We start from the raw sequence: 72,089 nt of genomic DNA, 5'->3' as shown, positions 1-72,089 counted from the left end.
TGGTATAGGATTAAGAGACTTAAATATCACTGGGTCCCAGGAGTTCAGTTAGATAGCTATCAAACCATTCTGAACACCTACAAATTCAACAGGAGATCAAAGAAAAGAAGAGCAGCAATTCTAGGAACAGAAAAACAACCATTTTCTGGAAGGTAGGACATGTGGAGTAGTGAATCTGAGGGGACATACAGGAAGACAGACTGCAGGGGGAGGGGCTGGCTCCCAACAAGCACTGGAGTAGTGAGCACAAAATCAGAACTTTTAGAAGTCTGCTCCACTGAAGGACATCGCTTCAGAGGCTAAGCAGGGGGCAGAGCCCTCTCGGGGACAGGATGGTCTCAGGACCCATGGGGTCACAGAAAGACTGGGGTGTCTGAGTGCAGTAGAGCTCCCCAGGGATTGGAGCGGGGAAGCCGGCTGCAAAGACGAAGCTGAGCAGTGGGCTCTCAGCTTGGGGCTACCTTAAACCATCATCTGGGACACAGTCGGGCCACTGTGAGCAAAAGACCTTTGAGCAAAGACCCCATAAGTGGCAGATCCAGGGAGAATTACCTTCTTCCTCTGGGAGGAGTGGTGTGGGAGCTTGTGGCAGGAATCTGCTGGGTTTGGAGACTCCAAATGGAGCCGAGCACCAGAGATAAAAACACTCAGTCACAGGCTAGATGAGCTCAGAGTGTGGCTGGAGACAAGGGAGATGGGAAGGATTGACTGCTTTTCTCTGAAGGTGCACTGACAAGTGGGGCCCTAGCTGTCAGCCCCTCTGGGCTGGAGATTGGGAGGGCGCCATCTTCATTCCTGTCCTCCAAAGCTCTATGGAAAGCGCTTAGGGAACAAAAGCTATCCAGAGCGAACCCAAGCAGATTGGCTCTCCGAACCAGGCCACTTAGCCTGGCCCCTGGCAAGGGTGGTGCAATTCCACCTTGGAAAAAGACAATTGAGAATCAGTACAATAGGTCACACCCCAAAAAGATCAAAAAGAATATCCAGCCAAGACCAGGTTTGCTGATCAATGAGAACTGCAAAGCTTCAGAGCTACAGAATTACAGCACATAGAATTCACAGTTTTTCCCCCATGATTCTTTAGTCTTTCAAAGTTAAATTTTTTTATATTTTGTTTTTTTCTTATTCTATTTTTAAAATTATCCCTCTTTACTATTTTGACATTTTAAACTATTTTATCTTATCAATACAATTTAAAAAAATCTTTTTGAATTTTCTTTGTTATAGTCATACTCTACCCCTTCATTCTATTTAACTCTTTTTTTTTTGTATACAAAAAAATTTTGTTTTCTTTAAAAAGCTTTTTTTTTCTTTAAAATTTCCTGATAGATTTCGGGACAGTTTCTTCTAAAAGATCAAAATATACCATATAACCTAAATCTAGCACATGGCTTTGTTCTAGTCTCCAGCCTAATCACATTCTTTTCTTTTTTTCTTTTTTCAACCAACTTCTTATATTATCAATTTCTTTTTTAGAATATTTTAAAATTTTCATCTTTACAGTCATATTCCACCCCTTCATTGTGTTTACCCTTATTTTTGTATATAAGTTTTGCTTTCTTTAAAATTTTGGGAGGCAGTTTCTTCTAACAGACCAAAATAACCCAAAATCAAGTGTGTGGCTCTGTTATATTCACCAGTCACACACACATATATATATGTACATATATATGTATATACATACATACACATATATACATACATATACATATATATGTATGCATATACATATGTGTATGTATATGCATGCATATACGTGTGTGTATGTGTATACATATGTGTGTATATGTGTATATGTACATATATACATATACATGTATATGTATACATGTATAGATATACGTATATGTATACATGTACACACATATATGTATTTTGGGGGGTGTTTTTTTTGCTTTTAAACAGAGACTACAGAGAGGCAGACAAGGGAGAGAGGAGGAAGTAGGCTCACCGCTGAGCAGAGAGTCCTATGCGGGGCTCAATCCCAGGACCCTGAGATCATGACCCGCGCTGAAGGCAGAAGCTTTAAACCACTGAACCACCCAAGTGGCCCTATTTTTTTTTTTCTCCTTTCTTCTCCCCCCAGTTTCAGGTCTCTTTGGATTTTGTTAGTGTATATTTTTCTGGGGTCATTGCTACCCTTTTAGTATATAGTATTTTGTTCTCTCATTCATCTATTCTTATCTGGATGAAACGACAAGGCAGGAAAACTCACCTCAAAAAAAAAAAATAAGAACAAGAGGCAGTAATGATGGCTAGGCACCTAATCAGTATGGACATTAGTTCTATGTCAAAACTAGAGTTCAGAGTGATGATTATCAAGGCACTAGCTTGGCTTGAAAAAAGTATAGATGATACTAGAGAATCCCTTTCTGGAGAAATAAAAAAACTAAAATCTAACCAAGTTGAAATAAAAAAAGCTATTAATGAGGTGCAATAAAAAATGGAGTGCTAGGACAAATGAGACAGAAGAGAGAATTAGTGATATAGAAGACCAAAAGATGGAGAATAAAGAAGCTGAAGAAAAGAGAGACAAAGAACTACTGGACCATGAGGGGAGAATTTGAGAGATAAGTAATACCGTAAGACAAGACAATATTGGAATAATTGAGATCCCAGAAAAAGAAGGAAGAAAGAAATGGGGAGAAGGTATATTGGAGCAAATTATAGCAGAGAATTTCCCTTATTCGGCAAAGGGAACAAGTATCAACATCCAGGAGGCACTGAGAGGCTCCCTCAAAATCAATAAAAATAGGTCCACACTCCATCATCTAATAGTAAAATTTACAAGTCTCAGTGACAAAAAGAACATCCTAAAAGCAGCTTGGGACAAGAGGTCTAACATGAAGCATTAGATATATTAGATTGACAGCAGACCTATTCACAGAGACCTGGCAGGCCAGAAAGAACTGGCATGATATATTCAGAGCACTAAACTAGAAAAATATGCAGTCAAGAATACTATATCCATCCAATCTGTCATTGAAAATAGGAGAGATTAAAAGTTTCCAGGACAAACAAAAACTAAAAGAATTTGCAAACACCAAACCAGCCCTATAGGAAATATTGAAAGGGGTCCTCTAAGCAAAGAGAGTGCCTAAAAGTAACAGACCAGAAAGGAACAGAGACAATATATTGTAACAGTCACCTTATAGGCAATACAATGACACTAAATTCATATCTTTCAATAGTTATCCTAAATGTACATGGGCTAAATGCCCCAGTCAAAAGACATAGGGTATCAGAATGGAAAATACAACAAAACCCATCAATATGCTGTCTGCAAGAAACTCATTTTAGATGCAAAGACACCTCCAGATTTCAAGTGAGGGGTTGGAAAAAAATTTACCATGCTAATGGACATTAAAAGAAAACTGGGGTGTCAACACTTATGTTGGAAAAATTAGATTTTAAGCCAAATACTATAATAAGACATGAGGTAGGACACTATATCATACCTGAAGTGTCTGTCCAACAAGAAGATCTAACAATTTTAAGTATCTATGCCCCTAATATAGGAGCAGCCCATTACATAAACCAATTAATAACAAAATCAAAGAAACACATGGACAATGATACAATAATAGTAGGGGACTTTGATACCCCCCCCTCACTGAAATGGACAGGTCATCTGAGCAAAAGATCAACAAGGGAATTATTATTAAATTAAACACTGAGCCAAATGGACATCACAGATATATTTAGAACATTCCATCCCAAAGCAACAGAATACACATTCTTTAGTGCACATAGAATATTATCCAGAATAGATCATATCCTGGGTCACAAATCAGTTCTCAACTGGTACCAAAAGATTGGGATCATTCCCTGCATATTTTCAGACCACAATGCTTTGAAACTAAAACTCAACCACAAGAGGAAAGTTGGAAAGAACTCGAATACAGGAGGCTAAAGAGCATCCTACTAAAGAATTAATCAGTCACCTAGGAAATTAAAGAATTTTTAAAAATCATGGAAACAAATGAAAATGAAATCACAACTGTTCAAAATCTTTGGGACACAGGAAAGGTGGTTCTAGGAGGAAAGCATATAGCAATACAAGACTTTCTCAAGAAACAAGAAAGGTCTCAAGTACACAACCTAACACTACACCTAAAGGAAATGGAGAAAGAACAGCAAAGAAAGTCTAAACCCAACAGGAGAAGAGAAATAAGATCAGAGCAGAAATCAATGATATAGAAACCAAAAGAACAGTAGCACAAATCAATGAAACTAGGAGCTGGTTCTTTGAAAGAATTAATAAGATTGATACAAGCCTGGCCAGACATATCAAAAAAAAAAAAAAAGAAAGAAAGAAAGAAAGAAAGAAAGAAAGAAAGAAAGAAAGAGAAAGGATCCAAGTTAATAAAATCATGAATGAAAGAGGAGAGATCACAATCAACACCAAAGAAGTACAAACAATTATAAGAACATATTATGAGCAAGTATACACAGGCCAATTTGACAATTTGGAAGAATGAATGCATTCCTAAAGACATACAAACTATCAAAACTGAACCAGGAAGAAATAGAACACATGAACAGACCCATAACCAGTAAGAAGATTGAAGCAGTCATCAAAAATCTCCCAACAAACAAGAGCCCAGAGCCAGATGGCTTCCCAGGGGAATTGTACCAAACATTTAAAGAAGAATTAATACCTATTGTCCTGAAACTGTTCCAAAAAATAGAAATGGAAGGAAAACTTCCAAACTCTTTATGAGGCCAGCATTAACATGATCCCAAAAGTAGACATAGATCCCATCAAAAAGGAGAATTGCAGACTAATATCCTTGATGAACACAGATGCAAAAATTCTCACCAAAATACTAGCCAATAGGATCCAACAGTACCTTAAAAGGATTATTCAACATGACCAAGTAGGATTTATTCCTGGGCTGCAAGGTTTGTTCAACATCCAAAAATCAATCAATGTGATGCAATACATTAATAAAGAATAAGAACCTTATGATACTCTCAATAGATGTTGAAAAAGCATTTGATAAAGTACAGCATCTTTTCTTGATCCAAACTCTTCACAGTTTAGGAATAGAGTACGTACCTCAATAACATTAACGCCATCTCTGAAAAACCAATGGCGAATATCATTCTCAATGGGGAAAAACTGAAAGCTTTCCTTCTAAGGTCAAGAAAAAACAGCAGGGCTGTTCCTTATCACCACTGCTATTCAACATAGTACTAGAAGTCCTAGCCTCAGCAATCAGACAACAAAACGAAATAAAAGGCATCTGAATCAGCAAAGAAGAAGTCCAATTCTCATTCTTTGCAGATGATATGATACTTTATGTTGAAAATCCAAAGACTCCACTCCAAAACTGCTAGAACTCATACAGGAATTTGGTGAAGTGTGAGGATATAAAATCAATGCACAGAAATCAGTTGCATATCTATGCATAAACAGCAATACAGAAGAAAGAGAAATTAAGGAGTCAATCCCATTGACAAGTACACCCCAAACCATGAGATACTTAGGAATAAACCTAACCAAAGTGACAAAGAATCTGTACTCAGAAAACTATAAAGTACTCATGAAAGAAATTGAGGAAGACACAAAGAAATGGAAAAATGTTCCATGCTCATGGATTGGAAAAACAAATATTGTGAAAATGTCTATGCTACCTAAAGCAGTCTAAACATTTAATGCAATCCCTATCAAAATACTAATAATTTTTTTCAAATAAATGGAACAAATGATCCTAATTTATATGGAGCCGCAAAAGATCCCAAAGAGCCAGAGGAATGTTGAAAAAGAAACCGAAGTAGGTGGCCTCACAATTCCATACTTCAAGCTCCATCACAAAGCTGTAATCATCAATACGGTATGGAACTGGAACAAAAACGGACACATAGATCAATGGAACAGAATAGTCCAGAAATGGACCCTCAACTCCATGGTCAACTAGTCTTTGACAAAGCAGGAACAAATGTCCAATGGAAAAAAGACAGTCTCTTCAACAAATGGTGTTGGGAAAATTGGACAACCACATCCAGAAGAATGAAACTGGATCATTTCCTTACACCACACATAATAATAGACTTTAAAATGGATGAACGACCTCAATGTGAGAAAGGAATCCATCAAAATCCTTGAGTAGAACACAGGCAGCAACCTCTTTGACCTTAGCTGCAGCAACTCTTCCTAGAAACATCACCAAGGGCAAGGGAAGCAAGGGCAATGATCAAAAGCTTTTGCACAGCAAAGGAAACAGTCAACAAAATCTAAAGACAGCTGACAGAATGGGAGAAGGTATTTGCAAATGACACATCAGATAGGGCCAGTATCCAAAATCTATAAAGAACTTCTCAAACTCAACACCCAAAGAACAAATACTCCAATTAAGAAATGGGCAGAAGACATGAACAGACATATCTGGAAAGAAGATATCCAAATGGCCAAGGGACACATGAAAAAGTGCTCAATATCACTCACCATCAGGGAAATACAAATCAAAACCACAGTGAGATAACACCTCACACCAATCAGAATGGCTAAAATTAGCAAGTCAGGAAACGACAGATGCTGGCGAGGATGCAGAGAAAGGAGAACCCTCCTATACTGTTGGTGGGAATGCAAGCTGGTGCAGCCACTCTGGAAAACAGCATGGAGGGTCCTCAAAAAGTTGAAAATAGAGCTACCCTATAATCCAGCAATTGCACTACTGGGTATTTGCCCTAAAGATACAAATGTAGTAATCCAAAGGAGCACGTGTACCCGAATATTTATAGCAGCAATGTCCACAATAGTCAAACTATGGAAAGAACCTAGATGTCCATCAACAGATGAATGGATAAAGAAGATGTGGTATATATATTTAGACAACAGAATATTCTGCAGCCATCAAAACCCCCAAAATCCTGCATTTGCAATGACGTGGATGGAACTAGAAGGTATTATGCTGAGTTAAATAAGTCAATCAGAGAAAGACAATTAACATATGATATCTTTGATATGAGGAATTTGAGGGCAGGGCCTCAACCTGAGGTTGTGGGGAGAAGGGAGGGAAAAAATGAAACAAGATGGGACTCTGGAGGGAGAAAAACCATAAGAGACTCTTAATCTCAGGAAACAATCTGAGGTTTGCTGGGTGGTGAAGCGGTAGGGATAGGGTGGCTGGGCCATGGACATGAGGGAGGATAGGTACTATGGTGAGTGCTGTGAATTGTGTAAGGATGGTGATTCACAGACCTGTACCCCTGAAGCAAATAATACATTATGTGTTAAAAAAAACAACTGGAAGGTTATATGCCAAGATGTTACCAGTTATTGATTGTAGGAAATGACTTTTTTCCCTTCTATTTCTCTATATTCTGTAACATTTTTTCAATGGACTTTTATTTTAAAAAGTAAAGAAAGATTATTTAACAAGGTTTATTTATAGAAATGACTATTAAAAGTTTAGTTTATTAGAAAACCAGCAGAGATTACTCATAAAAGCAAATAATTTGTCCCATTGATAAACCTACAAAAAACCAGAATATTTTACACTGCTACTGGAGCAAGGGAGGAGGATGTTAATTAGCACAATTTTTGTGGAAACAAATGTAAAAATGTGTAAAAAGTAGCTTCTGCAGAATTTAGTTTGACTCAGCAATTTAATTTATTGGACTGTATCTTAAAGGCATAAAAATACACTGGAAGATGTATAAATATGGATGGCAATTGCCAAGCATTTAGAATAACCCAACCATTAACAGTAAATGAATGGCTGAATGAAAAAAAAATGAGTGGGTTCATTTGATGTAATATTGGTCACTTATTAGAGATCATATTGTCAAAAACTAGTCAATGAGAGGCACCTGGGTGGCTCAGTCAGTTAATCATCTAGCATTTGGCTCCAGTCATGATCTCAGGGTCCTGGGATAGAGTCTTGCCTTGGGCGCTCTGCTCAGTGGGGCCTCTGCTTCTCCCTCTCTCTCTCTGCCCCTCCCCCCACTCCTCATATTCTCTCTCTCTCTCTCTCTATCAAATAAACAAATAAAATCCTTAAAAAATTGTTCAGTGACACTAGAAAATAATCACAGAATAATATTAAGTTAAAACGACTGGCTACAAAATTGAAATACAATAAAAACTTTAAAAATGTGTAAATAATGAAAGAAAACACTCCAGAATATATTCAGTGGTTTTTCTGGATAATGAAATTATAGATAATTTTTTAAAAAAACTCATACTGTTTATTGTTTAAAGCACATATATAAACATAAGAGCAAAACCAAAATATTTTAACCATTTTCAATGGCTTGAAAGTTATCTCTAAATTCCATACCAGGTTGCATTGCTCTGTTGCCACATCTAGGCTCCAAATAATCTCTAGACCCATTCACAACCATTGTCCAATGGTACTTGGTCCCATGATTATATGGGCAAATTTGCCTCTGAAAAAGTTGGTTTTTCCTATTGCATGCTTTTGTGCTGAGCTGCTTTGCTACCAAGAATAATCTCACTCTTTTTCAACCCATTCTGGTTCATGTTTAAATAAACATGTCAAACATCAGATTAGGTGTATTACCTTCTCTGGAAGCTTTCTAGATCCTTTCTTAGAGGTAAAATGTCCTACTCTCTGTTCTAATACTTCACTACAAAGTCTCCTTTTAAAACTTTTATCACATTGTGTTAAGATTATTTTTGTCTACTTTTGTTATATGTAAAAGTTTTGAAAAAGTAGGTGGATGACCTTCCATGTATTTTATAGGAGTTTATGGGTATTGTAGGTACCCAGTTATAGGACCTCTATGAAATAGTTTTGAATTAATGGATTACCGATTGCACACACTTTAAATTCTCCAAAATATAACCATACCTCAAGACAGTCACCAACAAAAGCAATGTACAATTATTCCTTATTGTATTAGAATTTTTATACTATGAACTACAGGTGACCCTTGAACAACACAAGGGTTGGGGTGTCAAACCCGCACAAAGTTAAATATCTGTGCATGACTTTTGACATCCCCAAAACTTAATTGCTAGTAGCTTACTGTTGACCAGAAGCTTTACTGATAACATGGCCAATTAACACACATTTTGTATATGTAATATATACTATATCTTAACAATAAAGCAGTTCAGTGAAAAGAAGGTTATTAAGAAAATTAAAAGGAAGAGAAAATACATTCACAGAGTCATAGTATACTTCTCAAAAAAAGTCTGCATGTAAGTGGACCTGCAAAATTCAAATCTGTGAGATTCAAGGACCAAGTATATATTGATCAGCCTCTGCCATATTCATTAGTGTTCACTGAGTGATTAATGGGAACAGGCCTTTTGAGTCAGAAGGACTAAAGAGGATCTAAGAAATAAGAAACTTTGCTTTTCCTCACTGCTTCTGCAAACTTTGCTCTTTGGATCTGTCTTCTTGGTCCTTGGTGAAATACCGCCATGGCCCAGAACTTTCACCTTCTCTCAGACAGTGATAAATTCTCTTTCAGATGGTAGGAAATGCAGCCAGTGTGAAGTCCAAATGCCAACTTTTCAACCCATTTCAAACTTTTCCTTCTTCCCTAGTTCAGATCTGATTACTCAACCAGTTCGAAGCCTCTCTTCCTCTCCCAGTGGAGGTCTAATTTAGAGCAGTACAGTGTGGATGAAAGTTTATTCTCTGTCTTCTTTTTTCCTCTCTCTCCTTGCTGCTTTTTGAGCCCTATCATCTGTTAGGGACTGCTGGGTCTAAGAGTTCCAAAGCTGATTCTTCCAATGAGGGGCTATTCTTGGAGATATATTAGAACCTCCTTCTCTCCCACTCCTATCTATTTCTGAGGATCACTCACCAGTCCCTAGCCTGGATGGTGGCTTTTCCACCTGGCTTCCTGCATCCTGTTCCTTCCCTCCCTTCTGCATTGATGATTAGCTTCTAGCCTCTTCTTCACTAATATTATCTTGTCCCTGGAAAAAACATGTTCTTAGGCAGAGTCCTTTCAAAGATAATCCATGGCTTGGACTTCTGCAGTTCCACATGTGCCTATGGGACACACACACACATAAACACACACACACATAACACACACACCCTTTGCTCTCTATGCAAACCTGCTGATGGCAGTCTTCTCCTCTGACAGCCCAGGGTTTCCCTCTTTAGCCAAAGACTCTTTCCTTTAGATGTCTCAGGGCATGAGATGTTAGTTTGTGACTTTACCAAACTCCAGGAGAACAGTGGTCTTTGTGCACGTCTTTTTAAGACCCCTTTACTTGGCTTGCAGTAAAGGCAAGCATCCTCCTCTCCTTCCCCATTTTGAAGAGGGAAACACATGACACATCAAAAGCTCTGTCCAGAGAAAACCTCACTATTGGCCTCTTCAACTGGGGAATAAATTCTTGGTCTCTTTGTAGAGCCTGAAGTTGTTTGTGGGGCTAATGCTGAGGAGCCAGCTTCATAGTCTCTTAATATACCTGCATATGTCTAGCACCTAGTTCTAGTATGTGGATGTCTGGCAACGAGTGCATTTTGCAGTCTTTGGCGTCTTTGTCTAAACCCGAGATAGAAAAAGTTACATTTAATATCCTGCTACCTATACATATTCTTCTAGTTACTTGTGGTATTTTTAGTGACAGCCATCCTTAGGGATGATGACACAATCAGGAGTCACAGTGGTAGCTGGTGTGACAAGTACACGTTACAGCCCTAACCCATATAACCAATATAGATATGGAAGAGAAACAATTAGCAGATTTTAACATTCTGTTTTTGTTTCTATCTCCACTGTTCAGGATGCTCGTGAAAGCCCTTTGCAATGGTTATGGTTGAGAATATACGAGCATCTCCTGGTTGTTAGCGAAAACACGTGGAAATAAATAGATTCCCTTTATTAAGGGCAATGTTAGGACAGAAATTCATAGATAACTGTTTTTGAAGTAGAAGAGAAAACGAGACAGTAGGGATAGTAATGTTTAGTAGATATTGATTGGTTTCTCAACATTTTCCAACCTAACTTGGATTTTGGCTATGTGACAAGTTCTGGCAAATAGACTGAAGACAGTTAAGAGTGGGGGGAGCTGTCCTTGTTCTTTCTTCCCCTTGTGCGGTTCCATGTTGAAATGGCAGCCTCCCAAGATGGTGGAATGCCCTTTTGCCTGGATACCTGAATAAATCTGTGGAACAGAGCTCCCTTCCAATAAGCCCTGGATACGTAGCATGAACAAGAAATAAATCTTTGTTGAGCTACTGGAATGTCGGGGATTACATGTAACCATGGCTACCTCATCTTATCTTGACTAATCAACTAGAACTAATGAATTAATCTTTACTCTAATAGCAATTAGCTAGAATTTGTCTTGCCTGCCTTCCTTGTGTTTATATCTGTCTCTTCCCTCTTTTCCTCGCTATTGAGATCATGTTGGCTCATCCTTTTCTCCTTCATGGTTTTCTCAGTCTCAGAACTTCAATCATCAAAATGTAAGAAAATTCCTATAAACCATTCTAACTCTACCTCACTACCCAGCCATGGTCTATCACCTTTTTTTCATAATCCCTAGACATTCCTAGGTAATGCCTAGACAACTCCTCACTGATCCATTGCCTTATTTACCTTGTGTAATATACCATACGGATTTGATTATTTTCTTAGAAACCTATTCTCATGAATGCAACATGAACCCTTCTTAGGGTGACATTCCAGGTCCTTTGTATCAGTTTCAACTGCACTTTGCAGTTATAATTATTGGTATTTCCCACCATGCCCCTGTGACCTCAAATGCGGCTGATCTTCCTCCCCACGCTAAATCGTGTTATGCATTTGCCCCAATTAGATGCTCTCTGGCAACTATCCAAATCCTAGCCACCTTTCCAGCCCAGCTTGGAGGCTGCTTCCTCTGGAAGGTGGCAGTTAGAGGGTCTCTCCTTCTGAACTTCTCTCCTGCACCATCTAAAGCACTTATTTGATTGCTCACCTGTGTGCTCTTTTTACAAAATCTGCCAAGGAAATTGTAGTTTTGTCTTCAATAAATTCTTATAGATGTCTCCATTCAGACTCTAAGGAATAATCATTTCATCAATCCTCTGCTTTAATAACAGTCTCAAGAAATAGAGTATGTAAATCAAATCTAATTTTCTCATCTTAAACATCAATCAATGACTTGGAAATGGTAGGAGCCTGAACAATACTATTGAATTGTAAATGTTCATTACAAAATTCTATTTATTATTTTAATTATGAGCATAGTTCTTCTTTTAATGGCTCTATATTATATCTAAAATTTCAGTCTTGTCAAAAGAATTCATGAATTGATTTCTGATTGTGAGCTTCTCTTAAATTCACGTACCATCGACAGTTTTCTAAGCGAAATGTGTTCCTTAAGTAACCAAGTGTTACGGGTTGAATTATGTACCCCAAGAAGATTTGTTGAAGCTCTAACCTCCAATACCTCAGAATGTGACCTTATTTGTAAATAGAGTCATTGCAAATGTAATTAGTTAAGATGAGGTCATACCAGAAAGGAGTAAGAAATGTGGGCCCTTAATCCAATATGACCAGTCTTCTTATAAGAAAGTCACATCCAGAGAAAAGATGTCAGTGTGAAGATAGAGGTAGAGATTGTCTGGGAATTCCAAGTGTCATCAGCAACAAATCAGAATCTGAGAGAAAGGCAGCAAGCAGATTGTCCCTCAGAACCTACATGAGGAACCAACCCTGTCAACACCTTGATTCGGGCTACTAGCTTCCTCATACCTATTGTTTTAAGTCACATCATTTGTGGTACTTTGTTCAGATAGCCCTAAGAGGGACACCTGGGTGGCTTAGTAGGTTAAGCCTCTGCCTTCAGCTCAGGTCAACATCTCAGGGTCCTGGGATCAAGACCTGCATCGGGTTTTCTGCTCAGCGGGGACACTGCTTCCCCTTCTCTCTGCCTGCCTCTCTGCCTACTTGTGATCTCTTTCTTTGTGAAATAAGTAAATAAAATCTTTAAAAGAGAGAGAGAGAGAGAAAAGAAAAAGAAAAAAAAAGATAGTCCTAAGAAACTCATATACCAAGTTTTCAACATAACTACATTAAACAGGAGGTCCCATATCACAAAGCCCAGCAAACTATAACCAATGTACTAAATCCTGTCCATTACCCATTTTTTATAAATAAAGTATTATTGGAACACAACCATACTCCTTAGGTATCATCATGGCTGCCTTTATACTCCTGTGGCAGAAGGATTACTGGTGAAGAGACTATCTGGCCTAAAATATTTACTGTGTGGTCCATTTCAGAAAAAGTTGCTCAATTCTTCCACTACCCTGCTAAGCCTTTCATGAAAAGATGGAAAATGTGTAACATTCTAACTGCAGATTTCCTTTTAGCTCCCAAGACAAAAACTTACTATTATCCACATTAATCAGGATGAGCTATGCTGCAGTAACACACATTTCCCAAATCTCAGCATTTTAACATGGTGAACATTTATTTTTCACTCATCTAATGTCCACTGTGGGTCTGGAGACTGCTCTGCCATGATTCACAGGATAAGCTACTTCTATCTCTACTGCTGCATACTTTTCTCTAAACCCTGTAGATTTGCAAAGAGTGGAGAGTTGCTCAAGGTCTTTTCAGGCTCTGGTTAGTAGTGACATACTTAATTTCCTCTTATATCCATTGTGTAGCCCTAATTGGAAAAAGTAGGAGAACAGATAGGATATTTATGAGTAGAAGCTGTACCATCATGACCATGATAGCAATACTAGATAGTGTTAGTCTCACAAGATTAGCATTTCAGTGACTTCTAGAACCAAAACTATATACTCTCCTCATCAGTATTGTTGAAAATTTACAGATGAGTTCAACTTATAATAAGGAAATTCCTTAGGAATCTCTAGTATCCACTCATGAACTTGTGATCTTTCTAAATGGTAGGATTAAGATTTTGTGCAACACTGTAAATAATGTTTTTTTTTTCTTTTACTATTGCCAAAGAAACACCCCATGTGATTTTGTGCACACTATAATTAATAACGCCAATCAAAAAACGGGCACGCCTGGGTAGCTCAGTCATTTGGATATCTGACTCTTGATTTCCACTCAGGTCATGATCTCAAGGTCATAAGATTGAGTCCCGCAGCAGGCTCCATGATGAACATGGAGCCTGCTTAGGATTCTCTCTCTCCCTCTCCCTTCCCCACCCCTACCCACTTGCACTCTCTTTCTCAAAAAAATAAAATAAAAATCTCAGTCAGCTCACTCTGGAACCAGGCTGCATGCCTATGTCAGCATTATTATTAATCTCTGCCTTCTTCATAAATTTAAAAAGAACTGGCTCCAGAAATCACACATTTTATTTGCTGTTTGCCCTGTAGAAAGCTTTAATAAGAAAGGAGGTCAGCAGGTGCTTGGGAAGGGAGGAGCCTTGGACAGGTTTATGGCCCATGGTGTCCGGATACCTTGACTGCAGTGTTCCTTCCTCTGTGGCAGCAGCACCTGGTCAGATGCTCTGAGGCTGAGGCAATTCTCCATTCTCCTGCCTTCCTGCCATTGGGCTCTCACCAGTCCTTTATTCCAAGTCCCAGTTTCTACCTCATAACCAACAGATTCCTTGTTCTTCCGCCATTATGGTGACCGGCAAAGGACATATGTATCCTCCCGTCATGGAGACCAGCAGTCTTTTGCTTAGGACCTCCCTGGCAATGGATGGGCCTCTCAGGGATCTTTGCCTTTACTTAAAAGGCTTATTTTTGTATGTCCACTCAGGCTGATTATTTCTTCCCAATCTCCTTGGTGACATCTCAGCCTTGGGGTTTATCTGAAATGTGGTCATTGCTGACTGATTGCTTCTAGAGAAGCTGAGGCAGCCCTTGGAAAAGTTAGCGAGACTCAGGTGGTTTTGTTTTTGCTTTGGATCCAGGATGGCTAATCAGTTAAATTACAAATATAATTGTATACTCCATTTTTCCTCATAAAAACCTCAAAATCATGGTGTAATCACTTGAATTATCAAGCTGTATAAATATGCTTATCCAGGCTAAATGTAAATAAAGTCAAGAAAATAATAATCTGGGAAAAGAAGTAGAACTTCACCACACATAGAACTACACTGTATGATGATAAATATGTATTAAATCTATAAAGCTTTTTTTTTTTAAAGATTTTATTTATTTGACAGAGAGACAGTGAGAGAAGGAACACAAACAGGGGAAGTGGGTGAAGGAGAATCATTCTCCCTGCAGAGCAGGGAGCTCGACGTGGAGCTCAATCCCAGGACCCTGGGATCATGACCTGAGTGGAAGGCAGACCCTTAATGACTGAGCCACCCAGGTGTCCCAGAAAGAGAGCTTTTAAAATAAAAAATCAAGTTCTGTAAGAACGTTGAGCCATGGAACTCAATAAATTATTATAAATTGTACACATTAATGAAGTAAAAAAAAAATAAGTGGGTTTCAGCAGTAGGTAAAGTTAGTTTTACAAGAAAGTGACCAATCATACATACAATGTTATGAAAAATTAACCATCTCCCGACTGACAAATTAACTGATGCTGGAATCCATAGGACCCAAATTATATCTTCATATAAATTTTGTGAAGTTTGTCTACATACATAATCTCATCTATTTGCACTGGTTCATAAAATAATCCCATGAGGTAGGTATTAAGGATTTTGAGGATTGGGAAACTGACACTTTGAGGATTGGGTTTTGAGGATTGGGAAACTGAGGCATCCCTGAGTGAATGGCCCCTTACCTGTCAGGTGATCATTACCAAACGCGAAGCCCAGGTCTCTGACTTCCCAGACACCTTCAAGAGGCTCAGAGGAACAGGAAAACAATGTGACCATCAGTTCTTGATTAGCAACCAGAGTTCTTAGTTCAACAAAATACTTAAATATTTTCCTCATTGGAATCTCCATAAATGGCTCTATTGACTGCTTGCTGAAAATTCCTCATACATAATGTCTGTGTTTACTCTTGATACCCGTCCGCCTGACTACCCCAGGTGTTTTCATCTTGTTCTTAAGTAAGTTTCTTTGCTAGAGGGTTGGGGAAGGCTATAATCCCAAACACAGTGAAATAAGTAATCTGATTATTTCTAAACGAGAAAGGCTAGGGAAGTTTCATTTTGGAAAAACCTAGCTTTTATTTTTATCATAAGATTATTTGATGTTTCCTATTTTTCTACAAGCACCCAGTGTATGCAAAAATTTTTAAAAAAAAGTAATTTTTCTATGGGATCAGTATTAATTATCTCAAGAAAAATGTGTAAATATAATTGGAAAATCCCTGAAATGTAATAAAATAATAATAAAATATTTATTAGTAGATGAAATGTATTAAAATCCAGGAATCCAAACTTCTGAATCCACAACCCCTATTTCTGATATACATTGGCAAATTTTTCTTTTACTTTGACTACCAGGAAGCTCAGAGTCTAATTTACGGTCTAATTTGCCTGAAGTATATTTTAGTGCCATTCTCCATTTCTCCCACAAGATTTTTGCTGATACTTGAAGTTTTATGTTGATGAGATGTATATTTTAATTCTAATTTGTTTCAATACCATTCTGGAAGTTGATGTGATTTACTGAACATTTTTTCAGTGTTTATTGAGTTCTATCTATTCGATTTATAGATACAAAGATTGGTAAACCACAGCCTCTTCCCTCCAGCAAATCATGAATTCATAATACACAACTAACCAAATAGGTGAACAAATAAATAGCCCAGGTATAGAGATAAGCATGAGGTCCAGAACCCTCCATGAGTCAGATGTATCCTTTAGTTGTTAAGAAATTAACGATTCCCCAACCCATAACAGGGGAGATACTCAACAGGTTTTTGTTGGATGAATAAATAAATTAATGCCTGGGTAGGAAAATAATAAAGTATATGATATAAGTACATTTTTTTAAAAATAAAATTTTAGAGAAAACCATGTTAGATGTTAAAAATTGGGGGCAAGATGCAACCAATTCTAGAGTGATTTCAAGAGAAACAGAACCTATGGTCCTTATGTCCTCACCATTCCCCAGTGTCTGTGGGGTTCAACAGTTATGGTGCACAGATCACTTCCTGGTCCTCTGGGGTCCCACTCTGTATCTCCACATTAGACAGAGGTTGGGGCCCCTGTTATACTGTTGACATCACCTGCTTTGATCATGTGATGTGAAATCTGGAGAGAACTCTCTGAAGACCCCGAAAGACTTTATCCTCAAGTCATGTTCAACTGGATTACTATATAAGCCATTGGCAGACGTTCCTTCATTTCCTATTTCACAACGACCCACCATTGCGGGAAAGGTCTCTTGAGATGGGGGAAGTAAGAAAGGATAAAAGGGGATAAGAAAAATCCAGCCTGAAGTCAGGTCTTGGTGGTTCGGAGCAACAGATAACTATTGTTCCCTACTTTCACAAAACTAGTGATGTTCTACAAATATGTGAAGCATGCAAACAATTGGTTTGGAAAGAAAAAAATATGGTTTTATGGAGATGTCTCAGAACACTTTCAGAGTATCTACTGCTGAAAGCACAGGAAAGGTTATTTATTAAGGATATCTGATGAAAAGAAGAAATAGATCTGATGTAGTCGAAAGCATCTTATATCTTTCAAAAATGAACGACAGAGTTCCTCTTTTTTTTTTTTTTTTATAGATTTTATTTATTTATTTGACAGACAGAGAGATCACAAGTACGCAGAGAGGCAGGCAGAGAGAGAGAAAGAAGCAGGCTCCCTGCTGAGCAGAGAGCCTGATGCGGGACTCGATCCCAGGACCCCAAGATCATGACCTGAGCCAAAGTCAGAGGCTTTAACCCACTGAGCCACCCAGGCGCCCCAACAGAGTTCCTCTTGAGCAGCAAGCCAGTGCAAAAGGAATTGCACAACTCATAATCCCGCCGTCCATCTTCTGAAAGACCTGTAGGGGGTGAAGAGTTTTTTCTTTCCTTTCTTTTCCCATCTTATCCTGAGAATGAGGAAGATTAAGGCAAAGAAGGCTGAAGAGCTTCGCCAAGGCACTGTGCAGGCTTGGATAAAGGGAATTCCTCCTACCTCTGCTCATTATCAAAGCCACCTGGGGTACAAAAAGTGCTCTGGGCCACACACATTGCAACTTGTAAATGTGTTGCAAGACATGAGTAAGACTTGCTAGTGAGGTCTCATCTTGTGCAATAAAAATAGGTGAAGGTTGAAGTATTCAGGCCACCAAAAGTTGTCCCCATAGATCAGATTTTACCCTGTTCCTCATTTCTCCCGAATTCATCAGTCCTTCACTGAAATGCAATAATTTATGCTCAAAACGGTCAATAGGGGAGTGGCCTAAATGTTTGCAGGGCATTTAGATAGAGAATTATCCAAGGAAAGAGACACAAGTCAAACCCTTCTTTGAAAGAAACTTACAAAAAAGGACAAAGTGAAGCACGAGGAGATGCCCCTTGGGTGTACAATAAACTATTTCGCATCAAAGCCTCACTGACTTTAATCTGAGGCACTAACAGTCAAGAAAAGATTCATAAAGTCTATACACACTTGACTTGTTTCTGGGTGGGTTTCTTTCATAATGTGCCCCCAATGGGTAATATTAAACAACTAGGACTGGAGCACTGGTCCTCTGCCTTCTGTTTCCTGCGTCCCTGCCCCACTGAACAAACATGCAGACACAGGGTTTCCTTCTCCAAACACACGGTATAGCTGAAAATTATTTATAATATTTATTTATAATTATTAATTATAATTAATAATTATAATTGTTTGTTTTATAAGAATTATTTATTTATTTATTTAAAATTTTTTATTACTATTTTTTTTTATTAGAGCGAGAGAGAGCACAAGCAGAGGGAAGAGGCAGAGGGAGAGGGAGAAGCAGACTGTCCAGCAAGCAGGGAGCCTGGTGCAGGGCGTGATCCCAGGACTCTGAGATCATGAGTTGAGCCCAAGGCAGACACTTAACAGATGGAGCCACCCAGGTGCCCTTGAAAAAGCCTTTAAATCTGATTTTTCCTTTGTCCACTTTAGTACTTATTTACATGATCTTTCTAGGTCTCATTTATGTAATCCCTCTTTCTGGGATTTTTAACACTCTTTCTATTTCTGTTTTCTAAGCATCTTCATCAGAGCTGACTGCTGGGTACCTGCCAAGCCTGCTTTGACTCTTGACTCCAGCAAGGTTTAGGTCTGGCTCTAAGCAAAATCATGGTGGGGAAATGATAGTTCAGCACTAGGGCCCTCACTTCTGGAACTTTCCTTTTCTTTCCCTGATACTTCATCCCCCTGTCTCTCCTTCTCCATCAGTCACTGTCCCAAACCCAAGTCCTCCCCCACAGGGCTCTACGGCAGCTGGGTCACTTCTTGCCTGGGTCCCCGTGTGCTTGGGTGGCCCAGGCAAGTCCGACTTCACTGGTCAGTGTTGGGTGCTGCCCCAGCCAGGGTCTTCCCTCTGTCTCAAGGCACATACTGACTGCTTGGGGCTCCTGGGCAGAGATGAGACACTCCAGGACTTCCTCTTGTGGGACGCTTGTACCATGACAGTGGCCTCCTGGAAACTATAGTAAAGGTTACGGGGAGAGCTTGTCAAGGAGAGCAAACATGCTCCTCTCCGTCCTGTGCTATTGATTCCTTCGATCCCGACTGGGGCCTAGAAGCTTTGTATTAAAAACATGTTCTGGATGATTCTTATGCCATCATAGCAGATAATGTGTTTTGGATGGCTGCTTTTACTCCCAGGAGAGTCCAAAAAAGGATGCATTTTAGAATGACAGGAGAGAAGGCAGAAACCTGTTAGAGGAGTTTGCCTAAACTGCTTAAATTTAAAGAAAGCTCAGGACCCATTGCAAGCCTTTTCCAAGAATAGTATGTTGGGGGGCCTGGGGGCCCCTCACCCCATTACTATGTTTGCCTAAAGGGAACTACAGAAGAGGTTAAAGATAAGGTGGGGTGGAACCCCATCCAGGTGCAGCCTGCTGATAGCCAATGGAGAGGCTTCTATTCAGAAAACTCCCCCTCTGAGTCACAAAACACAGTTTTGTAAAGTTACTTGAGAGACAGTGCACACAAGCCTGGATTTGGTGGGTGGGGGGGGGGAAGAGGGGGAAGGAGGCTCCCTGCTGAGCAGAGAGCCCGATGCAGGGCTCCATCCCTGGACCCTGGGATCATGACCCGAGCCAAAGGCAGAAGCTTAACCGACTGAGCCACCCTGGCACCCCAGAACATGACTTTTGAAACATTATTTTGAGCAATGAGAATATTTACGAGCTGACAGTCACATAGTTCAGCCCTCCTCAAACCTTTTGGTCTCAGGAAACCTATACTCTTAAAAACGATTGATGAACCTAAAGAGCTTTTAAAATTGTGAGTTTATCTCTCAATATTTACTATTTTTAAAAATTAAAACAATAGTTTAAATTAATTAACAATAGTTTAAATTAAAACAAGGAAATATCTTTTGATATTTACTTATTGATTCATTTAAAATAATGGTCAGAAACCATTACATCAGTGTAAGCTAACATATTTGTATGAAAAATAACCGTATTTTCCAAAACAAAAATGTAGAGGGAGAATAACAGCCCTGTTTTACATTTTTACAAATCTCTTTAATGTCTGGCTTAAAAATAGAAATGTTGGATTCTTATCTCTGCTTCTAGGTTCAGTCAAATGAGTGGGTCGCAGTATTACAGGTCATGTAGCCATTGGGGGCTATCACTGTCCACACAAGAGACAATGACATTGACAATGGTCAACAACATCTTAGTACTATAATCAAAACAGTTTTGATCTTGTGAGTCTCCTGAAAGCTTGTGGGGATCCTTGGTATACACTCTGAGAACCATCCTGTCCCATCTTGTTTCTTAATTCTCCTATGGCCAGGATTTTATGGAGAGATACACTGGAATAATTTTCTTTTGAACAAAACTTACCACTATTGGTTTGTTAATACCTCTTTTATGAATGTTCAAGAAGAAAATGTCAAAGCTGCGTCTGAAGCATTTCACAAAGTGTGTTAAATAATCTTCATAAATTTGACTTAGTCTCAGGTTTATTCTCGCCAGGCAACATTTTATTTTAAAAAGATTGCACCTCCTGAGAATTAAAAAAAAAAAAAAAAAAAGGAACGTAGGAATCGGTACAAGTGGTAGTAGAATGTGTGACATGTGTCATGTTTCCACGACCTGGGGACATGGTTCACTTGGGGAAATGGAAAGTTTTGAACCATCATTGGGGGTGGAATGTCATGGGCCAGCAGTTGGATTTAGCTTGTCAAATAAATGTCCTTTTTGGAAGAACATTCCTTATGGAGAACTCCTTATGGAGTTCCCTACTAAGGGAAGTATGGAAGAAATCCGCCATTGACCTTGAGGCTAATGTGAAGCCTGTGAGAGTACAGGGTGTGTTCACATGTATGAGTGTGTGTGTGTGTGTGTGTGTGTGTGTGTGTGTGGTGTGGTGTGTTGGGCATGGTGATGCCATGGTATATAGCATTACGACATCTATACAGAGAAGACCTTTCCATGTGAGACACACAGGGTATAGCTCTGTGTATTTTGCTGTTCACGGTTCTATCAGCCCCCATGTTGCCCACACAGAGGTGTCTGGAAAGGACTGAAGACCTCCATTCTGTTCCTGCCCTGGAAGTGGGGGTGTGTTCCTGATGCTATGTCCCAAGCCAACAGAAGGCCAGGCAGTGATCTTTGTGAAGTGGGGGAGGTTATTTTCTTCAATGACAACAACCATTTTGCAGAGTAAACATTAGAGGCTAATGAGCGTCCTTAAATTCCAGCATGTCATGGACTTGTATAGCTGAAAATTAAAAATAGCGGTTTGCAGGGCTACAGAAAACCCAGCACAATACGTAGTGTCCCCATTGACTTAATTGCCTGAAAAATCTCTGCAATGATTTTATCAGCTCATATACGAGGAAAGGACTATTTCAGGCCAGAAGAGTACAGAGCGTGGACCAGGAGAGAGCGAGCGAGAGGAGGAAAGACGGGATCTCAGAAGCGGATGGGAGTCCAAATGACAGGGGAACATGAGGACATAGCTAGAATCCAGCTGGAGACTTACTCATGCTTGGGTGAGGATTCTCCCAATAGCGCAGCACAATATACTTTTTAATTTAACAATTGTACTCGGTGTGGGTGACCGATCGTTACTTGGTTCCGTTTGTGTTTTTGAGCGCTCCCTCCGTGTGCCACCTAACATGTTAGATGTGGGGGACAAGGGTGTGACTGCTGTTGCTCCTGCCCTCGGGGAGTGCACGTCCATCAGAAAGGGTGCACTGTCCCCGTGTGACCCAGCCCGCTTTCTCTTACTGCTAAATGCAGTGCTCATTTTAGTGTCCAAATCCTATATAGTGTGTTCATTTTTGTGACAGATTATTGAAACAACGTACCTTTGTGCAAATAGTTCCTTTGCAGTGAAGTTTTCCCCTGCTTCCAAGACAGGAAAATGGGTTCTGGAACCCCTGCCTTCAGCTAAATATACTTACAAGCCTTTTTGCGAAGCACCATTTAGGGCGACTCATTTAAGCGAGGATATATTGTGCAAAGCCGGAGAACAAGAGGATTATCCAGGAATCTGTTCTAGAGCAAGTTGAATAAATGTAAATAAGAAGAATTTTTGAAGATGCCATGGCCTCAAGCTGTAGGGGGTTGCTGAATAATAACCAAGCAAACCGGGGGTAGCCGTGCTCAGAGAAAGAACAGACACTTCAGCAGCGTAACAAGTAAAAGGTTCCAATTCCCAAAGAAGAGGGGGCTATTTTGGTGACTTTGGACAATAGAATATCATGTCAGGCCATAAGGACCAGGCCCATAAGAAGGCACTATTTGTTGCTTACTCGCCCCTCGCTGATGTTATATTCATGGATAACAACAGGCAGCAACTGCATATCCAGTTTCAAGGGGTAAAAAAATCCCCCAGCATTAACTATACCCACCTGGGAGATCCCTACATAATTACCTGCATGGACAATTAGTCACTTTAGAGCAAAAATTAAAAAAGCGAAAACCTTAAAATAATATGAATAACTACTGGGCATTCGATTAACTTTGCCTTTTCAAAAAGAAAGGTAACACTAAAGATTAAAAGGTAATGTAATTCTATCCCTTGTTAATTATTTCAGTAAGAGAAGCCTTAGTGATTTTTAATTATTATTTAAATTCAATTAATTAGCATCTACTGGAATTTCAGAGGTAGAGGTCAGGGATTCATGTGTTGCCTGTAACACCCAGTGCTCATTCCATAATGTGCCCTTCTTTTTTTTTTTTTTTTTAAGATTTTTATTTATTTATTTGACAGAGATCACAAGTAGGCAGAGAGGCAGGCAGAGAGAGAGGAGGAAGCAGGCTCCCTGCTGAGCAGAGAGCCCGTTGCGGGGCTTGATCCCAGGACCCTGGGACGATGACCTGAGTCGAAGGCAGAGGCTTTAACCCACTGAACCATCCAGGCGTCCCCATAATGTGCCCTTCTTAATGCCCATCCTCCGGTTACCCCATCCCCCCACTCCTCTCACCTTCCGCAACCTGTTTGTTTCCTAGAACTGAGTTCTTCTGGTTTGTCTCCCTCTCTGATTTCCGTCTTGTTTTATTTTTCCCTCTCTTCCCCTGTGCCCCTCTGTTTTGTTTCTTAAATTCCACCTATGAGTGAGATCATATGATAATTGTCTTTCTCTGATTGAGTTATTTTGCCTCAGTGATCCTTTGTGTGTGTGTGTGTGTTATTTATTTATGTATTTGCTTATTTTTAATGAACATATAATGTATTATTGGTTTCAGAGGTAGAGGTCCATGATTCATCAGTCTTGTATAACACCCAGGGCTCATTACATCACATGCCCTCCTTTTGCCTTATTGATTCTTCACTATAATTATAATTTATACAATGAAAAGCAAGATGAATATCCTGAAGTGGTTATGGGACCTTATGTCATAATCACCACCAGCCCCATTCATTTCACTGCACGACTTACACACTTGCGAATGCACACTTCGATATACTACCACCATCACTACATGCCTGTGCACGCAGGTGCACACACAGATACACACAGACACAGACACACACACCAATGTAATGGCTCTAATTTGTCCAAGGGGAAAAGCAAGCAAATGGTTGTACAAATTCTATTCTGAGACTGGCATAGCCAGAATGGTGAGCGACTGGACTCAATTACCATTGTGCATTGATACACCACACAACTTACTTCACACCATTTCTCAAAAATGGCTTAACAGATTTCCTTTCTTGACATCTCATCCATGTTTCACTCTGCTTGTCTTGTTCTGCATTCCTCATCCTTCCCCACTACGTGTATCATCCATCTTAAATTACTCTAACTTTCCCTTTATACTCATTATACTTTTCTTTTCTTTAAAAAAATTTATTTATTATTAATTTATTTATTTGAGTGAGAGAGGGAGACAGTGGGAAAGGGAGAGAGAAGTCCAAGCAGACTCCCTGATGAGCAAGGAGCCCCATCTGGGGCTCCATCCCACCACCCGGAGATCACGATCTAAGCTGAAACTCAGAGCCCTGGCTCAACCAACTGGGCCACCCAGGCGCCCCATACTTTTTTTTTTTTTTTTTCTATCATGTTGCACTTAAGCCAACTTCTAGCCCTATTAGGGAGAGATTTAAGATTTCAAGCTCAAAGTCATTGCCTGCCATACTAATGTGAAATCTTCACAATAATGCATAAAAACACCCTCCTTCCATTAAAGAATATTGAATCTAGTGTTTTTAAATACAAAATGAAAAAGAAATGCTTTCTATGGGCCCTTCCTATATACTTTAAATATACATATATTTTATCCACAAGGAATTTTTATATATGGTTGTGACAGAACAATTTTGTCTAACTTAACTGATTTCCTACTGGGCAATCAAGTTGGTGTAATTAGTTGCACTTTAGGATAATTCTGTGTAGCATTCAGAAAGACATGAAATATATACACGCACATATGTATTTATATACACTCATATTCTTATAAATCTGTCAGCTACAGCTAAAATTAAATGTTTCTATAAGTGTTCCTTATGCAAAAGAAAATTATATTATTCCTTATTTCTCTTTCCAGACTTCATAAAAGGTAGAAAAGAAAATGACCAAAGCTACTCATATAATTAAAATAATAATAGGAGATGTTAAAAATAGTTCTAGTGTGAAAAACTTATGCTGTTTTATAAACATTATTAAGATCCATTTTTACACAAAATCAAAGAGCTAAGAATCTTACCCCCAGAAGACAGATAAGAAACTAAACAATAAAAGAAGGAGGAACACAGTTCCAAAAATACCCAATTGTGTAATTTGGGAGATTGCAGGGAAAGCTGAACGAAACCAAGGAAATAGAGAGAGCTTTAGAAAAGGTCAGGATAAACATCCTGGCAGATGTAAATGGACTGGGGTATGAAGAAAATGTAGGCTTCAGAGCCTCTCCCATGGGGGTCTTGGTGAGTTCCAGGAAACTCTGGATGTCCCAGTTGTCTAAAAGGGACTCAAATTTTCCCATCTCTGGTAATTTGCTGTGATCTCTTTTCTTATTCTAATAAGTATTACATTTGGGCTTAATTCTGTATTCATAATTTTGTGCTCTTTTATTTAGCGTGTTTTCCAAATATGGTTGGTTGCCAGATGTATTCTTCAGCTCGGGCAGCCATAACAATACCATAGCCGAGAGAGGCGTTGGGCTTAAACAACAGCCATTGATTTGCTTATACTTCTGAAGGCTGGAAGTCCAAGCTCAAGGCTCGCTTTTCCTGAAGCCTCTCTCCTTGGCTTGCAGAGGCCTGTCTTCTTCCTGTATCTTCATGTGGTCTTCTGTCTCTACATGTCTGTGCGTCCAAGTTTCCTCTTCTTGTAAGGACACCAGTTGTATTGGTTGGTGGCCCATCAAATGACATCACTTTAACTGAATTACTTCATTAAAGACCCAACCTCCAATATAGTCACATTCTAAAGCCTCAGGGGGGTAGAATGTGAATGTATGAATTTTGAGAAGACACAATTCAGTCTTATACCAGATTTAGCAAACAAAACAAAACAAAGAAACACATGGACTCCTGGCTAAATGTGAATTCCAAGTTAACAGTAAATAACTGCATAGTATGTGTAGGTCCCCTGAAGTAGTGAAGATATATATACACGTGTATGTATGTGCATATATGTGTGTGTATATATAGATGATATATATATACACACACAAAATTATTCATTGTTTTCCTGAAACTCACATTTAACAGGCAGTCCTGTATATTACTTGTCAGCTCTATCCCCAAATTATATAAGCTCCAGGCAGGGAGAAATAGAGAAAGAGATACTCAATGCAGAATCATGAGAATGATTTCACTTTAGGACTGAAAGAAACTTCAAGGAACCCCAAGTGCACCCCTCTCCCCTAGCTCTCAGCACCCCCAAGGCCCCGGTTACAGCAGGGCTATCAGCCCTAAGGCTTCACTGTCCCCACCCAGGCCAAGCCCTCCCCATGCTGAGAAGGTTACTAGAAACTCCATCTGCCTGCTTACTCCCAGGCAGCTTCCAGAAACAAGCTGTGAGTCAACAGGGTTGGATCTGGCTCTCAACCCGTCTGCTCAGTCACACTGACACACCAGAGCACCCAAGGCCCTGGAGGTGGCTGTCCACCCATCCCCCCCGTGCCAGCTGGATCAGACTCTGAGGCCTTCCCAGAGCCCCACCTCCCCCCACCCCCAGCAGATCACTGTACTTGAAGGCTGCTGCGAGGGCTCGATCCGAATTGCTCTCTCCTTTGCAATGGTTCTTTAATTATTAAGCCCTTTGAGAGTGCATGAAAGCTATGGACTTTCATGCACCAAAATATACAGATTCATCAGGACCAGTGTGCATCTAATTTCAGGAGACCTAGAGAGCTCCTAAACCCCGTGTTTTGGAGCACCGGGCAGCGCCTCTGCGTGATACGGTGTGAGGCATCAGTGTGGACCAGGAGGTGGCCTCCGTACCCAAACCGCGCATGCGCACACACCCTGCCACGGAAGGACGTGTGTCCGAGACACCCGGGACACAGTCCAGGATGGGGTGTGTCTTGGAGCATGATGTTTGCATGGGGTGAAGAGGCCTGCAATATGAGCCACCTCTGGGGCTGCTAAGTTGCATATTTAATAAAGGACAATTTTTAAGAAACCGGAGAAGTTCTCGAAGGAAGGACTTCAGGCATGAAGGAGGGTGGAGTGAGAAAAATCTCGGCATGTGGGGGACTCTCCCAGCACCCCTGTCACGTCGGGGATCCCTCGCATCGCCTGTGCAAACTGCTGGTGATGGCCATACTAAAGACGTTCAAGGATGGCTCGTGAGAGCACGGGCGCCGTGCAAAGTATTTTGTCCACGCCTCTGCGAGGCAGATCCTACAATGGTCCCCTTCATTGAGCTGGAAACGTAAAGGCTTGAAAGGGTTTTTAAAACTTTCCCGAAGTCAAGCAGGTTTATTCCCTGGAGGGTCTGAGTCCGGTCTGCTGTCTTCTCCCCAGCAAGTCACCATCGTCCGTGCAGGCTGGGTGCCCGCTGAGAGCTCGCAGGCTGCGCGGTCTGCTCAGCCCCCCTCCAGCCAGGCTCCGCTTTTGCCCTCTAGGCAAACATCTGGCATCTGGGAAAACTCCAGAGGCTGCTTGTGGGCTTTCGTTCTCCCTGCATGTTGGAGAGAGTTTAGGGAGATGATCCAAAGCCTGGTCACAACTGAAGTCCTGTCTGTTTCTTATAGCCTATGTGGGATTGGCATAACTTCTTTCCCTCTGTAATTTTGTTCTTAAGAAGAGAAATATGGGGGTTCTTGTCTCAGTGATGGAAATGAATGGACAAGCCCTGGCATTTGGAACATTTTTCTGTTTTTGTTTTTGTCTGGCTTTGTTTTAAATCACACATATCCCATTCTTTGATCCAGGGACCTGAACCACCTGTTCGGGTGATAGAAAATACTAAATTAACTACAACTTGGCTTCCTCGTCTAGACAAGAATAGAATCCAACAATGAGGCATTTCCAGTCTAAGTCTTGTTGGGCCAACCCATTTTTCACCTTTCTCTCTCCTCCCAGCCACCAGCTTTGTATGTTAGGACCCTCTGCATTGTGTGTTAGAAAACCCAACCTCTACTTGGGTTCCTCACATTTAAAAAGAAAACAAAAACAAGTCCTATGAGGAACTCTTTCTGCTTAAAACCCTCTGCTTAGGATCATTCCAGTGTGCACTTTGTGAATTTAAACCTATTGTGAATTTAATGTGGTCTAATGAGCTTTGCTTAGGAAAAAAGTGTTCTTGGGTCACAGAACCACATTCATTGCTGTTGCCAGCCAGCTTTTAATTACATGCTTTTGATTACCAGGGCAACGAGGGGAGAGACCGGGTCCTCTGGGTGACCTCATCACCACCAATGGAAAAACAAGGAAAATAACAGGCATTCCTTCTGAGATGGAACATTACTTTTATCCAGTAGGACAGCACATTTGTAGAAGGACTTGATCTTGATAGTGTTGCTGGATGGTAACTGTTTTCTGATTGGAAGTCGGTCTCTTTTTAGACTTTGAACTTTTTTTTTTTTAAGATTTTATGTATTTATTTGATAGACAGGGATCACAAGTAGGCAGAGAGGCATGCAGAGAGAGAGAGGAAGGGAAGAGGCTCCCCACTGAGCAGAGAGCCCAATGCAGGGCTCAATCCCAGGATCCTGGGATCATGACCTGAGCCAAAGGTGGAGTCTTTAACCCAATGAGCCACCCAGGTGCCCCTAGACTTTGAACTTCTTGAGAGAAGAGTCTGTGTCTTTTTCTTTAGAATTCTTTGCTCTGCTGACACACATGCAACACACACACACACACACACACACACAAGTGCACACACACACACAAAAACAAACTCACATTCTACATTGCCTAATATATGACTTTCTGCTGAGTTAGGATTTATTCTTCCTTAAGCCGATTCACATAGACATTTTCCGTGTCTGGGGAAAGGAATGTGGAGCTTAGAAGCCGCAGGGATCAGGTGTAAGGAGAAGGCAGATCTTAATCTCCAGGGAAGCAAGAATTTGCCTGGAACATTGAAATCACGGCTGGCCAGTTGGAAGGAATAAGTGCTGACAACAGAAGCAGTGGAGAGCTCTGGATCGAGAAGCAAGGTAAAGGACCCAGCTCACCACAAGTCTGCCATGCCTGTAAGGGAAAGCTGCCAGGTGTAGCAAAGACCGTCCGCACCCCACCCACATTCCTGGGCCTTCTAGACCTCAGCACACATTAGCCCGGCATCCCTGGGCCACAGAACCTGTATTTCTTTTCCTGGGGCTTTCTCTGAGTCCTGAAGCCTGCTTTGCCCACTTAGGAAATAGGCCTGAAGGGCCAGGAAATCAACACCCACCCACCCCTCTGGGAACAACTCTCAACCAATGACCCACTGCAGTGCACGTATGTATCAGACGGCTTTACTTCCTACAGCTATGCTCAGCTACAAGGCTGAACAATACACTTTTTGGTCATTTCTCATGATTCTGGAGGTAAGAAATTTGGGCAGGCTGCAAGTGGGCAGCCTCTAGGTCTGCACTGGGTCACTTGCTGAGCTGCCTTCAGCCAACAACTGGAGGGCTGTGAGGCCCAGGAAGACCCTCTTGGCATGTTTGGAACTCTGATACGCCCCCCCACAAGTAGCCTCTTCCTTTTCACACATGCGTCTCACTATCTAGTGGATGAGCCTAAATTGTTTCCAAAATGGCAGTCGGTTACCTCAACAAGCTTGGAAAATGAGGCTTCTGGGTCTCCTACTGGCTCAGGACTTGCCCAAACTCACTCCTATTGGTAAAAAAAAAAAAAAAAAAAAAAAAAAAAGTCACTAGTCAGCCCTGTCCGAGAAGAAGAAAACTAGACCCCGCCTTCCATTGCGAGGAAGGGCAGGCCTGTTCCCACAGGGCCGGGAGCTCTTCCTCCACAGGGTGTGACTACCTAGCTCCCTCCTGGCTCAGATGCCAGGTCCTCAGGTTGGAGGGTAACTGCGAGGTAACTGGGAGGTGCCTGGGCACTGGCTGGCTTCTCCTTTCCTGGCTCAAGGCCTCACTCCCTTGACCATGTGTCCCAATTAACCATTTGAACTCAATGGCTTTTCTCAGGTCTCGTTCTGAGGGAGCTCAAATTTAAAGGTTAGGGATGGAGACTATTGAGGCCATAAATATCAAGGCCTGCTTTTCCTTTTGAAAGCTGAGAATGGGCAGGGGGTGCTGATGACGGACACTCAGAGCAACTCGCTATTTTCCCAGGTTTTCTGCTTTCAGGATAACTTCAGGTAAAGCTAAGGATTTTAAAAGAAGCAACGTTACCTGTGTCTCCTTTTCACTCACTGAAAGCATCCGGGCAGCGAGAACACTGGCAATATTCTCTCCACTATTGGCTTTGGAAACAGGGTGTCGTGAGTTGCTCCCCCCTAAAAGGCTGTGTAGAGTCACTATAAATCCTGTTCTCAGCCATCTTTGGGTTAAAAAAATGAGTCTCCTGTCCAGAGCAGGATGACTAGTCCCTGAGTAACATAGTGGATAATGATGACAGCGGCTCATTTTATTGTTTTAATCTCTGCGCTGGAAAATGTAAATAAGATCCAACTGCCCCGTGCCAAAGAGATTATTGCGCTTCTCACATTTGAACAAACTTTTATGTAAGAGATGAACGTCAGTCCTGAGAAAACTAGCTCGGAGTGGATTGAGAGGTCAGCGCTCAGGGACTCTGTTTCCCAGGTTTCCCAGCAGTCTTTTCAATGCCATGAGCCGGGTTCCAGCATATAGTATGCAATCGATAAAGGTCTGTTAAATAAAGAACTCCCTGTATTTTGAGGAGGGTGACTAATGATAAAGATAACACTTTCAGAGCTCCCTTACCACCCCTCCCCACATCATTTTACCCACAATATAGCAGGGAATAAAGATATGCTAGGTATAGGGATAATTATTTTTTGGTACTGATAGAGGACTCAAAAGTGCCCCCAAATTGACACCTATGTTATTGACAAAAGGAAGTAAACTGTTAAATAATGTAACAAGATTTGGAAGGAAGAAAGAAGAAAGAAGGAGAAAGGAAGGAAGGAAGGAATGTTTTCAAAGATGATACAAAGATAACACAAGTCTAAAAGGAAAGTTATGTCCCACCATTGTTGAACTGATGCACATTTTCGGTGACATTGACCTTTTGGAATTATACTCCATAAAGTGAATTCACTGACTTTCCATAGCGGAAGGGTAATTGTTGTGTCAAATGTGTGTGGCTGGAAAAACTAGAAGTTTCTTCAGAATCCCAGGGTGATACTTATGTCTATCATGTGATTTAAACCCAAGACAAAATCGGAAAGTACGTTACGACACTATGAGATGCTTCTTTCCATCAAATTCTTTCTTTCAACTCCTCCCCCTTTTTGGATATTTCTTTGGTCTTTGCCTGGGGTTCTGTTCACTATGATTCACTGACTTTCACTGAATGCTTGCTATGTGCTAGGCCTTGGGCCAGGTGCTGCTGGGAGCGCCCTCTTGGAACTGATTAATGGGTGGGGAGGGCAGGGAATAAATGATTACTACTCTAATAATATGCACAAGAAAAAGCTACAAACTGAGATAAGAGTTGTGCCTGGCTATATATATATAAGTTAGTAATTTGTCTATCTTCAACATTTGAGCAAACTTGCATTACATAATGTAGTACCAAATTTAAAAATATATTTTATATATTAAAAAGTATATATATTTTAAAAAATCAGTCTTGGCTATACCTATCTGCCATGGTAGTTCTCCAACAGGCTTAGACAGGTAACATCCCAAAGAGTTGGCCGTGGTCATTCAACCTCATTAAATATCTTTATTATATCCCAGTCTCTGGGTATTCTATTTTCTGATCTTGGAACCTATGATGAGTCATTGCTGAGCAGTAAGTAGCGGTTTTGTTGACCCTTGTCCAGAGATGCAATCACACCCACAAAAAGAAATGACTATTTAGGGAACTTCAGGTTCTAGCTGATAGGACTGCCCGGGGATTCTTCTGGAAAGAGGACTGCTAGACAACCTCGAAGTAACACCGTTTGCGTGGACAAGGACTCGGCTTATGTCTAAGACTATCAGACACCAGCACAAGACATTCCCTCAGTGGGGAATTCCCTTAGCTTCCGTCCCCAGGACTTGGCTTGTCTCTAAGCCCATCACGCCCAAGACATTCCCTGCGTGCATTCAGTCCTATCTCAGTGGTCTGAAAAGAGATAACACGAACTTCCCAAAGGATGTGCTTCTGTGATTTTTTTGAAGGGTGCTCTCTCCCACGGTCGTTTCTACACAACCAACCTGCCAAGGCATCTGAGGGGAAGTACGACTGCCTGACACAGTTCGACGGCAGACTTTGCCAATAACCACAGAATACAGACACATTTCACATTTCTTCTTCGGAAATCCCGAGGCAAAAATATTCTTCTTCCTTCCTTTGGGCTCTATGAAATATTCTATTTGACTTCCTCTCCAACAAGCTGTCTCCTTCACACTTTTCAGTTCACCTCTCACATTCGTTTATTCCAGAAAGCTTTTCCTTGGCGGAGACAAACTCTCCTGAACTGTGTGAAACTGGGCTCGTTAACTCCAACCTTTCCCTTCTCAGGAGTCAGGTATTATTTCTGTCACAGAAATGGCCCGTGTGTCCCAGGTGTGATCTGCCAGCAAGTCGCTTTCATGCTTATTTCATTTCAGTTTTCAAGTCCATGAATCATTATTGTTTTTTAATGGTGCAGAGTACGTATTGCTACTCTCGATAAATTGTAAATTAATGTTTTTGCTATCAGACATGATTATTATGCAATTCACCTATCATCATCATGATTGTCTCTGAATGGAGGTGTAATCATAAGCACCCTTTCAAATTCCTCAGCCTCGTTTGTACCCACGTGTCGTCTCTTATCACATTCCTTTTTAAAGAGCTTTATTGTTTTTGCAAAATTGCTGGATGTTCATTGCAAAAACTCAAGAAACATGGAAAAGTACAATGAAGAAACCAAAAATTACCCTAGATATTATCATTCAGAGAAAGTGACTATTAAAATTTCTATGAACAACCTTCCAGGCATTTCTGTGTCTTACATACACATGTAGACATACGCGGGTAGTTTTATGTAAATACATTCATACTGTTGCATAACCTTTCTTTGTAGTCCGTACGGGACATCATTCCATGTCAATACATTTGTGGATGGCCATGTTAATTTTCATTATTTTCCCAGGATTGTTAGACACATGGCCTAAACACAACCCTTTGCTATGAACATTTTTGCCGTTTCACAGTTTTTCCTAATCTAAAACAATGCTGTAAGGAAGAGTCGTGTGCATATGGCTTTTTGCACTTGGGGAGTTAGCTGCTTGGGGTTAAGTTCCTAGAAATGGAGATTGCTGGGTGAAAGAGTATATGCATTACCATGTCTTGATGCCGATTTTGATACAATTGACAATTGGTTGTAATCAGCTCACATTGGAAGTACGTGATATTTTTTTTAATTGTGTCTTTTCTCATTACATCTTCACTATGTCCAAAAATATTTTGCGGGGGTCGGGGGAGGACTGCTAATTACCGAGCTGAGTAAGCGATAAATGAATAGCAGTCTTTAGGCACTGTTTTCCTTGTCAGTAGTGGGGAGGTTACCACCTCCATTCCCTTGTCACTATTCTGCTCCTTTGTTTGCATCATCTGAAGGAGATGATTTCACTGAATTATCACACACAAGGATTTTATGACAGTCAATTTATATGAGCACCTGAACCCATTATACAGCATAATTCATATTTGATGTAAAGTGACAGTTGCTAGCAGCTCGCATTGACATTCCTTTAGAGAAGACAATTGCTCAACAGGAATCCTTCTGAATCAATTAATCGAGCCACAGCTCAGCTGTAATGCTGTGACATCCTGACGCCAGGAGAAAGGAGCTACTTGGGCATTCTGTGCTGAATCTTCGCCCACTCAAGTTTTACTCTGTTGAGCTCGTTAGGGTCATTAGATCCTTGACAGGAATCTTACCCGTCTGACACACTGCCCCAGCCTCCTGCAGTGGATTTGATTTTTGTCTGCTGAAGTGTGTGTAGTGAATTTATATATATTTATATATATTATATATATTTATATATATTATATATATATATATTATATATATATATATATTTGGATGAGGGTATGGTTATTCATGAAAATTATAAACTCTATTTCTGGTGTGATTATGACCTTGGGAAATTAAGATATCTTTTTTTATTAGCATATAATGTATCATTTGCCCCAGGGGTCTAAGTTTGTGAATCATTAGGCTTACACATTTCACAGCACTCACCATAGCCCATATGCTCCCCAATGTCCCTCACCCAGGCACACTCTCCATATCCCCCTCCCTGCCAGCAACCCTCAGTTTGTTTTGTGAGATTAAGAGTCTCTTATGGTTTGTCTCCTACCTGATCCCATCTTGTTTCATTATTTCATTCCCTACCCCCAGTACCCCCGCCACCACCTCTCAAACTACTCATATCAGGGAGATCATATGATAATTGTCTTTCTCTGATTGACTTATTTAACTCAGCATAATACCCTCCAGTTCCATCCACATTGCTGCAAATGGCAAGATTTCATTTCTTTTGATGACATACACACACACACACACACACACACACCACTCTTCTTTATCCATTCAACTGTTGATGGACATCTAGGTTTTTTCCATAGTTTGGCTATTGTGGATGTGGCTGCTATAAACATTCAGGTGCACATGTCCCTTTGGATCACTAAATTTGTATCTTTAGGGTAAATACCCAGTAATGTGATTGCTGGGTCGTAGGATAGCTCTATTTTCAACTTTTTGAGGAACCTCCATACTGTTTTCCAGAGTGGCTGCACCAGCTTGCATTCCCATCAACAGTGTAGGAGGGTTCCCCTTTCTCCGTATCCTCACCAACATCTCTCATTTCCTGCCTTGTTAATTTTAGCCATTCTGAGTGGTGTGAGGTAGTATCTCATGGTGGTTTTTGTTTTGTAGGGAAATTAGGATATCTTAATGAGCTATAAAGTCTGCCTTTAAAGTCTCAGAAAATTGGAATTTGAAAAGGTATATAGATGGAAAGAGATATTTTAGAGATGAGGAAGGAGATTATTATAAAGGAGACAGATCAGGACCTCCAATTAATAGAATTTTGCTCCTTGCATGTGGTTTTCAGACCCATTGTTTTCTTATTAGATTTGCCTCTGCAGGCTTTATGATAATATTCACTGTGGTCTTTGGCTAACTAACTCACACCCACTGAGTATGACCATCAGGGTCCCACCCTCAGAGATTCAAATGGAAGATTCTGAAATATGCCCTAGGCAACAGCATTTTAAAAAGCTGACAGGAATTAAAAATTAAAAACTATTGATTTAGATAAAGAAAGAAGTTCCAAATGAATGAGTAGGTGCAAAGTATTTTTAAAATCCCTTCAGTGTTCTCTTTATCTCATTCAACTTCAACTAGTTAAAATCCCATTACTGTAATTACTTATATAACTTTTATATTTAAAAGAAGTGACATTACCCATAATTGGGGAGAATAGATTTTAGAATGAAAATCTATTACACAGGTCATTTTCTTGTGGCCTCTGTTGATGGGGTAAATCAAGAGTAGGGGTACTCAAATTTGACTTGGGGGATGAATCACCTGGGGAGTTTATTAAAGCTGAGATTACCAGGCCAAGCTCCCAGAGGTTGGGATTTCAAGGCCAAGAGAGAGCCTCCCAGTAATCTGCTTTTGTCACATACAGCCCAGTGATGCCATTGCCAAGGGGATCCCGGGCCACACTCTGCAAATACAGAACTGAAGGGGTTTAGACCTATGGCAAATTGGACCATGGTCCCTCCCCTTCAACCAACTTTCTGAAAACCTGGTAAAAACAACTCAAGAAATATGAGAAGGACTTCAACACACTTCCATTTGTTTTCAGTAAACAGGCTCCTACATAAAATTCTCACCTGTGCTTAGTAGCCTTCAGATAACTCCCTGAAGCTCCCTGTCAAGGAAGAATTATACATAAAGAGAGAAAAAAAAAATCACATACAGCTCAAGTTTTGAAAGGGTAAAGGACAGGAGGACAAAGGAAACAACACAAATAAATATGGTACTTGTACATTCATTCAAAGAGATACAGAGAGAAGAAAAATAAGCTTCATAGTAAGAGACAGAACTTATATTAAATGAAGGTGTCCTGTTCCTCAAACCCCAGAAAACTGGCATTTGTGTTGACATTTTGAAACATGACATGTGCACAGAATAATGGGAAGTGGTTATGGTGCCAAAGAAGAGAGGTTATAGAATCTCTGCCTATTCCCTGCTCCCTAAAACTTTTGACTTCCAACCAGTTTCCAGAAGACAATTTGAAACAAGGCATCTTCCAAATTTATTTTCAATGAATCACCCATTGATTCTATTGATTTTATTATTTATAAATAATATAAATATTCCATTGATTTTATTATTTATAAAAAATAAAGCCCATTTTTTAATGGGTTTTTTCATCCACTTTTAATCATCTTTGGGTCTTTTGTCTTCATACCATCTGCATTTCTTCTCTTTGGTTTTAAAATTTTTCTCTTGCTAGTGAATTTTAGGATTTTGGTGTTCTAGGGATTTGTTCTAAGAATGATTTGGGGACACTTATAGAAAATGTAGTTGTGGGGCGCCTGGGTGGCTCAGTGGGTTAAGCTGCTGCCTTCAGCTCAGGTCATGATCTCAGGGTCCTGGGATCGAGTCCCACATTGGGCTCTCTGCTCAGCAAGGGGCCTGCTTCCCTTCCTCTCTCTGTGATCTCTTCCCTTCCTCTCTCCTACTGTGATCTCTCTCTGTCAAATAAATGAATAAAATCTTTAAAAAAAAAAAAAAAGAAAAGAAAATGTAGTTGTTTAGGGGCACCTGGGTGGCTCAGTGGGTTAAGCCTTTGTCTTTGGCTTAGGTCATGATGTCAGGGCCATGGGATTGAGCCCCACATTGGGCTCTCTGCTCAGCGGAGAGCCTGCGTCCCCTTCTCTCTCTGTCTGCCTCTCTGCCTACTTGTGATCTCTGTCAAATAAATAAGTAAATAAATCTTTAAAAAATAAAAAAAAGAAGTTCTATGATGTTAATGAGAAGAGACAGAGGAATGAAGATCAATCTTCTTATGATCTGTCTTAATCCTAGAGAAGGTCCCTCTAGGACAGGAGAAACTACATATTTTTCAGGCGACCCCTAGTAAATATTATTGCTCTTCCTGAGATTTTGATAACATTGAGAAGCAGTTATTTTGAGGTTAACTATGTTGTTGAACCCCTCATAAAAGTCCTGGAATATCTTGCTTATTAAATGGACTTCAAAGGATTGTCCAGGTTTGGGTTGATACCTTTATGAGAAATCTATTGAAAAGCTAACCACCTTAGTTTACCTCTGTGAGACAAAATAGTTCTTGAAAAATATTTTGGAGGTGAGATTTTTCCTATAGAAATAATCTTTTTGACACATTTAAAATGAGTTTTTCTTCTGCAATTCATGGACTTTAAACACAGGTCACAAATCTTATTCTACTTGTAAGTCTAGCAAATTTTATTAGTAACTTTGAAGGGATTTTTGAACTTAGTGAGGTTGTGTTTACAGATTTAGCTACAAAGTTTAAATATTCAAAGACTTCAAATTGCCAATATAAATTTGACATGTTTAATTTTGTTTTAAAGTATATGTATTTCAATCATCCTGACAACAACAACAAAATCGGACTGAGCACTGAACTCATATATCACAAATTTCCAGTACTAAATTAAACTTAGTGAGATTTTAGTTTATAATCTTTAGTAAAAAAGGCTTTCTAATTACTTAACTACATATTTTAAATTGGAGTTTCAAGATTGTCATTTTATTAGGTCAAATTCTCTTAGATATTACATCAATGTAAAATAAAAAGTACAGCAGAATATTTTTTAATCTGGAGATGCAAACACTGTAGTTTTGATTATTTAAAACTTTATATGCTTTTTCCCTCCAAATTTAAGAGCTCCATATATTCTAAAGAAGACAAATACAATTCTGGCTAACTGAAATTATTTTCTTCAAAAATTCTGGCCAGATGCTTTCCTCAAAGCTACTCCTCATACTCATTTTTCCTCCCAACATATAAAAATTTTCAAACAGTGCAGAACTGAAAGTCTTGTACAGTGAGCATTCATGTAACCATTAAGAGTCTACTATTAACATTTTACTATGCTTGTTTTATCCTATACTTATCTTTTAACCATGTCTTTACCCATCAATCAATCCATTTTTGTACTGGTAAATTTTAATGCAAATTATACACATCGAGGTACTTCCCCTAAATACTTCAGCAGGTGTAACATTAATTAGAATTAAATATTGGTGCAGTTTCTTCTTTTGATGTAACTTTTATAATGAGTCAAATGTACAAATTTTAAGTGTATTGCTGAATTTTGAGAAAAGAATACACTTGTATAATCAAAACTATTATTAAATATAAAACATTACCATAGCCCTTGGAAGTTTCCTGGTGCCCTGGCACAGTTGACCCCTGCCTCCATTCACAGGGATAGTCACACTTCTTTTTTCCATCTTAGAATAGTTGAGTCTTTGCTAGAACTTAATATTAGTAAAAATTTCCAGCATGTATTACTTTACAGAAGATGTCTTTCATCCAGGATAATGCTTTTGTGATGCATCCTTATTATTGCACATCTCAGTAGTTTGTTTCTTTTTATTGCTGAGCATGTGGGTACCATTGTATACACACACCAGTTTATCGATTCACCTGTGGATGGATCCTGGACAATTTCCAGGTTTTGGCTATTATGCATAAAGTTGTTGCAGATATTCTTTTACGAGTCTTTTTGTTGATGATTGAGTCCTTTTTAAGAATTACTGTGTCATGGAATACAAAGCTTAAAAAGATAATTGGTCTTCTAGACACTCATTACATGATATCTGTGAACTCAGATAAGCTCCTAAGTTCTACCCAGGTTGACTAGTTTTTGCATTTCCTTCTCTTTTATGATACATTGATGTATCTTTCTTTACTCTAAAGACTCCTGAACCTGATAGAATATTACTTTAACTAAAATGTAATTTGTGTCTGATTTAAGGGAATCTTGAAATCTTTCATAATCTTAGATTTTACAACTCATAGAGATTTCAAAATGGAATCTATTAGCTTTATCTGAACTGGATGTCCTACCCAACAATCTGTTAATGAAAATAGAGTTCTTGGAAAAGAAATATTCTAATTTTGAAAAAGGTAAAGTGCTACTTATTTTCACTTGGTGGTAGAAGATTTTTATGTTGAAGATTATTGTTGATCTGTCAGTATCTGTTTTCCTTTGTTTCTCAGTAACAGAACTCTTAACTTTTAGCCAAGCTAGGGCCACCCAGGATAAAAACTACATTTCCAAGCCTTTTTTTGCATGTAGGTGTTTTAACATGATTCAATTCCAATCAATAGGACACTGAAGTGTTGGGTGCAACTCCAGTGAAGAGAGAGCAAACCCAAGCAGAGCCAACTAGTCCAAATGAGTGGAGGAGGCAGAGATCATGGCTCCAGAAAGCTGAGGAGGCTGAATTTTGTGAATCAGAATTCCAAAGAGGGAACTATACACACAAAGAGTTCCAGAGTTGCAGAGCACTGTACTTGAGTCATTTGCTGAGTTCTGCTCTATGTTTTAGTGGTGGCCAAACTTCATGAACCACTAGGAAATAGTTAAAAGATTATTTCCAGAGGTGGGAATAATGTGCATTCTCACAAGCCAGAATGTAGAGATCTCACAATGCAAGGAGTATCTGTTAGAGACCTCAGTCATGATTTGGGAGAGTGACTAAATTAGCCTAGAGTAAAGCTGCTTTCAAGATCTGACTCAAAAGAAAAAAAAAAAGATCTAGCTCACAAGCTTAAAAGAAATCTAAATGGATAAAACTGATATAAATAACCTAACAATATATCAAAACAAAGTGCAGAACTCTTTAAAGAAATAACACAAAATCTAGACTCAAAATTGTAAAAAAAAAAATCCAAAATACCTAACATTCAACCACAATTTACTAGGCATGCAGTGAAACAGGAAAATATGACCCATAGTCAAGAACAAAATTTTTTTTAAAGATTTTATTTATTTATTTGACAGACAGAAATCACAAGTAGATGGAGAGGCAGGCAGAGAGAGAGGGAAGCAGGCTCTCCACTGAGCAGAGAGCCCGATGCGGGACTCGATCCCAGGACTCTGAGATCATGACCTGAGCCGAAGGCAGCGGCTTAACCCACTGAGCCACCCAGGTGCCTTCAAGAACAAAATTTAATTAATGATATCATTCCAAGAAATAAAATGATGGAATTATCAGATAAGTACAGATAAAACAGGTATAATAAATAATTAAATATCATGAATATTCTAAAGAATGTGAAGAAAAGCATGAAAATAATGAGCAGAGATATGGAAAAATACCAAGAAGGCCCAAACAGAACTTCTACATATAAAAAAGTACTTACCTTAAAGTGAAATGCACTAATTTTATGAAGGTTATGATGAAAAATACACTGGATAATATTAATTAGACTATGCCTTCCTCTTAAAAAAATTCAGTAAGTTTGAAGACATAACAACAGAAACTATCCACACTGAAGCAGAGAAAAAGAAAAGATTTTTAGAAAAGATTTTATTTATTTCCTTGAACAGAAGAGGCAGAGTGAGAGTATGCATGAGCAGGGGGTGGGAGATGGGGGGCGGGGGTCATGGTGGCAGAGGAAGAGGGAAAGAATCTCAAGCAGAATCATGAGATCTCCCTGCTAAGCATGGAGCCTGACACAGGGCTCAATCTCACCACCCTGAGATGATGACCTCAGCCAAAATCAATTGCTGGGTGCTTAGCTGACTGAGCTACCAGGTTCCCCAAGAAAAAAAAAGATTAAAAAAAAAATAACAGAAGCTTAATGTATATGGGTTCCTGGAGAAGCAGGACCACAGGGGAAGAAAAGAGTAAAACTTTTTGAACAAATAACTGAAAAATACTACAGATGTGATGAAAAGTATAAACTTATAGATACAAAAGTCAAACAAAAAGTACAATAAGCCTAAAAATAATCACATCAAACACATCATATAATTTATTAAAAAACAGTGATAATGAACAAAAATCATAAAAGCAGCCAGAAAAAAACAAAGACACATTATGTACAGAGGAACAAAAATAAGAACGACAACTGAATTTCCTCTAGGAACAATGTAATCCAGAAAATGGTGGAGCAACATTTTTAAAGAATTAAAAAACATAAACAAAAATCTATCAAAGTAGAGATTTATAGCCAGTAGAAAGCAAGATGAGAAGCTACTTCCCTTATTCAGCCACCCACCTGCAAATCAGGGGTGTCACCGCATAGCAATGTGTCTCTGTCTCTGCCTCTAGCTCCACAGCAGAAGTGCAGAGATTCTGCTCAGGGAGAGTCAGAGCATTAAGAGTGGATGAGCTGGACAGCTGTCATTTAAGGGAACTGACTTTATCCAGAACAGAACATAAGGAGGTTCAAGCTTAAGGGCACTGTTGAAAACACATATTTTAGCAGTAAGCAATTACAAGAACAGTAGCTCTGCAATTGCAAAAACCTAAGCCACAGGCCAGGTAGAAGTTTAACAGAATGGATGGGGAAAGAAAGACATAGGAAGACCCCTCCTGGGGTCAGAATAAGACTCAGTCTGGGCTTCAGTATTACTCTTGAAAAAAGACCTGCATAAGAATGTGAAAAAATTTGTCTCCTGTTGTGATATGAAGAGAGGCAGACAAACCAGAGGTTTAATAGAGAGATCAAGGAAAAGACACACTCAAAAAGGGAGCCCTGCTAAAACCACTGTCATTCCTGGCTGACTGTATGCATGCGCAAGGCTGCATCCTCTGAGAAATAGCAGAGGCTGCACATTGCAGGAGAAAACACTTCACTGAAACGGTCCAGTCCAATCACTAAACACAAGAAAATAAAACAACAAACACCCTGAGGGAGAGGTGACACCCAGAGTTGCCAAAATTTATGGTCTACACTGTCCAATTTTCAACAAAAAATTACAAGACATGCAAAGAAATAGGAAAAGCGTCACCCATACAGAGGGAAGAAAGCAGAAAACAGAAACTTCCTTTGAAATTGTCTAGAGGTCACATTTGATCTTAGCCAAAAGGCCGAGAAGTGATGAATGAAACAAGATGGGGTTGGGAGGGAGACAAACAAAAAGTGAGTCTTAATCTCACGAAACAAACTGAGGGTTGCTGGGGGAGGGGGTTTGGGAGAGGGGGATGGGGTTATGGACATTGGGGAGGGTATGTGCTATGGTGAGTGCTGTGAAGTGTGTAAACCTGGCGATTCACAAACCTGTACCCCTGGGGATAAAAATACATTATATGTTTATAAAAAATTTTAAAAAATAGTCTAGATATCAAAGACTTTGGGAGTAACCATAAATACATTCAAAGAACTAAAGAAAACCAAGCTTGACAAAGTAAAAGAAAACATGGTAACAACATTTTAACATATAGAGAACAAAAATAGGAGGATAGAAATTATTAAAAAGAACAATAGAAATTCTGGAGTTAAAAAGTGGAATAGCCAAAATGAAAAAAAAAAGTATTATTAATGGCAAAAAACAAAACAAACAAACAAACAAAAAAAAAAAACAGGAGAAGAAGGAGTAGAACTTCACAGAAATAATATTTCTATGTCTCACTGGAATTATGTTAGTGGAAGACTAAATTCAATTCTAATAAGTTAAAGTGTATGTTGTAAGCCTAGAGCAATCACTAAGAAAAAAAAACTGAAAAATGTAGTGAAAGATCATGAAAAGAATAAAATGTTATGACTAAAAATAATACAAAACAAAGCAGCAAAAGAGGAATGAAGGGGTAAAACATGAGAAATATAGAAAACAAAAAGTAAGATGGTGGATGTTAATAAAAGAACAAATGTAAATGGGCTAAACAATCCAATAAAAATAGAGACTTTCAGACTGGATGGGGAAAAATCCCCAAGGTCCTACAGTTTGGTGTATTCAGGAGACACATACTGGATTCAAAGATATAAATAGGCTGAAAGTAAAAGGATAGAAAAAGATATTTCACACAAATAGCAACCATTAAATAGCTGGGGAAGCTATATAATATCAGGCAAAATATATTATATTATTTTATTTTTTTAAAAAAGATTTTATTTATTTATTTATTTGACAGAGAGAGAGAGAGAGAGAGATCACAAGTGGGCAGAGAGGAAGGCAGAGAGAGGGAAGCAGGCTCCTCGCTGAGCAGAGAGCCCAATGTGGGGCTCGATCCCAGGACCATGAGATCATGACCTGAGCCAAAGGCAGAGACTTACCCACTGAGCTACCCAGGTACCACAGGCAAAATAGATTTTTTTGTTTAAAGATTTTATTTATTTATTTGACAGAGAGAGAGATCACAAGTAGGTAGAGAGGCAGAGAGAGAGAGGAGAAATCAGACTCCCCGCTGAGCAGAGAGCCCAATGCGAGGCTCGATCCCAGGATCCCGAGATCATGACCTGAGCTGAAGGCAGAGGCTTAACCCACTGAGCCACCCAAGCGCCCCAGCAAAATAGATTTTTAAAACAATTTATGTTACCAGAGATAATGAAAGCATTTTGTAATAATAGAAAGGTCACTCTATCATGAAGATAGGACAATTACAGATATATATGCCCCTAACAACCAGGCCACAAAATACATGAAGCAAAAACTGACAGAACTGAAGGAAGGAAGAGTCAGAAATAGTTGGAGACTATTTAGTACTCCACTTTCAAAAATGGATAGAACAACTGGGCACACAATCAGCAAGGAAAGAGAAGACTTGGAACAGCACTGTACATAAATTAGATTACCTGACAACAGCATAGTATACATTTTCTGAAGCAAGCATGGAACATTTTCCAGGGTAGACCATTGCTGATGGGAATTTAAAATGGTGCAGCCATGTTGGAAACAGCTGGGAAATCCCTCCAGACGTTAAGTGTGGGGTTACCAAGTTACCATAGATGACCATATATGACCCAGCAATTCCACTTCTATGTATGTCCCCCAAATACACATACATTCAAAAACTTGCACATAAATGTTCATAGAAACTTTGTTTATATTATCCAGAAAATGAAAATAATCCAAATTTCCAACATCTGATGAATGGATAAATAGTATGTGCTCTATCCATATAATGAAATGTTATTTGGCAAAAAACAAACAGAATGTTGAAGTGGTGACATATGTTACAAGATGGATTAACCTTGAAACATTATGATAAGTGAAAAAATTTCTTATGAAGTATCCAGAATAGTCAAATCTATTGCCCTTGATCAGTCATTTGACAAAGTTTTGACTAATGAGATTTAAGGAGTTTCCTGTGAATAAATTCATTCTCAAAAACAAAGATAAAACTTCTTCGGAAGAAAGCCAGCCCCTTTCCTCTGTTTTTTTTTTTTTTTCTGTCTTAAATTTTTATGTGATATCTGGAACTGCAGCAGTCATCTTGTAACCATGAGGCAAGAAGCATGAGGATGAAAGCCAATCCACTAGAGATAATGGAGGAAAAGTATAGAAAGAACTTGGTCTTTGATAGCCTCAGTGATCAACTGAGCCAGAACTGAAAACCATCTCCACCTATATCTTGTTATGTGGAACAATCATTATGTTCATTTTTCTGTTAGTGCAAGACAAATGCATTCCCAGATGATAAGAGAAGAAAGGTAAAAGGTTTATGTAGGGAATGGTAAGAGCATTACTTCTTGAATACCACCATTAACCATATAAAAAGGAAATTAACATTTCCTCAATAACAACTTCATACCAAGAGTTTTCATGTATACACATTTTGCTCTGTTTAATCTTCACAACAACATCATGGGGTAGTTACAACAATCTTCCATTTATAGATGAGGAAGCTAAGGTCCATAGAGATAAATAGCTTGTAGAAAATCATAGCAAGGAGCAGAGAGGATTTTGGACACTAGTTTATCTGACTCTAATGTCTATGCTATTAATATATTATATGCTGTTATTTTGTGCTATTACTTTGTTTTGTGTATAGAACAATGTCTCATCACTAACATGTTCACCCCTCAATATTAATCAGTCTTTTCTATAAGGACTTTTCCTGTTCCTTCCTTTCCTTCCCTTTCATTTAGACAACTCTCCCTAATTTCTGCTTCTTATTTAATCAGTGTCTTAGCTGAGTCATATAAACTGTCTACTTAATGCTTTACCAATGAGCTCTACCACAGGATCAAATATAAGATCATTTATGTTATGGAAATTAGAGTACAAAAATATTGGCTCCCAGCAGAAATTAGTTTCTTAAAAGTTCAACATCCCTCCTAGAGGACTATTTCCAATTAAAATCTAAATAGAAAATGTGACATTTTTTGACTTAAAAATTTATACTTCAAGGCAAATTTTTACTTCACAAAATTAATCTTTTTATTAGACATAAGTAAGATAAACTCATCGCAGATGATTTAGAAACTATGAAACAGTAGACCAGAGGAAAAGATTGACTCATATTTCCACCTCTAACAAATAATATTTTGTAATATTTTCTTCTAGTCCTTTTGTTATGCTGTGGTTGAATTTGCATAGCTGTGACCTCACAATTTCCTTGTATTTGTACAATTTTGCATTCCACTTTTTTACTATTTGTAATTTGTTGTAACATCCGAATGCTTATATATGGCAAATTTGTGCAAGCTATCCATTGCTTCATTTTCTTCTTTTAAGCTATCAAAACACTTCCTAAATACTTAAGAATGAGCTGCAGTCTTCAAAATGTTTGTTCAATAGGAATAATGCTATGATAGAAATTTAATGTGCACACATTTATAAATATTTACTTATTGACCACACCTGATAGACTCTTCCCTCTGCAGTTTAGAGAATTTCAGTTGTCTTTTGTGTTAAATGGTTTTGTATATGTTATAAAGGTGGAAACACAATGTAAAACAGGAAAATGAAGGTGGACAGTTAACAGAGAGTGATTTTTCCTGCAGTAATTTTGAGTGCTGTTTACCAAAATTGGACCCCAGGACAATTACAGGGAAATGGTTGAACTGATTTTACTTATTGCTGGAATGGCATAGAAAGGACAACAGAAAGGTGAGTCACAAAATAATCCTTCTTTAGAGTATGAATTTCTCTCCATTACCCCAAAGCATGTAGATCATCATTTGGTCATGGGGCATGATGTTGAATAAGGAACATTAGGATTTCCTACTGGTGTGTCATGACTTTATGGAGATTTTCAGAATTTTTTTTTCCAGAGGAAGGTGTTTTTATGCAAGCCAGAAAGAAGACTAAATATGGATTGTCTTTGTATATAGATGTGCATACGTGCCCATCTGCATTCTTGCAGTAATTGATTTGAATGTTGTGTGTATAGGAATTGGTGACAGAACCCTTTTGCCCCTTTAGTATTCATATGTAGGTTATGGCCCAGAGATGAATGTTAATTACATTGTGGTAATTTCCCTTTTAGTTAACAACCATACATACATACCTGTGCATTTTTCTAGATATCTACACAGCTATATATATTTAAATGTAGATAATTACGCATAAAATTACATCTGTTTTATATAATATGTGCTGCATGTAATTCATGCTATTTAAATTATACAACACTGAATTTTAAGTGTCCCAGAATCAAATTAATGAACATGAAGAAATTTAGAGATAGAAATGATCTTGACTGACTCATGAACGGGGAAGTACTTGATGCGAGTAAAGAAATGATCTTGAATTGCCCATGAACAAGGAAGTACTTGCTGAACAAATCGGGTGAAGTAATAAATTCCAAAATAATAAAAATTATTTATTAAGCTGAGTTTTAAAGCTTCATTCCTGTATCTTTGTAGTTATAATTGCAAAATAACCTTCTGACTATCTGCAGACTCTGGGCAGATAAAAGACAAGCATAAAGATAAGTTAATAAGAATAATTTCTGGCTGCTCAGAGAGGAGCAGCTGGCAGAGTTTTCATCACATGATAGTTACACTCAGAAGGTCCACATTTCTTTTCTTTTTTTTTTTTTTTAAGATTTTTTTTTATTTGACAGAGAGATATCCCAAGTAGGCAGAGAAGCAGGCAGAGAGAAAGAGGAGGAAGCAGGCTTCCTGCTGAGCAGAAAGCCCCATGCGGGGCTCAATCCCAGGACCTCAAGATCATGACCTGAGCCGAAGGCAGAGGCTTAACCCACTGAGCCACCCAGGTGCCCAGAAGGTCCACATTTCTTGTCAGCATTCCCAGTAAAAGGACGCAAACATGGCAGGGCATGGGAGGGAAGGAAAAAAGTCTTCTGTGCCTCACCATCAGCCATCAGCCTCTGGCCTTTCCCGCCTTCCTCCATGATCGCCTGTGTTCTGTGAGGGTGATTGACCTGTTTCTGGTCAGCACTCCCATAGTTTTGCTTGAGCTTTTTACCCCATCTTCCTCTTATCAACTTTCCCCCTCAGAATTCTGTACCTGCTTCTATTTTCCAAGGTGGGCAAGTACTTAATGGAACCCATGCATGTGTATTGGTCCCTTTAGGTGATGGTGATGGCTAGCTCGCACCCTGCCTCTCATCATCTGAATTTCAAATCCTTTCCTTTAATTATCTCCACCTTTGATCACTCATCACTTAATCATCTTCTTCTTCTTTTTTAATTTCCCTTGAGATTTCCTTCTGTGCATGGATTTTTGAGAAGTGTTTTTTTTTAGTTTATGAGTCTTAGATTTTTTCTGTTATCTTTTCATTGATTTAGGTTGATTTTCTTATGCTTAGAGAAGGCACTGTGTGTGATTTTATGGTTTGATCACCTCTAGTTCACACCATTGGTGAGGGAGGGACTCCTGCTCTAGGGTTAAGGGGATAGCTAAACTCATGACACTGGACACTGGACAGATGAGAAGACAAGATTGATCGTTGTTTGTTAATCACATATCCTCACAGCCTGGAGGAGGAAGACACTGAAAACTGGGCAGGACTGCACAGGCGTTGCATTTGACAGAGTAAACAACCAGTGGCTCTGGGACTCAGGTTTTGTAGTATCAAGGGGATGAGGTGCTTTCCCCAGATGAATGTGATTGATTGAAAGTGATTGTTTGAATAATCCCATGGCAGGCAAGGAACTGAAACCTGCTACTCAGGGATTTGCAAGAATTGCAGCTGTTCTCCCTTGATAAGGAGGTAGTTTGGCCAGGGGATCTTATCCACAATAACAGAGCAGGGAGGGGAACTTGTGGTTAGGCCAGATGAGGTTTTCTCGATTTCACCAGATGTCAAAGCAGAACATAAAATTGGACCTTAGTTTTAGGTTTGACACCACAGTTTGATTATTTTACATTTGTTGAGGTTTGCTTTATGGCTTAGGATGTAGTCTATTGTGGTCCATGTTCCACAGACACTTGAAATGCACATTCTGCTGTTATTAGGTGGAGTGTCCCAGAGATGTCAATTAGATTCTGTTGGTTGATGGTTGATGTTATGGCAGAGTTCCTCCATATCCGTGCTGATTTTCTGTCTAGTTGTTTAATTCATTGAGAAAGAGAGGCACTGAAGCCTTTATCTATAATTCCACAATTTGTTACAATTTGTTTCTTCTTTGGATTCTATCACTTTTTGCTTTACATATTGTTCAGCTCTGCTGTTTGGCGCAGACACATTTAAGATTATTTTGTCTTCTTGGTGGGTTGGGACTTTTATTATTATAAATATCCCTTTCTGTCTCTTGAAATTTTTTTTATTCTGCATTCTACTTTATATGACATTGATATAGCTACTTTTGCCTTTTTAAAGATACTTATGTGATGTATATTTTTTCTATCACTTTACTTTCAACATGACTAATACCATTACATTTGAAGTGACTTTTTTATAGGTTGCATAAAGTTGGATAAAATTTTTATTCACTTTACCAATCTTTGTCTTTTAATTGGTAGATTTTGACCATTTACATTTAATGTGATTGTTGGTATGCTAGGACATCAGTTTGACATTGAAATTTCTGTTTTCTTTTTTTTTTTTTCTCTGTTTTTCATTTCTGTTTATTTTTGGGGGGATTCCTGTAGGTTACTTGAACATTTTTTTTGAATTCACTTATTTATAGTATTTATGAGTGTATCTCTTTGTAAAGATTTTTAGTGGTTGTTCAAGGTATAATATTACACATATAATATACATAACTAACATCACCATTTTACCAGTTTGAGTGAAGTGTAGAAATCTTATCTTCTTTTACTTACCCCCATTTATAATATAATTATTATAAATAGTTCCTCTATGTGTATTTAGAATTATATGAAACTATGTCATATTTTTTCTTTCAATCTTCAAACATGATTTAAAGGACTTAAGAGAAGAAAATCAATTGCATTTGCCTGTGATTTTGCTTACTGTTTTCTTTCTTCCCTCCTGACATTTCATGATTCCTTCTTTTATTTTCTATGTAGAGACTTTTAGCCATTCTTTTAGGTCTGCTGGCAATGACTTCTCTTAGTTTTTCCTCAGCTGAAACTGTCTTAATTTCCCTTTCATTCCTTAAAATATTTTCACTAGAGATAGAATTCTGTGTTAACAGTTCTTTACTTTCAGCACTTGCAAAATGTGCCAATTTCTTCTGGCCCCCTTAGTTTATGGTGAAAAATGTGCTATCATTTGAATTGTGCTTCCCCTATAGGTAAGAAATTGTTTCTCTTTTCTGGAATCTGTAGGTTTGTGTCTTTTGCCAAATTTTGAAAATTTGCAGTCATTATTTTCCTGAGTATTTTTTCAGTCCTACCTCTTTCTCTTCTCTTTCTAGGATTCCAATAAGACAAACATTAGATCTTCTGTAATAGCCCCACAGATCCTTGCTTTGCTCATTTTTTTCTCAGTATATTCTCATGCTTAAGATTGGGTGATTTCTTTCTTAAGTCCTAATTCTTTCTTAAGTCCCCTCCATTCTTCTGTTGAGCCCATCCTTTAAGTTTTTCTTATTGCAGTTATTGTATTTTCAGTTCTAAAATTACCCACTTTCTATCTACTTTATATCTCCCTTTTTTTGTGGGAATGTTCTATTTCTTCGCTGAGACCCCATTTTTTTTTTCATTTAAGTGTGCTCTTAATTGTACATTGATGAATTTTTATGAAAGTTACTTTAAAATGTTTGTCAAATAATTTTCACATCTCTGCCATTTCAGTGTTGGAATCTATTGACTGGTTTTTATTATTATTATTATTATTTAGTATGAGAGGTTTCTGGTTCTTGGTATGATGAGTTTAGATTGAAACTGAACATTTTAGTATTATGATGTTTGGGATCTTACTCAAACTTTTTATCTTAGTGGGGTTTTTTTCTGGCACCACTTTGGGAGGGGAGGGAGTCTCCTTGTTCCTGCAGGTGGATAGAAAAGTCCAGTTTTTTCATTCAGCCTCTATTGACACTCAAGGGAAGACACTTCTCATTATTGCTGGGTTGATGGGAGTTCTGGATTCCCACTAAGCCTCCACATATAACTTTTAGGTTGGGAGTGTCTCCTTATTGCTCCCCATGAGATTTCCACTGCCACCCTCAAAGAGGGTGGTAGTAAAAGTCCTCACTCTGCTGGGCTTCCTCTGTCATCATCCTATGAGGAAGGAGGAGGATTGTCTTGTTATTACGGGATGGGGTTGGAAGTCTACACTCCCTGTATGGTCTACACTGACACCCCAAGGGAGTCATTCATTGGGGAGTCACTCATCCCCATTGAGGATAAAAGTCCTCGCTTCTTACTCAAGCTTCTCTGGCATCACCCTTGCATGCTGTTGGAACATTTCATTATAGCTTGACAAAGATGGAAATCTAGGTTCTCAGCTTAACCTTTGCTGGTGGGGGTGGGTATGGCCACAGTTTTTGTTCCACCCTGTGGTATTTAGTTATAATAGAGTGGTTTTTTTTTTTTTTTAACTTTTTATTTTTTATAAACATATATTTTTATCCCCAGGGGTACAGGTCTGTGAATCACCAGGTTTACACACTTCACAGCACTCACCAAAGCACATACCCTCCCCAATGTCCATAATCCCACCCCCTTCTCCCAAACCCCCTCCCCCCAGCAACCCTCAGTTTGTTTTGTGAGATTAAGAGTCACTTATGGTTTGTCTCCCTCCCAATCCCATCTTGTTTCATTTATTCTTCTCCTACCCACTTAAGCCTCCATGTGGCATCACCACTTCCTCATATCAGGGAGATCATATGATAGTTGTCTTTCTCTGCTTGACTTATTTCGCTAAGCATGATACGCTCTAGTTCCATCCATGTTGTCACAAATAGAGTGGTTTTTTCCTAAAAGTTCTCTATCTTGATGGAGTGCCTCTTTTCTGATCTTTTGGCTTAAGAGATTAGAATTTTTGAGGGGTTTAAAAGAAACTGCTCAATGACATTTCTGTGTTGTTGGCTTTTGGGACATTTATGGCAAAAAGAAAACTTAGGTAACATATCACCATGTCATTTCTCAGGTCCTGAGTTCCCAGCTAGTCTGCCTCTCTTCTCCATCTTTTAGAGTCTCCTTATGTTTGTTTCATATATAATGTCCAGGATTTTTAGTATTATTTAGTGCAACAAAGAGAATAATTTTTGTCTACTCCATCTTTGTAAGTGGAAGTGCCCCTAGCAAGTCTTTTTGATTCTACCACCTAATTACAGGAAATCTTTTATTTCTCATGAGTATTTATATGAATTCCCTGGTTCTTGAATACATAATAATTACAAACACAGCATGATATAAAATATATCTCATATTTTAATGTTTTGAAGTATTATGTATTAGATATATTTGTATTATATTCAAAATACCATACATGTAGTATATGTTATTACTTATTACATATATATGAAATAATAATAATAATAATACAAAATGCACTGTTGCAGAAGCTAAGAAAAGAACCTGCTATTGTGTCCTCCCATGGAGAGCATGATGTCTAAGGGCCCCAGCTGATTCCATCTGAATCCACTACCACCTTTAAACAAAGGCCATGCTCCTTGTGGACTTCTCCCAACCACTGATTAAGCACAGGGCAGATACTCATGTAGGCACATTCCTGTGATAATTGGGACTTTTCTGACTGGTGACATTGTCTCAGACTTCATATCAACCTAACTGAACCCTTCTTGGAACTTGAATTCTAAGACATTTCCGACTCAGTTTGCTTTCATTCTCCCTCACCTCCTCAGGTTCCATACCTGCATTGTTTGAAAACTCTGCCAGTCTACCCTGCTGATTCTCTTCCCTTTTCTTCTTCGTAGGCATTCCCCTCATGCACCCTGGATACTTTTTTTTGGGGGGGGGGACCCAAGTCTTTTATATATCTGCATCTAAATCTATAATCTAGATCCAAATATATGTATAGAAATAGATGTTCTCTGCTTATATAATACTGTATGATATGTAACACTATGTGGGGGTGCCTGAGTGGTTTAGTTGGTAAGGTACCTGCCTTCAGCTCAGGTCATGATGCCGTGTTCCTGAGACTGAGCCCCACGTTGTGTTCCCCATTCAGCAGGGGACTATGCTTTTCCCTCTCCCTCTGCCCCTCCCCCTGCTCATGCTCTCTTTCTCTGTCTCTCAAATAAATAAATAAGATTAAAAAATACATAACACTCTGTATATAAACACATGTGTTAAGCAGGATAATTTGATTATCACCAAATATCATTGAAATATGGCAATTGTGGAGAGGGATGCAGGGGCAATGTGGCTCACCAGTAGCCAAACAGCTATTCCCCATGTATTACCTCACAGTATGGTCCAAATTCACAGTCCCGCAATATTACAAATTCTCAAGTCATCCACTTCACAGTTAATTGTACATTTTTGAAACAACAAAGTCTGACACAACATTGCCCAGTAGTTTTTGCCCAGTTCCTACAAAAGTAGATACATCCTTTACCTTCACTGTCCAATAAGATAGCTATTAGCCAGGTATGGCTATTGAACACTCAAAATACGGCTAGTGTGGTTAATAAAATTTTTAGAGTTATTTAATTTTAATTAATTTAAATTTGAATTTAAGGAACCACATGTGGCTTCTGGCTGCCATCTTGAACACTGTAGGCTGTCGTGTTTCACAGATACTTACCCTGCCTCCTTCCTTGTGATCACTGACTGAGGTCAGGCCATCATCCTCACGAGCCTGGACTATTCCTCACAGTAGCTTTGTACATCATGTCCATATTTCTGCTCTCCAAATGCTCACTTAACCTCTGAGTTGCCAGTAGGACATTTGTTCTAAAATATAAAATCATGTCACTTCCTTAATGCAAAGACATCCCAGAGGCTAGGGATTGCGACTTATACAATTGCTGAATTCTGTGCCTTTTTGCTTTACCTGGGGCTGTACATACCTGGCAGCTGTTAGGCCTGATAAATGTCTACGGGGAGAAAAAATGAACATATTTTAACAGCAGGGCATTCTGGAGATAGCTTGCCTCAAATTACCTTAATTCAGGGGCCTGTGGCAGGATAATAAAGGTGTATTTTTAGAAGGTGATCTAAAAAGTTCCCTCACCCTCTCTTGCCCCCAGTTCCCTCACCCCCACTCCCAAATGCATGATCTTTATGAGACTTACTACTCTGGTGAACAGACCATCTTCCCCAGCATCCCCTAACTATTATCAACATATGACCAGGGGAAGAAATGAATTTCTGGACCTCTCCCAAAGTGACCCTCTGTGAAACACCACTGCATGAAACAATAAAATATGAGGCTCTCAAGAAGGAAAAGAAATCACATTTGTGAAACCTTAGGTGTCATTTTTCAACCCAGTGGATCATTTCATTAACAAATCCATTGTTTTTCTCTTTTTTTAAATGATTTTATTTATTTACCTGACAGAGGGATCACAAGTAGATGGAGACAGAGGCAGGCAGAGAGAGAGAGGGGGAAGGAGGCTCCCTGCTGAGCTGAGAGCCTGATGCGGGACTCGATCCCAGGACCCTGAGATCATGACCTGAGCCGAAGGCAGCGGCTTAACCCACTGAGCCACCCAGGCGCCCCATCCATTGTTTTTCTTAGTAAAGCTTTTTCTTTTCCTCATAAGGCAAAACATAACTAGAAGGAAAACCACCAATAGCAAAGCTTACTTAATTCAAATATGAACTTTGTCATAAAAATATTTTTTATTAGCATACAATGTATTATTTGCCTCAGGAGTACAAGTCTGTGAATCATCAGCCTTCCACATTTCACAGCACTCACCATAGCACATACCCTGCCCGATGTCCATAATAACCCAGCCACCCTATCCCTACCCTCCTAGTTTCTACCCTCCTAGTTACCCCCAGCAACCCTCAGTTTGTTTCCTGAGATTAAGAGTCTCTTATGGTTTGTCTCCCTCCCGATCCCATCTTGTTTCATTTTTCCCTCCCTACCCCCATGGCTCCGAGCCCTGTCTCTCAGATTCCTCATATCGGAGAGATCCTAGGATATATTTTGAGTATTAGCAGGATTCCCGTGTCTCAGGGACAAACGCACGCACGCAACTGGCTTTGAAAATCTGTTGGAATAAGGCAGGTCCTCCGACACAGGCATGCATTTTCCTCCCCTCCTCTCCAGCAGCCTCCTGCTTTCCTGGCATCAGTGGATCTTTCCACCAGACAACACTCCCTCCCTCCGATCACAGTCTTCTCTATGGGAGCTGCACTTGGTTTCTCAGCTCAGTGATCTCTCCCTGTATCAGGGAGAAATATTTAATTGTAGGGTTTCACATTTTCAAAGAAAATGTTTAGACTGGGAGAGATCAGCCATATTAGAGAAACGTGGTTTGCTCAAAAATAAGTGGCATAAATCCCCTGCCTTTTGCTGGCAGGAAACTCGGGGAGAAACCCTGGCTATTATGGAAATAATCCGCATTTGATTGCCTTTTTTTCCCCCCTCCAAACAAGTGTTTGATTCACTTGGAATCCAGTTGTTAGGCTTGAAGCATGGTCAAATAATTCTGCAACTGCCTAAGTGGCTCACGTGCATTTGATAAGATAATCCCTTAACTTATTTGCTATAAGGTTGGTGCTTAACTATTTTTGCACACAGCAGTGACATGTAATTATTTTGCAACTGGCCACCATGACTCTGTCAATTCTAAATCTTTTGCCTTACATTATTATTAGTGACAAAGTTGTAATCTTTTTAAAAGTTTTTTTGGCTTATTTTGATTTATTTGACAGAGAGAGAGGGTAGAACACAAGCACGAAGAGCAGTAGGCAGAGAGGGAGGGAGAAGCAGACTCCCTCCTGAGCAGGGAGCCCCAGGTAGGGCTCCATCCCAGGACTCTGGGATCATGACCTGAACCAGAGGCAGATGCTTAATGGGGCTCCAAAACTGTACTCTTCAAATTCAGCTTAGACATGAAAGATGACTTTGATGATGATGATGTTGGTGATTGTCCTCTCCTTGACTAGAGGCTAAGGAAGTCACTTGCCTAATAACCCCGACTACAAATTGCAGGGAATAAGGTAACACCTGCAGTGGCCTGTGTATGGGAAACACAGCATAAATGACAGGAACACCACCAGCTGTAATACACACCAGGCTCTCACCTTCCTTTCTGGTCTGTCCACGTGTTGTGCATGTCACTGGCTTTTTGCTTCAGTTCAAAGCACGAAATCCCCCAGCTTGGGCTCCCACCCACCTTTAATTTCAGATCGTGGCTCCCCAGCAAAGCTCCTGCTCTCTCCTTCCTTTCAAATGGCCAAACGGAAGTTCCTCTCCTCCTGCATTAGAGACCGGATGTGCTTATTGGCAGGCTGAAGCATAGAATACAGCCACGTATACATTTATTTCCAATGTAAATGTCTTCACTTGACACAATTTGAAGAGAGCCAACTGTTGCACTGGGCAGATTCATGGTTTCCTTGTCAAGGGGACAATATAGTGGAAAGTTTGCAATGAGGGCAGATGCCTAGCATCTCTGCATACTTGAAAAAAGCCAGATACAAGTGGCGTATTGCCTGATTCATTTGGATAGAGTTCAAAACAAGGAAAAAGAACCCCAGGTGTTAGAAGTCGGGATCGTGCTTCCTCCTGAGGAGCTAGGCTGGAAGAGGACACAAGAAGGGCTTCTGGGTTTTGGGGGCCTTGCTTCTTGGTGAGAGTTACAGTCACGTAGGTGTGGTCATTTCCTGACAGTGTATCAAGTATATGCACTTACTGTATGTGCACTTTCTGTTTTTATCATAGCCTTTAGCCAGAGGTTGACATTTAACACTAAAACACACTAAAATTAGGTTGCAAGTGTTCTTCACACAGGTCATCAGAATAGCATTTGAGGGTTTGGATCTAAAAGGGCTGTCACTGTTTTTCTTCTTTATCACGTCTCATGACTGTTAAACACCAAAATGCAACACTCAAAGTGACCCGTCACAGTCCTTTTTCTGAGAACATGAGCTGATTGCTTGTTTTCCTGGTACATAAGCATGAATTAAAAAAAAAAAAAAAAAAGGCGATAAATTCTCTAAAAAGTACTCTATAGCCCAGAGAGCTCCAGGAATAAATACCAGGGCCTCTGTCCACCAAGAGAGCCGTTTTAAGGAAGGCTTCCAGCCACTCCCAGCCCAACAGCTACCGAAGAGTTGAGCTGAAAGGGAAAAACCCACAAACACTGCAAAAGCCAAGAGCAGGAAGTCACAAAGCATGGGTAATGATATTTACTCAGAGCTAGATTCACATCCTACTTAACTCCACTGGAATTCTCAACAGTTGGTCTTGATGACTCTGGCAATTCTGAGGCTCATTAACCTATTTGCAGGTGCCTTGCTTTCTGAGCTGCCTGTGTTATAGAGAAAAAAACGTTCTCCAGATCCTCTGACGCAGCCTGCCCCCTCAGTTCAGACGTACTCATGACGTTGTTTGGGCCTCTTAGATGGGAAATGAAAGCTTTGGGTGATTCTGAAGTGGTGAGTTTTAAAATGAATAATCCCATCAAACATTTCATGTGAATTTCACTGTAACTGGAGAGAAACATGGTAGGTAACTTGTCTTCTCGAATGGTTGGGTAAGTCTTCCTAGGTTGCACAAAATGAATGAGGCTATGCTAACGTGCCCAGATATTTAAACCATTTAGGAGAGGCTAAGGAGAACTGGAGTGTTTCCTCATGTCCTTCCTTTATTTCTTAGGATGCATGTCTGTATTTTTCTGCTGAATCGCAAAGTGGGATCCTTGAGTTAAATTGTTCTGCCCAATCAGGCTAAGCCCTGGGGAGCCAGGCAACTCTTGTTCAGTGCATTCTATTATGGTTGTCTTCAAGAATCACATTATTTCTAAAATGCAAGGACTGCAAAATATTTCACTGGGTATACTCTTTTTTTGAGACATTCTAGGGCCTGCAGATTTTTCTAAGCCACCTTTTTCTATAAAAGGAGGCTTGAGTTCATCGTTCCTAGTGGGGTCTCTGCTATACAATAACTTTGTCATAACAAGGTCTTTCCCAGGATTCTCAGGAATGAACCCTTTGGACAGAAGCCAAGAGGAGCCTGCCTTACACTAACATCTATGCTGCCCAGAGAAGGATTGGAGGTATTCTCTTGGATATTAATTGCCATTCTGTTCTGTTTCCAAATATGTCTTTTCTGAGAACTGCCTTACAGATAACCTCTCTCTCAGGATTATTCAAGACCTAACTGTTTCGATAATTTAAAGTCTAAAGCTTGCCCTGAAAATGTACAGGTGGAAGTTTGCGGTATCCAGGACAAATCATTGAGCCATATTTTTGTGGGCTTCAAGTGAGGGTGACCAAACTGTCTTTTCTTGGGGGAAAGATGTATTCTGTTACTTAGCAAAGCTAAGAAAGACTTGCTAGGACCAGGGCACAGTTCTGCTGAGTTCTTTCCTGCTATCAACTCAGACCCCACCTTGTAGCATGCTTACTGTTTCAAAACCAGCTGGTCGCTGGAAGCTGTAGTGAATGATTGACAAATCCTGCACGGTCACAGCATTATAGTGGTTAATTCTCGTGACGCATATAAAGGAAGCATTGAATGGAGTCATGTCATTTTTCTGACAATACCCTGCAAAGATTCCCTGTTGGATTAACAGAAATGCTGAGAAACTAAAAGTCTCATTCTCTACTGTCACACCTTCATGTTGGTTTCTTAGGACTACTGTATTTATGTAATACTGACCCCATATTCTGTACAAGCAGCTTTTAATAAATTTAAATTAAAGCCCTAATTAAAGCAGAGGAGATGGAGAAATGTTTATGTCACCAAGAGAGATAACTTTTTGTTTTGTCTGAAATAGATTTCACCTGTTTTGCACTTTAACGGGGTATAATTCGAGTTTGAGTACCAATAGAGCTTCCACTAAGACAGGTAAAGTTTGGGTACCTGGGTGGCTCAGTTGGTTAAGCAACTGCCTTCAGCTCAGGTCATGATCCGGGAGTCTTGGGATTGAGTCCCACGTTGGGCTCCCTGCTCAGTGGGGAGTCTGTTTCTCCCTCTAACCCTCCCTCTTCTCATGCTCTCGCTCTCATTCTTTCTCTCTCTCTCTCAAGTAAATAAATAAAATATTAAAAAAAAAGAAGGGTAAAGTTCAGGGTCTGTGCAGTGGGGAAAATAACTGTGTATGTATCAGGACAGCCTTGCTTCCAAAGATGAGAGAAATGAAGCATGTGATATTGTGACTGAAGACTCCACACCCCAGGAACATAATTGAGACTACCCACCCAAGCACCCGAAGACACGCAGGGGTGAATGAATGAGCATTCCTCTCCACTAAGCTCACTGCCTCCTACGTGGCATAAAGAGAACTTTCGGGTGTTTAGCCACTTGTAACATAAACTAATTATTATCTCTTTGTTGGATCCACTGAATATGTGGACCTACCTGAAGTAGCTGTACCGTTAGTTAAAAAATTAATTTTTTAATTAATTTTTTATATTGTGCTATTTTTAATATTATTTTTTTCAATTAATATTGCCTTCAGATAATATGACGTCTGTTTGGCACCACATCACAACCTTGGCATAAAAAACAAAGTCCTTATACTTACAAATGGGGCACCTGGGTGTCCCCGTCAGTTGGATGTCTGCCTACAGCTCAGTTTATGATCCTGGAGTCCCGGGATCAAGTCCTGTATTGGTCTTCCTGCTCAATGGGGCGTCTGCTCCTCCCTCTACCCTGGCCCCTTGCTCATGATCTCTGTCATGCTCTCTCTCAACTAAATAAATAAAATCTTAAAAAAAAAAAAAAAAAGACCTACAAATGGAGTAGTGACCTCCCCCTAACATTATTCCTTTTTTTCACTCTGTCCTGGCAATCATGGCGCCCTTCTGGGTCCTTCAAAACCCCAGGCACGTTCCATCCCCTGGATTCCAGTTGATCCCGCTGTTGCCTCTGCAGGGACCATCCCTCACAGCTCCTGTACTTAGCTGGCTCATTTTTTCACTTCCTTCAATTATTTGCTCCAGGGTAACCTCAGGGAGGGCTACTCTGCCCACCTATTTCAAATTACAGAACCTCCTCCAGCAATCCACTTCCCCCCTCCTACTGAAAATGAAATTGTTTGCCCTCCTCTCTGTGACATACTCTAATTTTTCCCCAGAGCACATTTCATATTCTGAAACAATGTGAAACTTAATCATGATGTCTCCTTTAAAGTGTTTACCTTTTCCTTTCTAGAATTAAGCTGTCAGAAAACAGGGAGTTTTGTTGTGTCCACTGCTGAGTCTGTAGGAGCTAGAATGGTGCCCAACACTCAGCCGTTAGTCAGTATACATCCGTTGAATGAATGAATAAGCAAATGGCTGAATCTGTTGGAGCGTTAGGGAGGTATTTGGTACATAGAAAATTAAGCAATAAAAAAGTGAGTGTATCACTATCATGGTCTGAGAAAGGAAACATAATCGTGGCTCAGAAATCAATAGTATTTGTATAATCGAAATAATATAAATGCTGAATACTGATTAGATAAGCATTTTATCATTATTGGTCAGATGAGATAGGAGGAGACAGTGATGTTGACATAAGAGAGTTATTCCTGAACTACTCTAACAGGAAGTCAATAAATAATTCTAAAATTGGCAAATGGAGAAAGCTCAGGGAAAGTATGTTATTGAGCAATATGAATGTAGATACCAGAGATACAATGAAAAATTTGAAAACGTTGTCTCTTGGGGTATGGGGAAGAGTGGTGTTCATTATAAAACATTTTTTACTATTTGAGTGTGTATATATTACCTTGATAAAAGTAAAATGTCATAAAAAAGAAATACTTCCCATAAGAAAGTACTACATTTCTATCCAAATTCTTTTAAACTTTTCTTCATTGAAGAACACTTTCAGATAATCTCATTTATTTCATGAAATATAAAATTAGATCTCAAGAAGTATCAAAATGACTACATTGGTAAAACTTATTAAATTATTTTAAGTACATTTCAGAGAGAATGTTGGCTGGATGTTTAGATTTTTAAAATAATGTACTTATGGAGAAAAGTTTCAATCTGCTATTATTAGCAGAGACTCAGCTTAACATCTGAAGAAAGGAAAAAAGTACATTAAAGAAAATCAAATAAACAAGTTTAGAAAAATGTAAGGATTGCCTTTTGACTGAAAGTTACAATGTTATTTAGGCCAGTCAAGTACTCATTTTAGATAGAGCTCCATACATCATGAGTGAACTTTATTTAAAACAAAACAAGCAATAACAATAATAAAATAAAAGTCATTAAATACTCACAAATATATGTATAAATGTAAGCATTAATAAATCACAAATTACATAAATTATATCTATTATTTTTACTATATTATATATGTATATAATTCTTTTTCTAGTTCTATAAATTCTAATATAGAATTTTGACTCCAAGTACAGAAGACTAAGACTCAGATGCCATCATTCAGAAGATGTCCTCATGCACCATGAGAAGACCTTGAAAGAGTCATCTGGAACATCTGATTACCTGCAAGCGCACTTTAGATGTGCTCTCAGAATTATAAGCCATCTAACAAATAGCACATTAATATCAACTGAATCATTTAAATAATTACTGAGGCCATGATAGTGCCCTTCAAAGAAATATTAGAATATTTACTACTTATAATCATCCCTATATGTGTGTGTTAAGATAGTTTGATTTCTTTCTAAATATTAGGGTAAGCACACATATGTGTGTACATATAGAGATATGAGTATAGATATGTGGACATGATTATAGAAATACTAGGGCACACACATATGTATATAGTACCTAAGTATATTACTTTTAGTTTTTACCTAAGTAATAGATTGGCATGAGATGTGACAGCTTTTAATTCAATTAGCCTGTACACATAATTCATAGAGGTATATAACAGGGACTATAAATTATTTAAGATAATAAATTATTTATGATTATTTCAATAGGTAGTTATATTTTGTTATAAAGTAATATTTTTATAACATAACATAGAACAATTTTTATTTTTCATCTTAAAAGGTATGATGAGGTCTTTCAACTATAGTTGTGTGCTTATTCCTAGCATAGCAGTCATTGCTTGGTATTTTAATTGACTGCTTTCTTGGTGCCCAACTCATAGTTGTCATTCAGCTTGGGAAGAAAAGGAAAGAAGAAAGAAAGGAAGGGGATGAGGGAGAGAAGGAGAAGGAGGGAGGGAAGGAAGGAAGGAAGAAATTAAGAAAGAAAAAGAAGAAAGAAAGAAAGAAAAAGAAAGAAAGAAAGAAAGAAAAAGAAAGAAAGAAAGAAAGAAAGAAAGAAAGAAAGAAAGAAAGAGAAATAAAGAAAAGGAAAGGAAAGGAAAAAAGAAACCAGTGAAGATTTTCAGAATGAACAGTTTGGGTATCTTATTGAATGAGAGGATAGTCCCATGGTAAAACAGAAAGTTATTGCCTCATTTGGTTACTTTTGAGTAGCAAATTATCCAGGCTGTGTAGTTAGTAGAAAATCCAAGTGAGTTTTGTTCTTCTGGAGACTTACCAACTGACCTCTGCATCAAACAGAAAGTACACAGAGATTCAAAATAGAATGATTCAAGGAAGATCACTGAAACAGCCTCTAGAAGGACTCTAAAAGTCCTAGACTTTTAGCCTGACTAAATTGAAGCCTGACTTCAATTTAATGGGGCACCAATGGATGCTCAATGTGGCATCAGGCAGACAAAACTGGTGTAAAATGAGCATCATGTGTTGGAAAGGGATGGCTGAGGACACTGCTGAGGTTTTAGGTATATCCTTGTATGAGTGATCCCACTGCACATTACTGAGTTAAATGGTGGACACGATCAACCAGGAGTGACCCAGTCTGGGACTTCACATATTTAAGTTACATTTACTCTATGTCAGATGAGTGAGAAAGTCTGCCAGTTTCTTGCAGGAATTGGGGAGATAATGGCAGTTTTCACAGACCAAAGGAGGCATATCCTGGGTCCCAAGGGCCATTTTGGCAGTGATGAAGAACCCAGCCAAAGCCCCTAGCATATAAGAAGTCAGGAAACTGGCCGAGAGTCCACGTCAGAGGAGAGGAAGGCAAAAGTGACTCTAAGGCAAACAACTAAGGTCTCCCTCCAGGTTATCTCCATATATCTTCCCATGGTCTTGGTGGGGACAAGAAGAACCCTTTCTGTGATGGCAAAGATCAACCACTTGGCCCGTGTTGGGGACTGGGAGCACTGGGAAGAAGCTCTTCAGAAAACATGATTGTCAGGATCATCTTCCAAAGTGAAGATGGGGGAGCTGTACAGACAAGGGGATATTACATTGTTTTTTAAGGTTTGTTAACTTTTTCAGTTTGTTTTTCCACCCAGGACGGTAGGATGTAGACCCTTCTATAGAAGTGGAGGAGCTGAACCAGATGCCCTAGGCTTAAAATACCAATTCTTCATGACCGTTCTCTGGCTTTGCCCTTGGCCCAGCTAGCTGGCTTCTGGGAAATGGACCATGCAGTTCTCCCTCCTATTAATAGAAGGTCCTCTTTCTGTTGTATGCCTTCAACTCTTTAAGATGTATGATGGTACCCCATTAGAGTACAGGCCAAATTTCGTTGCAGCAAATTCTCAGAGAATGGCCTAGAATTTGGATGCATCAAATATTGCTTGAAATAAGAGTACCATCAGCTGAAGAATCTTATTGTAATGATGACATTTATTGTAATGTTATTTGACCTGTGTTGATGTTGGTGATTAGGTGGAGAAAACCTTAAAGATGAATTTTTTATGCTATCATTTATTGAACCTGGCTAGATTTAGCTTTCTAATTCCTGCATCTGGGACTGGCCTTTTGGCTTTGGGTTGGATTTTCTTCCCAGTTTCTCAAGCACTGGCTCCATGCTCATAATGTTTGGGTTGCAAATATTGCAAGGGAATGCTTTAACACAAACAAAATGTCTCACCGATTAAATGTCAGAATGCAGTTTGCTTCCTGAAACTCAGAGAGAGGAGCCAGAGGCCTGGGCTCCATGCCCAGCTCTGCCATTGACATTCAAGGTGACCTTGGGGGGGGTGGGGAATGGTTTAACTGCTTCCTGCCCTGTGGTTGTGACACTGGGGGGCATTGCAAACACTGAGGTTTATAAATTTTTTGCAGATTTTTGACAAATGATTGCATAGACTCTTTTCTGTCTTATGGATTTTTCTCTGTCCCCTAGTCTATATGAACATAGGAGGCCTTCTGGGAAAAGTGTTAAAAGGCGTGCCAGATATTAGGCAGTCCTGGTGTTAATGACATCAGGGATAACCATCTCTGAGAAGGAAAAGCTGTGAGTGAATATAGACGATGCTTCTTTCTGTAAATATCAGTTTCAACCAATTGGCAAGAAAATCTCTTTTTCCTATTAAATAAGCCAGGTAGACTGACCTCTAGCCCATGAGAAGTACCATTTCTTTATCTCCTATAAGATCATGTAGTATAGGGGAAGAATTTGAACTACAGTCAAACTCCCTGCATACCCTCACTTTGACAATTTACTTAGCTTCTCTGTGCCTCAGTTTCCTCTCTGGTAAAGCTATACCCACAGCATCGGCTGCTGGGAGACAAATTAGTTCATCTATCTTAAGTTCATACATTCTGTGCTTGGAACCATGCCTGGGTCTTAGTAAGCACTTGATAAATGCTAGCTTGTATTGTTGTCATTCTTGTTGTCATTAATATGATTGGTTCTAGGACGGAGGACATGCTGTTAAATTTAGAAGCTTGATGTAGAAAATTTGGATTGGTTGTCCAAGGTGGAAGGAACAGGAAAATCAGGTACAAAAAGAAAGGTATTGCTTCAAGTCGGGAGAAGGTTGGAAGAGGCAAGAGATCTTTGTCAGTCAGTGAAGCAGGAATTGATCTGTGGTTAGATGCCCTCGGGGTAGGTGGTATGGACAAGGACAAATTCAAAGATCTTGCCGTATTACCTAATTCTGTACACAAGGCAGTGAGTGTCTCCTGCTATACTGAAGAGAAACCAGGATCAGGAGAAAAGGTTTAATTCAGACCAAGACTGAAGTCTAACTAGGTAGGGGCTTTAGGTGCAAGGCACCAGGTTCACAGCCCTTGAACGTCCTTGCAGTTGGCCAGTTCATGACCCAGTGAACATGGCACTGTAGTTAGATCAGGAATGGGCGCAGCGACTTTCCTCCTCCAAGGGGCTTCTCTTACTGGCTCAGTCTGACCCAGTGCTCAGATCGGCCACTGCTCCATCGACCCACAACCCTAACTATCCCTTTTCACAACTGACACTGTTCGTGCCTCAGGGACACACTTCTCATCATCTTTGTTCTGTGTTCTTGAAATAGGAGGCGAATGCATCTGAATGTTGTGGAAAATTTTGGGTTGCCTCCCTGCTGTCACTGGAAGCAGACACTGCCTCAGAGCACAACGATAGTTTAAATGGTGGAATCATTTGGGAGAGAGAAGAGACAAATTTGTCAAATTCTTTTTTTTCATGCACAACAAAGCGTGATTTCCTAGGGCTGCCAACTATCCATTTTCTTGCTTCTCTTCCTGTTCCAATTTGTGGTTCCAGAGGTACTCAGGAATTAGCAAAGTCTTTTTAACAACAATGTATCGCGCATAGTGGCTAAGACATTTTTTTGTGCTAAACAATGCACATTATTTATATTTACATATAGCAGTAGAGGAACCTGGGTGATATCAATTCTTTATGTTGGCAAATAGGTGGATATTGAAAGCTATAATTAGGAATGGTTTTAACAAAAACATTTTATAAATTTAAAAGGTCAGCTTTAAGTAATTTTTATTTAACAATTTGATGTTGATTAATCATAATTTCTATTTAAATAATTTTTATTGTAATCATACATATTGGTTTCATAAATCATAGTTTCTATTTTTCTTTTAATCTTGATTGATGATCAAAAATAATTTAGAAGAAAAATAACAAAAATGTATGAAAATAATTTTAATTTTTCAATTGACATTTATTTCAATTTGCTTTTAGGTAAAAATATATTGATAGCTTGCATACTTTGCACACAATTACATTTTTAACTCTTTGGCTTAGTCCCAGGCATAAAATAAGTTATATGAAATCTTTATTATAACAATGTTATTAATGTCTGCTACAATGAAGTCAAGAAAAAGAAAATATATAGAATGTGTATAATAATGCATGAAATTTGTAAGTCTTTATTGCTCAATCAAGCATTACCAACCTATCTATCAGATACCAAGACATTCATGAACATCTGAATTTCATTTTCTTTGATGTTCCTTTTGATATTTTATGTACAAAATTTTTAGTTGTCTAAAAACCACTTCTTTTATGTTGTGATTATGAATGTGTATTTGTTAAGGTATGAGACTCGTACAGCCGATTCTTATTATTTGTGATAGCTTTGTAATGTCCACCAGATCACTGAATCAGCAACTACTAAATTATTGTCCTTGGGGAAATAGATGGTTAAGTTCTTACCATCCTCTGGTCACAACACTCTCATCAAACAAACAACTTATAATCTTGTTTTACATGTGTTTCTGTCAAAGGACACCTTTGTTAATGTATATTGTTGTTGATTCATTAACATGGAACTATGGCCAACAGCACTAGGACTCATGCCTGAAAAATGCTCATCTAAAATGCTTTTAAGACTTTAAAACTTTAAGACTTTTTTAGCTTTCTTGCACTTAATGAGCACCTACACAGCACTTTAGCATTATGCTTGGAAGCCATTTTAAACAGCGAAATTACCAAAAAAATGTGAAAAACGTTGCTCTAAGAAGACCTCAAAAAGGATATTTGTCCTTTGAGAGCTGAAACAAGATTCTGGAGAATGGCCTTGTTGAGTCTCAGCTGGGAACATCCATGTCAGGCAACTCAAATTTTTTTCCCTCTCTGTGCATGTCCACAAATGACTCTAAAAGCATCGAAAACACTGACTTGGGGTTACAAAGGAATTTTAGATGGTAGGCAAATTAGCACATAGAGAATGTGCAAATAAAGATGATCGGATGGATGGACACATTTTATGAAGTAGCTTTCTAGCTTGATTTATAATTTTAAATACAATCTGAGGGTTTTGAAGGGGCGGGGTGTGGGAGGTTGGGGGAACCAGGTGGTGGGTATTACAGAAGGCACGGATTGCATGGAGCACTGGGTGTGGTGCAAAAACAATGAATACTGTTATGCTGAAAAGAAATAAAAAAAATATTTAGTCATACTGTATATAAGCTTCTGTTTCTAGTCTTTAGCTCCATTAATGTAAGGAATGGGGCTGAATTCACAGGAAGTTTCTAGATAAGGGAGTTATAAAGAAAGAAAGAGGGGAAGAAAGTGCTCAGTGTGCTGGGAGGGTACCTCCTGAGATGATTCATGTTAATTCCTCTATGTGTTACTACATAGTAAATGGCTAAACATCAAGATTCGGCAACTGGAACACCACATTCATTGCTGAAGTTACATATTTTGGTGTATTTGACAAATTTAGATAAATATCATAAAGGAGAGAATTCATTTGGGAAAAGAACTTTTAAAAAGAGATTAATTTAAATGCTAATGAAAATCTGCTGCAGCCAATGCTCTAACGGAAAAGGTTTAAAAAGAACTAAAAATTCACTTTGCTGTTTTTCTGACTCCATCATAAATTTCAATATTAAGTGAGTGTGTCTCTTGAAACCTATAGAATAAGAAAGTGCTTTGTACTCCAAGCAGAGTAATACATATTGGCTTTTGCAGTTCAGACAATTGTGAACAGTTTTGTGGCACTGGATAAGAGAAAATGATTCTGGATGAATGCAATGGACACAATAGCTTAGGCAATGATAACAAGAACCAGGCAACTCTTTAAGAATGATCTCCAAAGATGACCCTAGAGAACCCCAATTTCTCAGATAATAGTAGTGAAGAAAGGGAGTTATAAATCAGCTGGCTGTTTATAGGCTAGAGAAGGTCATAACCATGCTAACCATGGATGAGTGTGTGTGTGTGTGAGAGATTGAGAGAGAGAGTAGATGGATAGAGAGACTGATAGACGGTTTGCTTGGGTTGATGACGAGACAAACATTATTTTTAAAAAAATCATCTGTAGTCCTGTTTGTCTATTTATGCTTTTTGCTGTGCTTTCCATATCATATCCAAGAAATCTGCACATCAAAGGAAATAGTCAACAGAGTGAAAGACAACCTACAAAATACAAGAAAATATTTGCAAATCTTCAAATATCTGATAGTTAATATCCAGAACATATAAAGAATTCCTACAACTCAACAACATCAACAAAATAACCTGGTTAAAAATTGGATAAAGAACTCAAATAGGCATTTCTCCAACAAAGATATTCAAATGATCAACAAGCATATAAAAAGATGTTCATCATCACTAATCATTAGAGAAATGCAAATCAATACCACAATGATACATCACCTCACACCCATCAAGAAGAATTTATTTAAAAAAAAAAACAAACAAACTAAAAACAGTGTGGGAGAGGATATGGATATTTTGGAATCCTTGTGTACTGTTGGTGGGGATGCGAAATGGGGCAGCCATCGTGGAAAACAGTATGGAAGATGTTTAAAAAAATGAGACATAGAATTACCATATAGCCCCGCAATCTCATTTCTGGGTATATACCTAAAAGAATAGAAAGCAGGATCTTGAAGAGAGGTTTATACACCCATTTTCACTGCAGCATTATTTATAATAGGCAAGAGGTGGAAATGACTTGAAAGCCCACTGATGGACAAATGGATAAGCAAATGTGATATATACATATGATGGAATACTATTCAGCCTTAAAAAAGAAGGAAATCCTGTCACATACTACAACATGGATGAACTTTGAAGACATTAGGCTAAGTGAAAGAATCCAGTTACAGAAAGACAAATACAGAGTGTTCATTTTGCAGGATGAGAAAAAAGAGATTTTTAAAAGGTCGGTGTAGAAGTAGGAATACAATCAAAGGCATATCCATAGAAATGGGCTGCAGATCCAATGAGTGCTGACAAAGAAGAACTTAACAATTCCCGAGTTACTGGAATTTTAGCCACTGAAAATGTAGGCTTCCACAGAGGACCTTCAGGGCCAAGAGAAGAGACACTTTGTTGGGAAAGAGGTATTCATGGTTTTTAACTATATGAAGTGAATCCTACAGAAGAGGAATTATATTTCTCTTTTCTGGTTCCAGAAAGTAAAAACAGGAACAATGGATGAAAATAATGGGGACAAATTTTTGCTCAAGATAAAGAGGTACTTTTTGGCCAGTGGAGTGTTGGCTAGTGGAGTGGGTACCACAGTGGTGCTGTGCCCTACTGCAAGGGAATTGTTCAGGGTAGTTCTGGATAAGGATGTGCACAGGTGAAATTTGGAACCCTAGTCTTACTGCCAGTCTGCCTTTCAGCTTCCCTGCCATCGGCAGTACCACACAAGAGAAGACAGCCAAGTAAAAGAAGGGATTGACTTGTTCATGGCTGAGCAAGGACCCCATCATGCCAAAGGCAGGACTTGCTCTGACAAGTAATCTGGAGCATGAAGTCTAAAGTGTCAGCTGTCCCCTTCCTCGTCTTCCTCCCCTCCACCCCCGACAGACGGTTGAGGCTGCAGGGCAGGAACGGTGCATTTTATTAACCAGCTCTTGAGGATCCGAGCACTTTTCTGGAGGTCAAACCTGTGAGTCTATAAATCAAAGGGAGGGAAATGTAGATCTACCTTATCCTTTACCATTGCAGCTTAATATTCTGTTGTGTGGATGCTTAATCAATCCACTATCGACAAAGATGTTTTTAAAATATCGAAGCAGAATGAAGTAATATTTGCATATAGAAAAAAATCAAACTACAGAAACGATCCAAGAAGAAACTCTAGGTCTTTCATAGAATGTGTTTGTTGATCTTATTAGGTAATTAGGTAATATGTCGTTCGAAGGGTATATTTTAAGTAGTGTCCCTCCTAGCCCTGCGTCTTCTCCCTTACCCCCTGACTCTAAAGGGAGGTAGATCTCTTTACTGTGGTCAATATTCACAACATAAAATTTACCATTTTAACCATGGTAAACATACGGCTTAGTGACATTAAGTGCATTCAGGTTGTTGTGGAACCCTCACTGCCATCTGTCTCTAGAACCTTCTCATCATCCCCAACTAACGTCAGTACCCATTTAAATAATAACTTCCATTGTGCCCTTTCCCACAGCCCTAGCAGCTTCCATTCTACTCTCTCCCTCTATGAAATTGACTATTCTGGGAGTCTCGTGTAAGTGGATCATACTACACTGTCCCTTTGTGTCTGGCTTATTTCCCTTGGCCTAGTTTTTTCATCTCTCCATGTTGTAGCTTGAATGTGTCAGAATTCCATTTATTTTTAAGACTGGGTAATGTTCCATGATTTGTATTTCTTCACATTTTGTTTATCCATATCTGTTAGTGGACATTTGGGGTGTTTCCACTTTTTTGGCTATTGTGAATAATGCTGGTATTAACCTTTGTGCACAAATACCTGTTCATGCAGTGCCTGGTGGGCTCAGTCCGCAGAATGTATGATTCTTGACCTCGGGGTCATGAGTTTGAGCCCCACATTGGGCATAGAGATTGCTTAAAAAAATAAATTAAAAAAATTCTAATATCTGCTCGAGTTCCTGCTTAAAATTCTTTTAGATATATACCTAGAGGTGGAATTGCTATCACAGGGTAATTTTATGTTTAATGTTGGAGGAATAGATGTAGCCCTTTTATTATTTTCTTTATGTTTTCTAGTTATTCATTATGTACATAGACCAAAAACAAAAGATGTATACTCCTTTCCTCCTTTCTTATATAAAAAATAGAATATTGGGTTGATACACACTACTAATATTTTCTATATCAGTACCCAGAGAGCATCCTTGGTTTTTTTTTCCCCACATTTCTCTTTTATTAGCTGTGTAATATCCCACCGAGTAACACTGTTTTGCTCTTTCATTATAAAAGAAATGTCACAATTTTAAAAACTTATAAATATATAATCATTTACCTATGAGGTATATATGTGTAGAGTAGATTCCTTGAACCTGATTACCGGATCAAAGAGTAAACATATATATTTTTAATTTTGGTAGATATTGGCAAATCTCTCCCCCAGGGGATGTGCAAATTTCCATTCTCCCTGGCACAGAATACATTGCTGTCATTTCATGTATTTACCACAGATTTTAGGTTTTTGCTAATTTGCTGGGTGAAACCCAGTAACACTGCATAGTTTTAAATTTTATTTCTCTTATTACTAGTGAGGCTAAGTACCTTTTCATGTTTAAAGGCTACCTGTTTTGTTGTTGTTGTTGTTGTTTTTTCTGTGATCTTCTATTAATATCCTCTGTCCGTTTTTCTACTTTTTCCTGTCTGTTTTCTTACTACCCTCTAGGAACTCCTTTTACACTTGGGAGATGAGCTGTTCCTCTGTGAAATGAATTACAAATATTTGTCCGAGTTTGTAATTTGTCTTATGACGTGGCTTATGATGTTTTGCCCTAAAAAGACTGATTTTTATATAGTTGAAATTGTGTATCTTTTGTATATGTGTGTGTGTTCCTGGATTTTGAGTCATAGTTGGAAAGGGCTTGTTCCAGGGTTATAAAAAGTATTGTCTGTGTTTTCTTTTAGTACTTTAATTGCTACTTTATTTATTTTTTCTTTTCTAAACAGTTTACTCCTAGGTCTTTTTGGAGTTATCTATAATGCAGTGAGAGGTATGGTTCCTCTTTTATCTCTTTCCAGGTGGCTACTCAGTTGTTCCTGAAACATCTGTTAAAAAGTCTTTCTCTTTCTGGGGGCATCTGGCTAGCTCAGTCGATAGAACATATGACTCTTGATCTCAGGGTCATGAGTTCAAGCCCTATATTGGGGCTACTAAAAAAAAAAAAAAAACAAAATAAAGACAAAAACAAAAGAGAAAAGAAAGTATTCCCCTACCCCATTCTTTTGAGATACCATCTTTACTAGGTACTAGTTTTAGGATATATTTTGGACTATGTATAGGTTTCTGTTTTTTTTTTTTATTTTATTTTGCTCATCTGTATTTATGTGAAACTATCATGTTATTTTAATTTTTGAATCCTATTTAATTTTTTTTCTAGTGTATGTCAACATTTAACATAACTGCTCTTCTTTATCGAGTTTTCCTGGATAGCTGGTGTTTTGATTTAGATCTTGTTACATTTGTAAGTTAACTTTGGTGGAATTCACATCTTCATGATGTTGAGTCTTGGTAAGACATTAAGTCTTTCCATTTATTTGTTTTTACTTTTGCATCTATGAGGAATAATTTGGAATTTTTCTCATAAAGGTTATATATATTTCTCATTAAGTTTCTTCTTGGTAATTTATCTTCTGCAATTTGATAAATATTGCATTTTTTACATTTTATTATGACTATTGGTTTCTGATATGTTCTAATTATGGAGCTAATTTATTGTTTGTAATAGTTTTTCAGAAGACTCACTGGTGTTTTATGATTACATAAACATGACATCTACAAAGAGTGACAGTTTTTCTATCTCTTTTTTAAGTCTTACCTCTAATTTGTTTTATTAAATTGCATTTATACCTCCACATATTAAGAGTAATAGGGATAAAGGGGATCTGTATCAAGTTCTGTAGTTCTGTACTTCTTGAATTATCTATTTTAGATAGTATCTGATTTCTAGTACAAAAAATTTAAGGGAGTGTCTGGCTGGCTCAGTCATTAAGTG

Source organism: Mustela nivalis (genome assembly GCF_964662115.1).
Source record: "Mustela nivalis genome assembly, chromosome: 5".
Classification (NCBI taxonomy): Eukaryota; Metazoa; Chordata; class Mammalia; order Carnivora; family Mustelidae; genus Mustela; species Mustela nivalis.
The sequence above is the reverse complement of the archived record's forward strand: the minus strand, read 5'-3'. Positions refer to the sequence as shown.